At 40.7% G+C, this 52968-nt stretch overlaps 1 protein-coding gene across 1 annotated transcript; it reads right to left on the reverse strand.

The window, feature by feature from the left end:
• Positions 1 to 16422: 16422 nt before the first annotated feature.
• LOC145414704 (acetyl-coenzyme A synthetase 2-like, mitochondrial) lies at positions 16423 to 43341 on the reverse strand. Its single transcript, XM_080284228.1, has 12 exons — positions 43090 to 43341; positions 29857 to 29986; positions 29387 to 29483; positions 28496 to 28695; positions 27134 to 27309; positions 26818 to 26970; positions 22904 to 23051; positions 21449 to 21679; positions 20525 to 20795; positions 19351 to 19447; positions 18197 to 18382; positions 16423 to 16935 (listed from the first exon to the last, which is right to left on the reverse strand). The coding sequence occupies exons 1-12, from the start codon at positions 43339 to 43341 to the stop codon at positions 16771 to 16773; spliced, it is 2106 nt and encodes a 701-aa protein (XP_080140354.1). The 3' UTR covers positions 16423 to 16770.
• Positions 43342 to 52968: the final 9627 nt, after the last annotated feature.

The raw sequence follows: 52968 nt of genomic DNA on the forward strand, positions 1-52968 counted from the left end.
TCAAAAAGAGTACATGGGGCAAAAAGAGGAAATGTTGCATGATATTTTTGACAGAAACAAAAGGAGGTAAGAAATCCATGGAGAGGTTACTTAAAGACCTCCATTTCCAATGGCTCTCACTCTGATGCTGCTGCTATACCAGACAACGAGGATTCAGTTTAGAAGTTGACGAAGGAAGTGCAGGCGTGGCAACACCTCGACAACAACAATACGTGAGGGAACAGCAATATCTCAACAATAACAACATTGGTGGTGGTGGGCAGTGCCATGGAGCTACTCATCAAGACACAGGTACCTGGGCCTAACTTTTGTTTTTGTTAATCCTGTTTTAATACCATTCCTGTAATTAAATAACAATCATGTTCTTTATTACAATAATTAATCTCTCAGTGTTTTACCTGATGGTGGATATAAGTAGGGGTAATTTGTGTGGGGCTGGCTGGTATGAAGGGGTAAAAGTGAGGTTTCAAAAGGCACCAGAGCACATTTTACCTTTAATAAACTCTCATTTATCTGTCACTGCAATATCAATTTCAGTGTTTTACCTCATGGTGGATATAAGTAGGGGGTAATCTGTGCGGGGTTGGCTAGTACGAAGGGGTAAGGGTGAGAGGTTTGGAAAGGCGCTGGAACACACTAATGCAGGTTTGAGTACCATGGTACGTGATCAATCTATTTAGAGTCCACATTGCTCTCTCCCTTTCCCTACCTCTCTCTCTCCCCCCCTCCCCCCTGATGGTGGGTACAAGTAATATGTGTGGGGTAGGGTGATACAAATGGGTAAAAGTGAGAGGGTTGGAAAGGTGTCAGAACACACTGTACTGTTATACATAGCTACAGTAAACTCTCCAATATTTGTCGTCACAATATCCGGCCCACTGCAATGTCTGGCGCTGCTGGCTCGGCTCTAATAAAGCAATATTTGTTGAAATCATGCAATGTCAGGCGCCAAAACGGGACGTAACCAGCAGTTCTATGTAATATCCGGTGCTGAGGTGTATCAACCGGCTCAAATGGTAGTCAACGCACTGTATTACTGTACTGTATCACTTTATTGTACCGTACTGTATCATTACTTTATTGTACTGTACTATCATTATTGTACCATACTTTATTACTGTACTGTATCATTACTTTATTGTACTGTACTGTATTACTGGACCGTATCATATCTTTATTTTACTGTACAGTATTGTATTACTGTACTGTATCATTACTTTATTGTGTTTTATGCTAATTTTTCACACTGAACTCATGGGAAAGTTTTTAGGATAGAGGGATGAGACGGATAGTAACACAACATCCAGCTCAATGCCCAATGTTGAATCGCTGCACGCTGCTACGACGCTATGCAACACCCGGAGTTTTACTTTAGCCGACGTTGGGCTTGGCTGAATTACGCCGGACAATTGGAGAGAGTACCGTTTGGGTAACACGGGTTTGAGTACCACGGCCCTTGTCCAGTCTATATCATCCTAGTCACTTCATGATCGACTTACTATCTATCTATTGCCAGACGTCTTAATCCCATAAGGGGTGCCCACAAATCGTCCGGCCTTAATACTAATCACTAAATAGGCCTTTTGTTTCTTAACTCCAACACGCCGGGGGTTTTCCAATGTTGCACGCCCCTCCCTATGGGGGATACCCATGATGGAAAAAAATACCCTTACTTCAAACCCTATTATCTGCCAAACTATAACAGCTAGAGAAAATATTAAAGATACATAAGACTCACCAACTGTTCCTCTTTCAAATTAAAGAATCCCACATCTCCAGGTGGTCCTGTTTACGAGTAAGTTTAAGTTAGTGTTGAAAGGGTTGCGACAGCTTTTAATACGACCAATCAATCAAAAGGTTGCAGGAAGATGCTTGTGGGTATACACGTCAACTGGCATTGTTCCATGCCCAAAATCGTGACGGCTATAAACGTCAGCTGGCGGTTAGGGGTTCAGGTCGTATATAGTGGAATAGCTCACACCAAAATCTTCCATCATCATCTTCCTAGGAACACCCGCCTCCAATTTTTTCAGTAATTCAATCATCTTGGTGATAGTCAGCACCTTATGGGTGAGTTTTTTTTTTTTACAACACCAGTAGGCTTTCCACCAGCATAGCGCAACATGAGAATGAGAGGATGACCGTAATATAGCATGATAAAGTTTCCAAACTTTTGAACGGTCCAGCTCACAAAGCCAGACACTCATTAGTCATGATGGCCAACGGCGCATGCAGTGTTGGTATGCAGAATTCTTCATAAGCATTAAGCTCAACTTTAAAACGCGCTAAGTTATACGTGAACTGTTCAAATTTTCGCACTAAATTTGACTTTCAAATGTGCTAGATATAGAAGAAATCTAATATTTAATGGTGCTAAATTATTACGAAAAGTGCTAGATCTAGCCCCAACAGTGCCAAACCGGCAGATCAGCTCAGCATGTGTGCCTGAACAGCAAAGACCTTTCATAATGGGACTGTTTATGAAAACCGCCAAAATACCTTCAGACCAGATGACAAATGAATGGACTTTTACAGTACAGCACAAGGCTCTAACACTTCCTTAGCAATTCATTTTTCATATTACACCTGAACTCCACTGTACAGCACACTATACAGTTTTCATCTGAACAGAAACAGCATCAGTAATACAGGATACAGCTGTAATGTGCACAAGACACTGCTAAGGAAAATGTGGTACAAAATTTTTAAAAACCACTCAGAATACAGCCCACTGCCAATTTTGCTGCTGTCACCCTCAATGAACTCTGGGACTTGATTGACAAGACTGATGAAATCCAGTGATTAGTAATCTGATCACCCTCATTTATGAATAATCTATTACAATAACTTGACCTATCAGTGACAGTCAATTACTGTTCGAGCAAGCAAAGTGAACGAGAACACCAAATTTAGTCACAGTTTGGACTCCCAACATATGTACCAGAGAGAAAGATTTATCGCATCAGCAAGAAATGGAGTCAGGGGTCAAGAGGAAAACTCTGCAGTACAGTAGCAAACTTTTTTTTTTTGGATATCTCAGCCAATTTTGACGTTACAAGAAAGATACACCAGTCTGGAAATTGCAAAAAAATCCTCAATTATTTTCATTTCATAGACAACCCGAAATTCCCAACAGTTTTTCCGTAAATTGAGATAACAATTTTTTATAAGGCAGATTAGCCAAACAGCCGGCTGCAAAAGAAGTAACTATCTAAGGTTGCATGAGTAGCACAGCAGTATTTTCCAAAGATTGCTGAGAGAGTTGGTTTTAGGAAGTGAGGGAATATTTTTGGTGTAATAAGTTCTTTTTAGTATTTTCAGGTCAGGAAATCAGAGGAAGATGATGAGCCACATGAGAATACTCAGCACTGTCTGACTTGCTTGCTCAAACACGTTCCACACTTTCAGTGTGGACGCCTATTACATGTTATTCTTTCTTTGATAACGTTAGGGCCAAAGGGTGCCAAGAAATGCATTACAGTAGCCCTTCACTACAACGGACCCAGTACAGTAGATATCGGATTTAACAGACGCCACAAAGCTCATCAAACTTTCATTGGCAATAAGGTGTTTCCTACCCTTTTGACTCCAACCTGGTCTGACATTGCCCATTCTCCATCATGACTGAAGAGTTGTAACAACACACTATAGTGACACTTAACTGGTCATGAAGTGCTTTGCCAAGGATGTAAAATAAGCTGCAAAACGGGCGAAATTATGGGCCAAGTTAGTGTAAAATGGGTACAATTTACATTTTTAGAAGTAGAATATGCTATTGTACTCTATTATGGGGATAACGAGGGAAGAAGGGGGAAGAATACAAAGGAATGCACAGGAATGCAAACTGCAAAAGCCTTTACAGTACCACTTTCACAACTCTGTTAAAGGACAAGTTTAAAGACCCTAAAACATAGATCATAAAGAAATAAAGAATGTGGAGCAAGGTAGAATGAGGAGCCCCAGAAGTGGTTTGGGCCAGAAGCAGAAGGGAAGGTGTCAATAAAAATGGAATATATGAATGTTAAAACATGAAATGAAATGACAGAAAGGAATTTTAATAAAAGCAAACAGCAGAGAAGCATCTGCAAGGGACAACAGAGAAATGGAGTATTTTAGAAGCTGTACATATTGCCGATCATTGGTGCTAATGCCTTACAATCTTCATGAGAGCTGACGAAACTTAGAAAGCCCTCTACATGCTCTTGCTTATTAGGCTGAGGTTTGATCAGGCTGGTTTGGGTTAGATTTTGGTTTGTTTTATTAGGTTTGTTATGTGTTAGGAGTATAGGCTAGAAAGATCATCAGGTAAGAAACTGCCATTTTACCAAGTGTTTGACAAAAATAAAAATAAAATGAACCACCACATCAGAAACCATCATTCATACCAAAAAACCATTATGAGCAACTTGTAAAAATTTTAACATATGATAAGGAGGGTAACCAGAGGAGCAATATCGAGAACTTGATGAGGCTGGTGCGCTAAAAAAAAGTGGACGGAGTATGGACGAGACTGGAGCTAGGGAAAGTGTGAAACAAGATGAGGTAATGGTAGTGAAAGAGGAGAGCAAACAGGCATGCACCCCTGTATTGAGGTATACTGTTGACAGTGCATTAAATGACAGGGAGTGGATGGAAGGGGAAGATAACAAAAGTATGAAATTAAGTAATATGGTAATAACAGGAAATATATATGTGGTAGTCCATCATTTATCCGGACGTTGGACCTTGGCTCTATTAAACCATTATCCGAATTTATTATTATTATATTTTTAATGTGTCCGACTCTGGGCATACGCTTCACAGCCTGCTCTCAAGGCCCAGTAGTCCTCCTACATACCATACACCTCTCTACATGTCACCACTTTGGCGCTAACACCCACCGTCCATATTGAATACATGCTAGGGCTGTCCATACAGGACTGGAGTATTGGTATTAGCAGGGGTATTTTTACGACATGTCGGCGGGTCTTCTCATAGATCAGTAAAGTCTGATTTCATGAAATTCAAGTCCTTAAACTGTTCCCTGCCCCAGCGGGGATTTGAACCTGGGTCCGGTAGGACTGCAGGCCATCTCTCTACCAATTACTATCCGGACGTAAAAGTCCCCGAGAACTTCGGCCAGCCAGCCGACACGTTCAAACATTTGGTATTGTGGCCACTGGGCTCGAGCCGTGAGAAGGAAGTCGGCCGCAACCCACAACCAGAGATAAAATATCTGTCCACCCCTATACTGAATGGGCAGAGTTAAGCGCTTGTCCGATCACTCCCAACGTGCCTCCAGTACCTGAGTAATGCAACTAACCCACCTGTGGTGTCAAAAAGTCCGTACGCACCCCCACCCAATGTCCAAAGTCGCACAGCCACTGGGCTATGTCTTTCCTAACTGCAACACAGACCGCAAGCCACGAGTACATGTTTGGTGATAGGGGCCGTCCACCTCAATACCGAACGTCTAAAGTCCCCTGGTCACCATGAGTTGTGTTTCTGCATGGCCACTCGGCGTCTAACAGACCGCAAGCCACGTGTAAATGTATGGTAAAAGCGCCTGTCCACCTCGTGACCGAAGAGGGAGACTCCCGTCCAAAGCCTCGCTTCTCCCCCCCTCCTGTCTTTCCTCTGTATCCTTCCAGCCCCTACCCTCCTCCGTGGTGATAACACTAACTCGTGTTTTTTTTTTTTTTTTTTTTTCCCCGATATATTCAACTAACACTGGTCTTATCAAAATTCCATAAAATCAACGGCAAAGCTCATTAAATTCTGCATCTAGATATACGCTTAACTCTTGGAAGGTGCTGGCAAAACTTTGCCACTAGGATGGTGGGAAGTACTACAAAGGTAAGTTTTACTCCTGAAAACTTTATTCTCAATACATTTCCGTACTTTTACTTAACAGATTTATGATTTCTTTTACTATCTTATAGTATAAACACCAGCGAAGATGATGGTATACCATTTATACCAATATAACCAATTTTTGGTGGCATATTTGGCTGTGGATTTTTTTTTTTTAGCCCTAAAAGCAATCACTCGTCAACTGATTTTCAAACTATTCTTCAGTTTTTTTGAGGATTTTTGTTGTTTACACATTGTTTTCTTGATGTTTAGCATTGATATGGTTAATCCTATGTGTGTTTTTATGTCTATGGCAGAATGACCAGAAAGCAGTGTCAATAACATGAGGGGTACTGTACATACAGTAGTGTATAAACAGTTTTTTTTTTTATGGTTTTCTTGGTGTTTAGTATTAATTTGGATATTCCTATGTGTTCTGATGTCTAAATATGGCAGATTGACCTGAAAACAGTGCCAATATTAGGAGGGGTACCGTACATACAGTAGTGTATGGGCACGGTGTGTTTTAGTTTTCATTTTGTTATTTCTTAATGGTTTTTCTTGGTGTTTAGCATTGCTTTGGATATTCCTGTGTGTGTTTTATGTCTAAATATGGCAGATTAACCTGAAAAGTGCCAAAATTAGGAGGGGTACAGCACATACTGTATATACAGTGATAGGTCGAGTGTTTTTTGGTTTTCATTTTTTTTTTTCATGGTTTTCTTGGTGCTGAAAATTATTTTGGACATGTGGAAAGGATGGGGGATGATAATTGGGTGAGGAAGGTGAGAAGTGTTAATACTGGGGGTGGGGTTATGAGGGGTAGACCGAGAAGACATGGGACGAGGTCATTAAGTGTGACCTTAGGGTTAAGGGACTGAACAGGGAGGCTGCAATGGATCGTGCAGCGTGGAGAGCTGCCATTAGGTGACCAAGGCCGACACATGCAAGCATGTTGGAGCCTTTAAAAATGAAACGAAAAACGAAACGAACCCTAAGTATGCTTTGATGTAAAAATATGGCAGAATGGCCAGAAAACACTACTATAAGGAGGGGTACTGGACATACAGTAGCGTAAAGGTTGAGTGTTTTTTGGTTTTAAGTGGTTTTTCTTGGTGTTTAGCATTACTCTGGATATTCTTATGTGTATTTTGATGTCTAAATATGCCTGAATGACCGGAAAACACTCCCAAATTAAGCACATGTACTGTACAAATAGGTTAGGTATTGGTTGGAGGTCGGGTATGGGCATGGTAGGAGAAAAGTGTTAATTATCTGGATGATGCCACTTCCCAGAAATGCCTTTGGCTCTATTACTGTATATGCAGATAAATGAGGGATTACTGTATATATATATATATGGAAGACAGGACTGCACATACAAGAAAAGAGGGAGAAAAGAGGACGGAAATGGCAGGCTAGTAAATGTCTGAAGATGTGAAAATGGAAATGTAACAACAGGTGCGAGCAACATGGAAGAAGCTGATGCACAGATATTACTGGTACACTGTCATCATTTTTTATCTGCTATTATTTAGGTAGCATACATGCAGAGGATAAAATGTAGGCTGCATGAAAGTATATCAAAATTTGGGTGTATTATTATTTGCACCTCACATGAGAACTGTACCAGATTTGACAAACCGAAAAGACTTGGGACGAGGTCATAAAAGTGTGACCTCATGGATAAGGGACTGAAAAGAGAGGCTACCAGAGAAGCAGCAGCATGGAAAGCCACCATATGGCAACTAGGGTTGACATGCATGTTGGAGCTTTTATACATAATATGGTATGAAGGTATGATGGTATGTCAATTTCTGTAAGAAGTCAGATAATGGTGACAAATTATACAACAAACCGAAAACTTGTGTGAAACTGGGAATGGAAGAATAAAGAGGAAAGTTCAAGAATGACAGGTGGAAGCAAAATTGTTCTGAGAAACAAATGGGTTTTAAGTGTGAGTAGTGGAACGGGAGGCTTGATTATAGCCAATTAATATGTGAAAACATATGAAATGGTGAGGGTTATGGAAGGGAGTGGGAGTGATGTGATTTATATGCGGTAATTTGTACAGATGACGGTAGTGGCGCAAAATAAGACGTGTATACAATGTCCAGACCTTGGGAAACGGCTAAAAAAATGAGGAGGAGGAGGAATGAGAGAGGAGGATGAGATGGCATGGTGGCTATCTTGGGGTGGAATTGTGGCCAGTAGAGATCTGACTATTTGCTGATATCAGGCCCAGGATTTGTAGTACTTTTTAGATGAACAGAAAATACAAAGTAGTTCATATAATGTACCTCTTTGGCAATTCTGTAATGCTGTGTGGGCAGCTCCATCATAATGTCTACTCTACATAAATATAAAAACTGCTTATAACCGGTATTTTATAGTACATAAAGACATGCACTTCCACCACCTGCTTGAAAAGTTCCAAGACATGAGAATTGGCAGGGGGGGTCAGTATATAAAACACCCTGTATAAAATAATACATACCTGCAATACATAACAAGGATGATAAAAGCAATGATCATTTGAGACATACCATTGCACTCTAATGCCTTGGGAGTTTCTGAATACAACATTATGCTTCAGATGCCTTAAACCCTTAAACCCATGACATTTTTGTTAAACTTTTATTAAAGGCTCTCGTGCTGAATGGTCACTAAACCTAACCACTGAATTAATGTCTTGGGATGGCAGGAATAAACTGATTAAGCCACCAAATTAATGGGTTTTAACAACGACCTAATAATAAAATGTTAAAGTTACGGCTGAAGGATCAAGGTTATGATATGTAAGTTTCATGATTAAGTTGTCCGGTTTGGTTTGTGCAACAGGCATAAATTAGATTGCAAAACTGATCTTACTTTTTACATTAAATCTTTCTCTACACACCCACCTCAATTAACAGTTCGACGCCCTCTGATGTCCATCCCTTCTTGCCATTTCTGCAACAGTCCAAATAAGTGGAGGCGCGGGGCTGGTGGTCGTGGAGGGGGGGGGGGGCGTCAGGTAGTAGGTACCCATGGGATCCTAGGTGCAATAATCAGAGAACGGGCTTCAGGCTTGTGTCCAGGTTCTGTGGGTAATACGGGGTTAAACAAACAAAAAATACAACCTGACAACAATAATAACGAAACAAGCTGTCCAGGAAGCTTTTTTGTTTGTTTGTTTTTACATGACGTGGATGCCAGCCAGTCCCCAAACAGCCGGCAGTTTACCATACCTAACCTTCCCTTTTTACATGCAAAAATCTTACATCAACACTATATTCACGCATAATCTACCCATATGTCCACTGACAAAAATTTAGTATAAAAACTGGAAACTGGCCTTGAAACTTTGCATGCATCAGTGACCACAGGCTACTCCAGACCATGGTTTTCAACTCGGCACACTTCCAGATGCTATAACCTTTCAATAAATAATAAGAATCGTTTGCTGTGAAGTGTTTGAGAAAGCAGCATGAATTACTACATGTATGTAATCAATCAGTTATACCGTAAATGGAGAAGAAACGTACCTAACCTCCGTTACCACCCACTTCATCCTCCCTCCTCTGAGGTCTTGCTAGCGACTGGCGTACAGTCAGGGCCGTCACGGCGTAGACGGACGGCTCCTGGGCAGTGTTGCCACGCTAAAATTTGATAAACCCCAAGACTAACCCCTGAAAAATCCCAAGATTGACTTAAATATCCCAAGATTCACGAATAATGTAAATTAATGCTATAACACTGATTAGCTAAAGTATATACCTCACATGTATATTGAAGAACTATTGGAGAAATACATGAAGAGGCTCTTATTCATCAGATTCATTGGTAGCCTCGGCATCATCAGGATAGATGGTTGTCACTTCTCTTTGTTTCCTGGCAGCTTCTCTGTTCAGATAACGCAGGTGGCATTGCTAGCCAGTAACATCTATTAGGGATGCCGATGGCTCGATCCCACATATAGCATTTGCTTCCTGTCGTGCAACTGTTGACATGCGTCTGTTTGTTCGATTAGTTTCGATTATGTTGTGAGAATACTCTCTCAACACTTGCAGACGCGTGCGGTAGAGCCAGGAGGCAGCGCATGAAGTAGAGAGTTGGCTAAATTTAGGATGGTTGTGGCCATCTTTTACCATCCGCAGTTCAAGCCAACGTTGGGTCTGGTTAGTACTTGGATGGGTGACCGCCTGGGAACACCAGATGCTGTTGGCATCCCTACGTGTCAAGTGGGGTTGGTGGAGGATTAGTGCCCCTCCCTGTAAAACAATTAACTCTAAGCCCTTGGCCACCCCATTTGGGATACATGGCGTCTGGCAATGGATGGATGGATGGATGGATGGAGTTCAAGCCAGAAATTTGTTGCTGAGTCACTCATGTTTTGCAGTGATGCCTTGAAGTGCAACAAATCTTTTCACTCATCCTATAGTTCATCTAAGTCTACTTCCTTATTCAATGTAGGAAACTGGACAATTTTACTATAGGGTGTAAGCTTCTCTGAAAGGAGAGTGCTTCTTTGGGGTCAAGGACTCGCAGCATGGCAAGAATACTGTTATCCTCAAAAGTAAATTGAAATACCCACCCCAATGGGAGACCACGGACAGGGTGGAGAAACACCGACCCCAAGGAGGGACCACGGACAAGGTGCCGAAACACCCACCCCAGGGGTAGACCACAGGGAGGCGCACAGAGGGCTCAGGCCAGACGGGCCTATGTCTCCCACTACCTTGCACCCCTCTTCCCCTCAATAGAGCCATCCAAAGGAACACTGCCTTGGCAGACTACTCTCCAGCCAGACCAGCACTCGCCAGGATCAGGGTGGGACTTGTACCTCTACAGTCCCAGGTAGAACCACAACGACAGCCACCGTCTGCGTCGGGAAGTCGGCTACCATACGCTTCTCTTTTACCACCCCCTGCAGGACCGCGACGATGGACACTGTTCGTACCGGGGAAGGGTTTGCCACTGTACACTCTTCACATGAAGCCTCTGCTGGGAGCAGAACTGTGGCGACGGCCACCATCTGTGCCGGGGAGAGATAAGCCACCATCCGTCTCTCGTCTGCAATCCTAGAGAAGGGCAGAACCGCGGTGACGGCCACCGTCTGCGCCGAAGAAGGATCAGCCACCTTTAGACCCTGGAGTCCAGGGTCTAAAGGTTCAAAAATGTGGAACGAACTTCACGTTCTCTCGATTCGAACAGCCTGATTTTCGTCATTCCTCCGTTCGAAGCAATACGAACCATATATCTACGCTTTACGTATTCCGTTTCAGAGTGCTTCACTGGAACTTTGAAGTGTCCATTGTCCAGTGCTTCATGAACCAAATACCAATGATGCTTATCCATTTTCCTTGTCCATTAAAGCGATGTAGCCTATAATAATGTACGATGCGTGATTCTTCCGAATATGAAAAAAATACTGTAATGTGATAAATAGGTTACTATTCACCAGGTCAATGACCCAGCAATGGAGTGTCCTGAAAATTATCACTTACCGTTGTCGATGTACGTCTTTGTTCAAAGTATGAAAAACTTCTATATGTGACTAACCAAGTCGGATGAAAATAATGCAGTACAATAGTTCCTGTGTACCGTGTTTGAAAATACAGCTTTGAAGCGTGATTAAAATAAGAATTACCAGTCTTGTATCATTTTACTAATAAATTAGTTATGTAACAAATTTTACAATGAAATCCTTTTCATGATCACTTTTTCCAAGAGGTGACAAAACTTATCCAAGCCCGTAGCCAAACTTTTCGAAGTGGGTGAAGGGGGGGAGTCTTTTCTGCTGAATCTGGACTTGCATAGCAGCCAGTTGGTCAAAGGTCAGCTCCCTGCTCGCTATGGGGGTCTGGGTGTATGCATAAAGGATGCTGAGATGCAGAACAAAACTTCTGAACAACAGAAAGTGACTCTTTGCACTAATATTTAAAAACAGACCATGAGAAACTGAACTTTTAGGCAGGTTGGGGGTCGTCTGACCCTCTAGAGCCCCCCATCCCTCCACCCCGCTACGAACCTGTTACTGTTTCAGTTTGATATTCCGGTCTGGTTAGGTTCAATGATCTAGCACACCGAGTAACCTCCTAAGCCACTGCATCCAGGTATCTCTATAGTACTATTACGATCTCCGGTTAAAATACTCTGCTTGACATCTTTTCCATTTGCCACAGAAACAAATACCCTAGTTGTGGGGATGAGCACCATGTCTAAGTGCCTCGCAGCAGCTCCCTCTTTACCTTAGCTTACCTTCCTCATTTGTCTCACACCTCTGCATTTTCCTCTTTATATTTTCTCCATGTATCATAACCAAGTGTTAAAATTTCACTATTTATATTTGTTTGTTAGGTATATTATTTTTTTCCTTGCACAGCCTCTTTACTTACGCTGGCTTTGATAATAGCAAATACACCATCTTTAGAAAATCATGTGTAGGATACTTTACTTATTATGTACTGAGGTTTAATTCCCTGATATTTGTTTTATTTACTATTTATCTCCTTGTGCTTGCAAGCTTACTATAGTACTTAGTAAACAAATATGACTTTCCTCCTCTTCTCTTCTTTCCATAATTACTTTTGTTTCATTATGATTTTCTTTCAACACATCCCTAAACTATCTGCTCAAAATTTCTTATTCCATCCAACCAACCCTGCACTGACCACACAGGTTAAGGAGCTCCCTAACACCTCTTCCTAAGCAGTTTATTTTCCTTGAATACTCTTTCCAATCCACTTCTGTGTCATTTAAATCAAACATACCACCATGCTCAGCATAAGTAACATACAAACTGATATTAACCAACCATATCCAAAAATATATCACTTTGGAAGAGGTGCTTGGGAGCTCCCTTAAAAAAATAAAAAATAAAAAACAAAATTGTATAAGGGCAATGCAAGTAATGTAAAATAATCATTTCACTCTAACCTTGCCTAAAATTGTGATCTTTTTCATCTTCATTGCTGAGTTGTAATTATAGGGTCACATTAGAACAAATTATGTTAGTCATGAAGTAGTGCTATGAAAAGGGTGCACTATTGTTACTAGAGGTTCACACTAGAATATATAATGCTAGTCATGATGAAGTGCTATCGAAAGAATGCAGAGCTAAAGCCTTGTTTCTGTCACTGAGCCACATGAAACATGCTCCAAAAGGACAAAAATCTTGACCTGGTTATGGTAAGAAGCATACATCACTACACCCTTAATCTTCTGGCATGCACTGGAGAACTACAGTACTACTCTAGTGTTACAGGGGGTACATACTGGTTTCCATGTTCCTGAAGAGTCTCAGTTGTTATTACAACCTCATTTATGATCAGCAGCAGGGGGACTGGTGTATTATGGTGTTTGAGATATTGTGTTTTCGTATCCAGTATATTGTTCCTTCGTATTGTAGTTTTCTCTGGGCTAAATATATTGTCTTTTGAGTCAGAGAGAAAAAGAGCAAAGTTCGTAAAGCATAGCTGCTAGAAAAGGATGCCTTAATGTAATGGTACTGATATAACCACGGCCTAGATTTACATGTGTATGTGTGAATGTACGGGTGGAGACAAACATCCCTCAACTCCCTCCCCAATCCCTATTCCCTGAAAGGAAGATAGTGGGGTACAGGAAAGGTAGTGTGGCTTCCAGTACACTGGATTTGCCTCCAAATGAGCCTAGACAAAAACACACACCCACATACACACCCACACACACACCCACACCCACATACACACACACACACAAGGAGGGTTACATCAAGAACTGGAATTATTATTTTTTTATGTTTATTACAGAATCTAAAAATCTCAACTTTATATGTAAATAACTTATTCAGCACATACCCTGCAACAGTAAAATAGAATATATATCATACAACAACCCTACAGCATACACTCATTAACCTATGTTAACATAACAAAGCACCCGTTACCTTTCACATAGGGTATATAAGTACCAATCATCCTTTCACTAAAATGAAGTCTTTTTCATTTTCATCACACTACCACCAGACCATCATTCAACAATTTTATTCAACTCCAGCACAAGAGAAAATTATTAGTGCAAGTAAGGGGATGGGTCTGTTATGATGTGGCAGGGGTAAACCAGTTCTGCTGTTGGGCCCTGCTGCGGAAGTCACTGATTGCATTGCGCAGTTGACCCTTGTGCGGTGTGGTGCGGTGAGGATCTGTCCGTTCTCCCCTTTGGGGCTAAGATGCGAATGAATGTGTTTGAATGGATGAGTAAATGGAGAGTGAGTCGTCCTGTCTTGGCTACCTCCCTTTCCTTGGGGGAAGCAGCCTAGGTATATAGATAGATAGATAGATTTAACCCCTCCAGTTCAAAGTTTCCCTAATATTAAAGGAAATAGTCTGCAGATAGTTAAATAAATTAAAGACATCATCATCAAAGTGAAGGGGGTAAGTATGTTTCGCAATTTATGTTTAGGGACAATTACCTCCACATGTAAGTACTACAAAGAATGGTGTGTTGGATGTACGGCACTAGTGTATCTGTTTATGTCACATGTCTGCTGTGCTGGAACAACCCCATTATAGTGGTTAGACCACAACTGTAATTGCTGTTGTCGTTGATCAACCCCAAGTAGGCAGCACTATATCAGGTGTGTGGATGATGGTTGCCACCACCTACAACAGACCTGAGATTTAAACAAATATATACACTGGTGGCATCTAAGACCCCAACACACCAGTCCCTTTAGTACTTACAGGTGGGGGCAACAATGCTTCAATGCTCTAAGAAACCACACCAGCACCTAAATCAGCAGATATTGATATTGCTTAGATGCTGCAGACATGTATTGCTTATTTTGACAAAACAATTCTGGTGATATTTCACTTTATGTATTAAGTATTTCTGCCAGTAACACTCTGTATGTCGATTTGTTACCTTCAAGTGTTTCCAGATATATTTCTATTTATCATCTAATCTTTTAGCATCCCATAAAGCACATACAAGACCAGGACTAGGCTACTAAGTCCTGACATTTTAGCTAAAGGTGACTATTTTCTCTTGCCTGTGTGGCATTATGTGAACAACAGGTTCCAACCATCATTTGGATGTCAGCTTTTATGAGTGACATTCAGTTGAAGTGTCTTAACCCATTAGATGTACCAATTTGGTCATGTGCCTGACACCCAATGAAGTACTGTAAATGGTTTCCTGCATGACAAGAAAACATTTGGATTATCACTCAGTGCAAAGTCGCCTGAAATTAGCACTACATCAAATGAGTGGATAGTATATACTGTATTCAGTTTGGCTAATGAGTCCAACTGTCAAAAACACTTGGACTTAATATCTAGTCTTCTTTTAGAAACATACACCAATTCATTTGCTGATTTACATGCTGGTATGGTATGATGCTTCCTACCCTCTGACTGCTGGGATTTCTCTAAACCACTTGACATTATCTTAAAGGAAATATGGAAGTGCATCCTAGCAACAGAAGGGTTACATGACCTGAGGTTTATCTCCAGACCTGGGGCCAGATTCAGAAATTTATGACCAATTCCCTGCAGTAACTAGAATTTGTTTGTGTGTGTGGGCCAAAGAAATGAGGACACACAATATTACTATGCCTTCCTTCTTCCTGCACATTAAAGGTATAATGATTAGCTATGGAGGGGCATGACTATATGTTTATGTAAGAATTAACACCTTAACTATTACAATCCAACTTTGATGCTTCCTTCAGTTCTTCCTGCAAAAACTAATCATGGTTATTATTATTATTATGGAGTTGGTCATAACAATGTGTGTGTATCTGTCTTGTTGCAGTGTGAAGGTCTTCTAGTTAAACTGCTGTCCCTAACCACAGTGTAAAGTTTGTACAATTGTGATAAACTGTCCTAAAACCACTGTACCCCCTAGCAGCCATTGCTACTAGATTTGTATTATCATTTCTCCTTATTTTGCTACTGCTACTACTACAATTCTACCAAAGTACAGTACTACTTTAACTACTACAGTACTACTTTCATTTATACTAGTGCATCAACTATACTACTGAACTTCAAGTATTACTGCTAGTACTCCTACTCCTACTTCAGTACTGATATATTACTACTACTACTTCTACTACTCAAGAAGAGGAATGTGGCTACTTCATATGTGTCCAATGCTAGATACTAAAGAAATATTGTAATGCATGAATGGGGGGGTAGGGAGCCAAAACTTGGATACTACAGAAAAAGTAGGGCAAATTCAATGTTTACAACAGTAAAATATGATGAAGGTCTTTGGACTTGGGACCACACACAATGAAGTGAGGCAAGTTCATCAATATTCCACCAATAACCACTTCTTGACAGAATAACCTGACAGGGAATGAAGGTCACTTGTAGGGAATGAAAGAGAGGAAATCAGTCACATGATAAGACTGGAAAGTCATTAGCTGAGTATGAATCAAGAACCTTTTCACTTGGCAGGGAAGTTATGCCAATTGTCAAGGAAGTAAACTTAGCTGGCAGAGAATTAAAGTCACTGAATGTATAATGTGTTAAGGATTCTGCGACTTGGCAGGAAAAAAGTCACTGGGTGAATAATGAACCGAGGGATAAAATAAAGGGCATTTTTTAATTGGTTGGTGGGAAATGCAAGTCTCTTGATGGGGAAATAAGAATCTCTGGGATAAGTCACTAGGCTTGGACTGACAGGGAATGAAAGTTTGAAAAAAGTCTGTGTGCATGGAATGAGAGTCACTGGGTAGGGAATGACTCATTAGAGCAGATGGGAAATAATAATTAACTGGAGAGAGGAATAACTCACTTAGCATGGAGTAAATCAGGAAATGACTGTCAGAAAATGGAACAGTGCAAGTGTGTGTGTGATGAGCATTACTTAGTCACTTGGGTGCATATGAGAATCGCCTGGAAAACAGTAAGTTGCTAGGCCTGGGATAAATCAGGAAATGAGTCAATATGTGTGAGATAAGGGTCACTTGGCACTGTGAGCAGCATGGGCATTAACAATAGCCTGCACCACAGATGGGTCGGCCAGCGTGGATGTGTCGCCCAGTTCCTCATGCTTCCCGGCAGCAATATTACGTAGAATACGCCGCATGATTTTTCCTGACCTTGTCTTGGGTAGGCCTGGACATACCTGAAAAGACATAAATTTAGTATGAGTAGAAATTATGGCCCCATGTTCATCTTAAATGTGGACCCAGAGGACTGCAGACTGAACTTGCCCTTCTCCGGCAGTCCACCAGCTTATTATCAGGAGGATTGGGAAAAGAGTAGTGGTATTTGTGTATTAGTGTCACCACACATAAGCATCCCTCACCAGTATCTGTTTAGTAAGTCCTCAGTATATGGTGCTTTTCTATGTCCTTTCTTTTGTAATCGTCCACAGTAACATACAAAAACATTACGGTATATCTTCATTACATGTTGCTTTTTTATGTCTGTTTATACAACTAAACCCCCCCACACACACACACACAAAAAGATTATTAAAGTTCCACCATTAGCTACAAAGCTGATTTACCAAAGCCTCCCAATTTTGCTGTATGTTGCCTGTTTTATTACTGTGATTAGATGATGTATGTATGTATGTACTTTATTATGAATTAAGTTCTAAGTAAATTACAAAAAGATCATCTGTTAAAGTTCCACTAGTGCTAGAAAGGCTAATTCACCAGTAGCTCCCCCCCCCCCATTTAAAATACTGGTTGTAGAAAAAAAAAAGTAGCAATATTTTATAATACATCCTTGACACATTCTGGTAACAAAGATTTACAGAAGCAGTTGTAAGAAAAAGTTGTCATTAATTCAGAACACAGCCTTGGCTTACAATGAGGGCTTACTATATTTGCTGGTGGCACCAATATAACCTGGCAGCTTTAATGCCTGGTTATGCAAACATCCCTCAACTACTCCCTTATCCCCCAAAAGGAGCATAGCAAACTGCAGGAGAAGGGCATCTAAAGCTTATCATAATGTCTAAGTACTGAGATGCTGCTGCATGGTTTTAGTTGACTAGAATTACCTGTGAGCTTCTGTGAACCTACGTCTATTTATCCACCACTTTCAGATTCATCAGAATTTGCTGAGATTACCCCCATGGCCTTAGTTATCCAATGTTCTTCCCAATACTGCTTTTGTATACTGGTATGGCCTAATCATTCCTCTTTACATTTATTTTTAAGTATGTTTGTTTCTTTGCATCACTGCAGCTTGAATCTAAACTAATACACAGGTATTCTACTAATCCAGGCAGGCTTCTGTTTTTAGTTTATATGTACAAAAGTTTACACTGTACTTTTAAAAATACTTATAACATGATCTTATCTCTTTTACATTATCATTTATCCATTTTTCACACTTCATTTCTCTGTACCATTTATCATATAACAACTCACCAGGAAGACCTCCGGGACTGCGTAACCTGCAATCTTGGAGCGCACCAACTTCCTAAGCTGGTCAGTGATTTGTTCAGTTGAGGCGTCCACCCCGTTCTTGAGCACCATGAAGGCATAAACTCCCTCCCCCTTCACCTCGTGTGGGAACCCTACAACTGCTACCTCTGCAACATCTTCGTGTTCTGTCTGCAGGAGGTGAGAGGATGACAGTACAGTAGAGCAATTTTTTTTCCTTTTATATATCCTTTTTAAAGCATTTTTGCTTTTTATAATTTCTCCTCATACAGTGCCTTTTATGTCCCCCCCCCCCTTTTTTTTTTGCTATTATTTCCTTACTGAATTAAAAAACTCTACTAGATTAAAGTTTCAGATATACTGTATATGATTTCCCCCCCAATTTACAGCACCAGATGTTTAGAAAAGGATTTGATATTTTGGAGCACAGCCCTAACTTGTGAGAAATGCCAGTAGGTAGGAGTGGAGGAAGGAATTGGAGAGCTGGGGTTTGCACAGAGGAATGGAGGTTGGATGGGTAAGAGGAGGAGGTTAAGGAATAAGGTTCCAGGATGGGAAAGAAGATCGAAAGTGTTAGGTGGGTGGGGGAATGGGCTGGGGTGGTGAGGGAAGGGTTGGTGATGGAAAAGAAGTGTGAGTGGGAGAAGAGGAGGCTGGAAGGGCAGGAGATGGGGTTGGAAGGGTGGTGGAGTAGGATAACGAAAATGAGGGGTTAGGCCTCAGGATTGGCAGACAGAATAGAGGATTAGTAAGGCAGGGGAAGATCCTGTCCATCTTTTGTGTTGGGGTAAGGGGTTAGAGTGGTAGGGTAAGGGGTCAGAGTGGTGGTGTAAGGGGTTAGTGGTGGTGTAAGGGGTTAATGGTGGTGTAAAGGGTTAGAGTGGTGGGGTAAGGGGTTAGAGTGGTGGGATAAGGGGTTAGAGTGGTGGGTAAGGGGTTAGTGGTGGGGGAAGGGGTTAGTGGTGGGTAAGGGGTTAGTGGTGGGGGAAGGGGTTAGTGGTGGGGGAAGGGGTTAGAGTGGTAGGGAAGGGGTTCGAATGGTGGGGGATGAGGTTAGAATGATGGAGCAAAAGGCTATCGGAGTGGGAGACGTGGCTTATCCATTTCTCTCTGTTCCACTTCCATCTGTCCTCACTCACCATGGCATCCTCCACCTCAGCTGTGCCCAGCCTGTGTCCCGTAACATTTATCACGTCATCCATGCGACCCGTAATCTGGTAGTGGCCATCTGCATCTCTGGGAGTGGTGAGGGATCAAGGGGTGAGCATTAGAGTCACCAAACATCTCCTACAATTTTATAAACTTCAGACTTGCACATCTGCAAAGTATAATGATGCATTGTGATACTACCATGAACTCCATACCACCTTGTTTGAATACCATGGAACAACAATGAAGAGGCAACAGTTTCAAAGTACCGTATATTATATACACTCCTCCAAAAAAGTACTGTTCCCCTTGCTGCAATTATTTTTCTTAGACAATGGATAAAGTGGTTTAATTTATTTCTCACCCTGAAATTCAAGTGCAAATATTATCCTTGGTATAATTTAGTCTCTGAAATTACACAAAACTGCATCATACAGGATGCCATGTACAGTAGTTTGAAGCAGCAACTGAACAGATTAACTTGTGTCTATGGAATTTATTCTGATATTCACTGGACCTCAGGGATGTACTCCTCCCTCTCATATCTGTTTTCCCCTCACCTGTTCTCATATGTTGTAGGCAGCAAATGGTTGGCTATTACAGTATTATCCCCTGGGAGGTACTATAATGATAGTGTGGTTTGGCTATAATCTTCGTAACTAATCACACAGCCTAGGCTGGACACTCAAACACAAGTAAAGAGAGTCAGGTCCAAGCTGAGACTCACAAACTGTTATGAAACTTGTTACTTAATTTGGATTACTTTTCTCACAACAGCTTCTAGTAACTGTTGTGAAGTAATGTAATCAGCTGGTTTTGGTACTTGATTTTAACTCCAAGTCCAACAAAGACATCAGCTGTATCATGACCAGCCTTAACATGGGGACTCTTTATGAGGAACCATGATAGACAATGCGATTTGACTGGATTGAACTTGGTCTTACCAGTGTCTACCTGACTTACCTATGAACTCATCCTCTACTGAAAGAGTAGCCAGGGAAGATGGGCAAGTATGTGTCAGTATAATGTTTGTGATCCCCAAACACTGTTATGGCAATACCTAATCACTTGGACATCCCCCCCCACAGGGGCCCAGGTTACACCCTGTCCTTACCCGTCCCATGGTCACATTTGTTTTCCTGCCTCTGCCTACCCGTGCCTTACCTATGAGCTCCATCTCCGCTGAAGTAGTGGCCAGGGAAAGGGGCGAAATAGGTATCTACATATCTCTTGTGGTCTCCAAACACAGTTCTGGCAATACCCGGCCACACAGACCCCACACAAAGTGCCCCGTCCACACTCCGGCCCTTCATTTCTGACCCGTCTACCCCACGCAGAACCGGTCGCACCCCAAACATGGCCCGCATTGGCATCCCAGGCAGGATAGGGGCACCAGGGGCAGAGGGGCGTGGACTCAGCATGATACCACCAGTCTCTGTTGGATATCAATCAATCCATCAGTCAATTATATGATACCCTGTTTCCTTTTATGGAATCCCTGTACTGAGGCTGGTCATGGTACCGATATTTTCTATAGACTGGAAGCCAAACATACACCCAAACCAGCTACCAGTACAGTAATTAGTTCCCAATAGTTGCTGGAACCAATTAAAAAAAAAGGAAGGGGGAAAGCAATCAGAAGACAAGGGAAAAGCCAAGAACAAATTCCCCCCCCCCCAACCACAGAAGATAAGTGACTGCTTACAAAACAAGTGCTGGGTAAAGATGTCACAAATTCTTATGCCAACATGAAGAGGCAGTATGTAACCTCATACCTCTACTCTACTCAGTTGTCATTTATGACAACAAAAACATGGGTAAGATTCTTTCCTCCCTTCCCCATGGAAATGTGCTATTATTATTATTATTATTATTAATATTATCATCATTATTAGTTATTAATACAATATTACTATTACTGTCATATCATCATCTTTGTGATCATTATTACCTATATAATTACTATCATTATTATAATCATAATGATTTTATTACCAATACAGTACTGTAGTTATAATTATTATTAATATCATCGCTATCCAGCAAAATATATACATTTCAGCACCCCAGTCCACTGCATCTCCATACCTGTCTGCCACCAGGTGTCAACCAGGTCACATCGCTTCTCCCCCACCAGGTCATTGAACCAATGCCAGGCCTCGTGGTTGAGTGGCTCCCCAACAGACCCCAAGATGCGCAGTGATGATCGATCATGGCGTAGTACCCAGCTGTCCTCATAGCGCAGCAGCAGGCGCAGGGCCGTGGGAGCACAGTAGAAGTGGGTGATGCCTAGTCTGCTCACTGTTTCCCAGTATCTCCCTGAAAATATACAAGCACAACTAAACTTATGTAAATCCATCCATTCATTCATCATCTAACCCTGTACTGCCCCATCAGGAATACAAGGACCTAGGGCTAAGCTATTCAGTCTAAACAATTTCATGAGCACTAAACTTCAATACATCCTTGGACTTCAACCCTTGCAGGCTACATCTAGTTCTACACAGTCATATCTGAAAAGACACTGCATAAAAAAAACTTGTACACAAAAGGATAGGGACATCATCATCATCATCATCATCAGCAGTGGTCTATGATGGTCCACTGTAGAACAAAGGCCTCTCCCAGATATCACTTTGATCTATTAGCCATGTGCACCTGTTCCATCCAACCCCAAGAACTCCCTTAATTTATCTTTTGCTCTTGTTCTCTGTCTGCCTCTTTCTCTCATTCCACCTCAGGGTCATGAATAATTAAAACTGGCAAGCTAGCATGCTGCAAACAACACCTGCATTAAGTAAATGAGCCATTTAGCATGATTAATATACTGTACACATACATCAAACTATCTTCCTGTGCTGAGACACCTGTTTCTGAAGGTAGTGGCAAATGATGGTAAAACTTAAAAAAACAAATATTGTACATCTATCTATCTATCTATTGCCAGACGCCATAATCCCGTAAGGGGTGGCCATTTGACTTTGAGTTAGTTGTTTTACAGGGAGGGGCACTAACCCTCCACCAACCCACTTGCTGACACGTAGGGAGCACGTATGAGTATTGTACATACAGTAAATAAATAAAAATTAATCTTCTACCATCCATGCACAGGACAATCTTTATCACGCCAAATTTTGGTGTCTTCCTTCACTGCATTTTTATTTGTTTAGGCTATATAGGTATATCTTATGTAACAAAAATAACAGTATGAATTAGTAAGGCAGCAGATATAACATATAAAAACAAATGTGTTGGAAAGCTCGTATTATCCGGTATTTAGTGAGAGTCACATGATGCATCAGTTAACCCTCGAGTCAGGGCAATGTAATTTTTAGCTTATTTTTGTTACTACCAGGTGATTTTATTAAATTCTGAACACCTGTCTTATATTAATGGTGTTTTTAAGCCTACGTCTCGCCTTTCCAGTTTAAAATTTCTCTTCTAAGCTGAATAAAACCATCTGAAGGTAGGCTAAATAAACTATAAAATACAACACTGGATTAAAGGAGTTATGTGAGCAGCTAGGATGGTGTGGTCTGATACCTGGGTCTGGGTAGGTGGGTGTACTCTCAAACAGAACTGTGGTGGCACCATTGGCCAGTGGGCCGTACACAACATAGGAATGGCCAGTGATCCAACCGATGTCCGCTACACACCCAAACACATCACCATCACGGTAGTCAAACACATGCTGTAGGGGATGGGGTATTGTCACTCACTCTGAACACCACTGTTATACATCTGGATCATGTTCTAAGTGACAATGGAGATTTGTAACACATCTTCCTTAGAAATTTACTCTGCACATTACACCTTAGTAACTTCTTGTATGTTATGAATGAAAACTATATCAATATTAAAATGGTGTGAAAACCATACTAGACACTATTAAGGTGTAAATGCAAAATAAACTGTTGGGGATGAGATGCTAGAAAGCCTCCTGCGCCATTCAGAATCCAGTGTTTTACCTCTCAAACCCATACATATGTTATCCAAGCTCATTCATTTTCAAAACACCTGGCTAATTATAAAAGAAGGAAGTTACATTGGCTGGTAGCAAAGTTTTTAAACAGCTGCCACTTTCCTTGGTCTGTAACACTATGTACCTGTACAGCAGCTGTCCAATACGCAGGGCAATGGCTTTTGCCATTATTATTAGGAAGAAAATTGTTGTAGACCACAATGGAGATTCTCATACAATGGTGGTTTTACTGTACACTGATGATCATGTTACTACCTTCTGCTATGTCTAAACACATCTAAAGTGGACACCATTCACTAACTTCCACATTTACTGTAGCACAGTTTTTATTTCAGCTAAATGATTCATTTTAATTTTGTATGTCATGTGTTGCATACATCTGGCAAGTACTCCTAACATACAGTATAACCTTTACACCAGATGGACTGTAGCCTTTGAACATGAAGGGTGTCTGGGTCAGCTTATCATCAGTGGCAGAAGCGTGAGGGGCTACTTCTAGTTAATAATCTACTTGCATGATAAGCAATATATAAACTGTATTTTGGAGGACAGGAAGATTAAATTCTTAATGTATTAAGCTTTTTACTTCTAGTTAATAATCTACTTGCATGATAAGCAATATATAAACTGTATTTTGGAGGACAGGAAGATTAAATTCTTAATGTATTAAGCTTTTTGTAGTAAGTGGTGCACTTGGGTGTTTTCTTTAGGCTCACACCAGAAGGATTTGTTAAACTGAGGGATATCCTTGCACTCCAAGACTTCTGAGAATATCTTGAATTACTTTTCCTCTGCAACTGGTACACCTAAGAATTTTATGTAAGCTAACACCAGACAATTTTATTCAGTCAAGAGAAATCTGTCAGTTAAAGGGTTAAAGTTTTATATTACACAGACATACCAAAATGGTGTTCTAGTGGCACGAAGTGCCAGTGGGAGGATAGTCATTCACTGTGCTTGTAATTATTTGAATCTCTTGACAAGTGGATGAGACACCTGCCTTTATCCTTTAACCCTGAAGGGGGTCTTTCCTCAGCTGGATAAAATCACTTAGCATCAGCCAAAATATGATAAAGTACTGTACATCCATGAGCCAAAGTTTGCTGCCACTCCTCTGACAGCATGTATCAGCCAAAATAACATAATGTACAGCCTTAAGTAACACTTCACCAATATTCCTCTGCCAACATTGTGTCCTGCCTCCCATACTTCTCAATCCTACCCAAATGACAAAGAGTATCTTTCCTTCTCATACTCCCTACTACATGCTTCATATTACTTTCACATAAAAATATTCAAGTAACACCTTCCATTGCCAGAGATACCATAGAAATGTCAGTGAACTTTTGCTCACAGTACATTTTTGGACTGATGGGTTTCAAACTTTTATACAGTACTCAGTCAGCCTATATAATTAGGCTTCAGCAACTCATACAAAAAAGGAATGTAGAGTTATTGACAAATGTAAACACTGCTATTATCAAAGTGGTAGGTGGGGGAGCTCACCATCCACTCATCTGATGTTGTGCTGCTCTCAGGTGTCTGCCCTTTCCTCTCCTTCATCCTTCTTTTTTCCCATCCTCTCCTGTCTTTCTTTCCTTCATTCTTTCCTCATCCTTCTGCCTAAGAGTGACTTTACACTCCCTCTTCTGTCTTTCTTTCCTCCATTCTTTCCTCTTCCTTCTGCCTGTGGGTGACTCTACACTAAGTGACAAGCCAAATGGTTTCCTGTACACCATGAAACCATTTACTATGCTGGGTGGTAACCATATTACCAAACTTGGGCACCTGATGGTTTAGTGGGAAGTTATGGCACTCCAGTCGGATTGAGCCGGTGAAGGTTGATATCCAAGGAGTGGTTGAGGTTTATTGCTCACGTAATGCCACTCAGGGATGAGCGTGGCTGGTCACTCTTATCTTAAATGTCATGGCCAACTTGACTAGCCTCGGGCTCCTACGCTCCTTCTGGGGCAAAGTAGGATTGGATGATGAATGAATGAATGACTGCTATCATCAAGACAGGTCATCAAATACTGTACATGCACAATGTAATACTGAGAACCTCAATAACATTACATTATCAGACTCAGGATAAAAAAGTGATTGTTAAGTAAGACAGTGATGCTTGTCCACTGATAAGAGAGCAATACAACTCAGATAACATGATAACATTGCAATCGGAGCTTGTGACTGACTTAAACCCCTTCAGCCCAGGGTATTACTGTATTTTTATTTTATTCTCTCTGTCATACCTGTATTTTTATTCAGATCAGAGACTCTCTCTTAAGTAGAGATGTTAGATATCACCTTCAGTAACTCCTTCCTTACTGGGGGCTCTTCTAAACTGAATAGTCATTTAGAGACAGTAAGAATAAACTAAAGGGGGATGTCACACAGCTTATGATATATTAGTGACCACTGTATTTAAAAAAAAAAAAAAAAAAAAAATCAAAACCAATTCATCTTAGTTAATAATCAAACAACTTCTGACCTATGCCCCTTAAATATGTCAGCATAATTAACATATATCTGAGATTGAAGAAAACTATGATAATCTTCACCCTCAAAATAAATGGAGTGGTAGGATACACAGACTAGGGAAGGAAAACAAAAACTGAGGGATTACCATCATCCTGACCCTGTTCTCTCTGTTATAAATGCTGTGGGTAGTATCCACCAACAGGAAAAGGATAAAACCTGAATTTGTTGCCTGTGTGCCTGCTATAACCCTCATAGCAACAACAGTAGAAATTGCTCGTTATTTCCAATGTAGCTTAGTTGAAAGAATTTCATCCAGTAGTCAGTTCTGGCCATGTAACTCCATCACTATTATGTATCTCCTATGCCGAACTAAATCATCTAGAAGTAGACAGAATAAAAAAGGCAACATCTTAGGTGTTAATGGAAAAAATTATATCTTCACTGTGAAAGTTTACCCCTCAGTAGAATATTATCACCAGGTCGCAGCAAGAATTAAGCAGAAATATACCATTCGACTTAAGAGATTAAGTTCCACCAGGACCTTTTACACCCAATCAGGCTCAGGCACATCAACTTGGTCCATTCTGGCTAGTTCAGGTCCATTTATAAACAAGTACTTCAATTCAGGATCTTTTTAGTAACCTGAGGTTCATCCAGGCTCTTCATATACACTCCAGCCCAGATATGTCAATGCAGATAATTTTTTTTTTTCTCCGCTACCCACAGCATTTACACCAATGGGAATACGGTTATGATGATGATAATGATGATAAATAATTTTCATAAAGAGAGTAACGATGATAATGATGATAATTGCAATGAGCTGGTAGTGATACTGTAGGTAAAAAATTTGTAACCTTGTGTGTGGTAGCAGCACAGGAGGTACAATAATGATGATGACGATGATGATGATTATCATGATGACAACGATAATGATGATGAACCGCTAAAGATGGCAATGATATAATATGAAAAAAAAGTAAAAAACTATAACCTTGTGTGTTGTAGCAGCATATAGGAGGTACCCAGCAGAGGTATGTGCCACACCCTTGGGAGAACCAGTGCTGCCTGAGGTGTAGAGGAGAAACAGCAGGTCCTCAGCCCCCTGCACTGCTGGCTCACACTCTGTAGATGCAGTACTCAGCACCTGGTCACCACAGTGTCAGAGTTAAGACACAGCATAGGCAAAAATCATTTTAACACAATGTATATGACACACACACACACACACACACACACACACACACACACACACACACAAACAGTCTCTCTCTCTCTCTCCCAGACCACTCCAATGCCTGATAATCTACCTTATCTAGTGGGATATCTCTGTTGCCCATATTGATCTGAGCCCCAGTGCGCTGACCCACAAACACCTGCCTGACGGAGGGACACTTGGCCACCGCTGCATCAACCACCTGCTTCAGCTGGATCACCTTCCCACCCCTCACTGCCTGGTCTGCCGTGATCACTGTTTCTGCACCAGCTGTACACAAACACAGTAATGCCATGAACACCAGGAACAATACTCAATACCCTCCCACACTCCTCCCTGCAGCCCACAACCAGCAAATGGTAACTAATATGCAAATCAATACCAAAAGACCTGAGAGAGGAGATGGGGAGAAAATCGAATGTGACAAATATACTGCTTGTGGCTTTAGTTGCTGTGGGAGGGGAGGGGGAAGGGAAGTGATAACTGAATCAATGTGTACATTTGTGGTCAATACAGCAATTTAGTACTCTCTGGTTATTTCAACTACTGATGAGAAAATGTACCCTACTTGATTATTACTTTCTTTCCTCTGAATGTATAATTCCACCATGATCATCTCCATACCTGCTGTACACACAAGCCATGTGTGGCTCTGGTCAATAATTTTACATAATACTGGAATGATCACATTCTAACCTACTTGTTATTTCATTGAATAATATAACTGACAACTAATTCTAAGAAAAGCAAACACACATTATTATTTTATTTCACAGGGCACTGAATTATCTATAAGGGAGGATATACTGTGTGTATATATATATATATATATATATATATATATATATATATATATATATATATATATATATATATATATATATATGTATATATCTGTTCTACAGGAAACACTTAGCTTTCATCAACTTCTTCAAATTCTTGTAAGCTGAAGAAAACTGCTAGCAGTAGCAAAAATACAGTAGAAACAAGATGTCATCATAATGAATGATGCAACTATTATCATAGTCACAGAATAAATTATGATACAGAATTATTTTTACAGGCAGTAAGAAAACAATCCAACTGTCCTGAAACACAACATTCTAAATTTATAACGTGCTTGATCAGAAGGACTTATATCAGCTGCAATTCTCTTACCAATTACTGCGTACTCTTTTATTATTAGCTATCACTGGTCTCCTGTGATAAACAGTGTTGGGTCCATGGCATCAGTGACACACACAAATGGCGAGTGCACTGCTGGAGGACACTGGAGGTCACTGACCTACCACTGCCTCTCATATCTTACCAATAAGTAACTGTCAATTAATCCTCAGATGTGAAGACTCCCAGTGATCAATAAAATCATCTGGCATCTGACTGAGTAAAGTATTTGTCCTTTACAGTTTAAGAGTTAAGTACCATCAGTTTAAGGTGCTGCACCATCACAACTTACCATCTTGTATCCTTGAAGCAAGTGCATCAGCCGAGAATCCTGCGAACACGACAGAATGTACAGCCCCTATCCTGGCACAGGCTAGCATGGCAGCCACAGCCAGGGGTGACACAGGCAGGTAGATGGCTACTCTGTCACCCCGGCCCACTCCACTGGCACGCAACACGTTGGCCATACGACATACATCCTCCTGAAGCTGTCTGGAGTGTCACAGAGGAAATAAGGATATGTAACATAAAGCAGGGAAAACATATTCAGAGTCAGAATAAAAAAGTAATAACAATAATAATGATTCTTCAAATACAGCAACCTCATCTTAATAGTGCTCAACTTCCCATGAATTCAGAGGTATGGATAGGATTCAACAAAACAAGAAATGGATATAATACCATGTAATACTAGGACTGAAAAAAATTAAAAAAGAGTAATAATAATAATAATGACAATAAAGAAAGACAGTATTACTTAAAGCTTTTCCACAATATAAAATACTAAGAATCCAAAATGAGAGATTACTAGTATGTTGTGTGATGTGTGTAATAAAGACGCTTTATCCTCCCATTTTGTTCTTGGTCTTCCTCAACTTCTGTTTATCATTTACAGGTGCCTCTCTTCCACTTGTAAATTGGTTCTTACACTAGCCTGCAACATGACATCCCCCTCTTCCGCTATGCTGACGTGGGATGCCTTCATGTAGCACCAACATAAAGTTGCAAATCCTCTGTCTGCTTATACAAACATCCCTCAACTCCCTCCCTAGCCCCTGCAAGGAGGATTGTGGACATAGGATAATGGAAACTTTAGCCTGCAGTTCACCAGGTTCACATTTCAGATGAGCCTAGGGTTGCAATTACTTCTGGTACTACTACTCTCCTTCTGCTGACAACATACCTGTAAGTGACTCTCTCCTGCTGGCCCGGTTCGTCCTTTTCCCACAGCAGCGCCACTCGGTTGGGGTGAAGGCGAGCATGACGATCAACACAGTTCACTAGAAGGCCAAAAAAACACCAAACACATCATCAGATTTATTGTACATGAAATTATATACCACATAAATTCTTTGCCTGAGTTAAAGAAGGACCAATGTCCAGAAATCTTATTTTTCAAGAGAAGTAAAAAACAGATGCTAAACCCCCTTATAAATTCAGGTTTTGACTGTACTGTACATTTATTAGAGTGAGTAAAGAGATTGACCATTTTAACTCTGAACATTATGTATCTTTAGATAGGGCTTCTTGGGTGGAACTCAAATTTAGCATTTTTGAATACTGGCCCAAGCACTCAGCTGGAAAATTATATCCACATAAATGATGCTGTGTTTTGTAGTCTAATATAACCTAGTGTGACCTGACCCTACTGACCTGAGACATTGAGCTGGCCATCAGGGAACCACCTGAAGATAGAGTTGTGGTAGTCATGGTCAGTCACTGTCTGGAACTCCCGCTGCCATTCCAGTCGCGCCCTCCCTAGTCGACCCCAAAACTCCTCAGGCTGCAACAAGGTCATGTCAGGTCAGGAGTGGTCAACAGATGGAGCAGCTGGGTGTCATAAAACAGTAAAAAGTTCTTGTACATCCCCTACAATAACTCAGGCTATGTATGAGGGCTGGAAAAAAAAAAAAAAAAAAAAAAAAAAAAAAAAGTATTGGAGTTAGGATATTTCAAGACACCAATTTCTGAGCGATTTATTTTGCATATAAAGTCTTAACATCCTTTTATATATTATTAATCTAAACTACGTTGATATTAACTCACTTTAAACAGCATCCAAGAGTGTTCTGATGCAATGTGAAAAATAACCCACTAAGGAAGAGGTGCTATTAAATGTCGTCCCATATCACCTAGAATATTGCACTTAATTTCTGTGTTGTGTGAGATAAGTGGTGTGAGGAAGATGTAATTGAACAGAGATAAAAGACAAGCGAATTATGGGCAAGGTGTTAGTTCTCCCACTTTGGTAACATACTTTCGCTTTCCTTGTTTCTGCATCTTACTTCATCCCATCCTAAGTGGAAAAAAGAAAGATGACGATGATGATGGAATATGAGCTTTGAAAGTGCACGAGCAGTGTGACAGGTGTTGTATTATGAGTGAGCGGTGAGAGGGAATGATGGATGAAGGGTGTGAAGAGAAGTGAGGGAGAGGGGTGAGAAGTCATGGTGGGTAAGGGGTGGGAGGGGTGTGAAGGAGGGGTGAGAAGTGAGGGAGGTAGGGTGAAGCGGAAGTAAGAGACTGGCAGGGAGTGGGGAAGGGGTGAAAGACGAGAAAGGGGCGAGAGTGGATGGGTGAGAGGTGGGGATGGGGTGTGGGGTGTGGGGGAAGGGTGAAAGGGAAGTGAGAGACCGAGAGGGAGTGGAGGAGGGGTGAATGGTGAGGAAGAGGTGAGGGTGGATGGGTGAGAGGTGGGGAAGAGCGAAGCAGACTGAGGAAAGGATGACAGTGAAAGAATGAGAGAGAGTAAGGGAGCGGTGAGATGACGTTGGAGTGACAGTTATGGGGTCAGTGATAAGGGTGAGACAGGGGTAAAGGGGTGAGGGGTGAGAAGGGTGAGGAGAAAGTGGATGCAGCAGGGAGCAATGACCTAAATCTTCAACAACAACACTTGATCACGTGACGCCACATCCCTTCACCCTCTATCTCTCAGTGTGTGTGTGTGTGTGTGTGTGTGTGTGTGAGAGAGAGAGAGAGAGAGAGAGAGAGAGAGAGAGAGAGAGAGAGAGAGAGAGAGAGAGAGAGAATAATGATGACTACGAGTAGAATCACAACACGGGGTGAAAGTAGAAAGGGATATCGGTTTCTATGGAAGGTAAAAGGAGCAGACATAGACGGCTGGGGTAGGGAGGGGTTGGTGGGAAATAGGACAGGGAGGAGGAGGTAGGGAGGTAGTAGGGAAGGAGGGTGGAGGGGAAGGATAGGAAGGAGGTAGATGGGGTGGAGTGGAAGATGGAGACAGTGTGGGAGGAGAATAGGGAGAAAGGGAGAAAGCTGACGTAGTGGGGAAGGAGGAGGGGTGATGGACTGGGAGGAGGTAGGAAGGGTGGACAGGAAGAGGGAGAGAGAGTGTGGGAGGTGAAGAGGGAGAAAGGGAGAAAGTTGTGGTAAGGTGGGTGGCGGGAGGATGGGGACAAGTGGGAGAAGGGGGAGAGGTAGGCGGATAGGGAGGAGGGAAGTAGGGGTAGTGGTAGAGAAGTAAACAACACATTCACTGGCCATTTTTTTTTTTTTTTTTAATAAGGTAGGGTAAGATTATGACAAATTAACCATGAAGGAAAAAAGGGAGGTGGCAAGACGCATGGGTGAGGGAAAGGTGAGGGACGGGGGAGGGGGAGGGTAGGAGAAAGCGACACAGGGGGTGTAATAAGCAGAGAGAGAGGAGAGGAGGGGAAGAAGAGGGTCAACTGCAGTGAGAGGGTTGGTGGTGGTGAAAATAGGAAAATTCTGCTTGGCGGGGGTGACTGGGTGCAAGAGACAGACACATTCCAGCTTTATACCTTCACTACGAGGGGAATCTCATACAGTAGTGATGTCTGGCAGAAATCATTATAAATCAATACCACCATATTCATCATCGGTATCATTATCTTTAACACTATCATCATATATAATACTGTATCACCATCTTCATCATAAATCATCAATTTCCTGCTCCTCCTCCTCCTCCTCATCATCACCATTATCATCTTAATAAATCATCATCATTACCATTATCATCACAAATTAATATCACCATCTTCATTATTACCATTACCATAAAGCAATATCATCATCATTATATATCATCATTTTCCTCTTCACCGACATTCCATTACCACCACCACCACCACCACCACCATCATCATTATCATCATCATCATCATCACACGACTTCTAACAATCCTGAAGAGTAAAAGCAAGAGCTCGGAACAGGAAACCACAAAACCAAAGGGACTAACAGCAGCGTGTATAAATAAGCTACATAAAAGAGAAATCGTACTGAATGGAGGGTGACTAGGTACGAGGATGCAGGAAGAATTTAACTAGTGACTAAGCTTAAGGGTGGGTGTAAATATTTGGATTTCATGGGGCTATATTTATAAAATTTCTTAGCCTATTTCTAGTATAAATAAATGTCATTAGAAGCTACCATCAGGAATCAGTGTTTCTTCATATATTTCACTGCATTATTCAATGAAGTTTGGTTGTGAAACGTTAGATTTTTCTCTGCTGTATATTTCACTGGATTATTATTATTATTTTTTTTTTACCTTTTTTAGGCAAGAAAGAACCAATGGCCAGCAGTCCGTAAAACTGTCCCCCCCCCAAAAAAAAAAGAGCCAAATTCAAGATCCGTTCATTTAGAGATGCTTGGACACTGCGTTTGGAAGCTGTGGGATTTTTTGTGATATATTTCACACTTTCAGGGGCCTCGTTTGGGTAGAAGACGGGGACGTGCCCCCCCCCCCCACACTTTTGGAGCCTGGGGGAGAAAGTATCTTTTGTCTCCCCTTCTCTAGGTGAAAATTTTCAGGATGAAGAGCTTTACGTCGTTTTTCTTTTTTTTTTTCCTTAATGGAAAAATCCTTTCTATACAGTACAGTTCAGGTGATATGAAAAACATGTTTACTGGCGATGGGAACACAGATGCTGTTCGGATGTATCCTGAGCTTGATGAATCTTCTCTTAGTCTGGAACTTTAGCTTTACTGGCGACATTACAAAGGTTTAACATTGGTGGAACACAGGAAACACTCCAGTGAAACCTGCAGTCAGACGTATGTTCCGTGCAGCTGAATGTCTTGTGAAATTACTACTATTATCTCCGGCAAGCTCATGTGGGGCTGAATATTCCTTCAGTGCTCCACGTCGGTTCAAGACCTGGCTAAGGTCTACTATGAGTTAACAACGTCTCAATCATGTTGCTGTCTGTCACGTTCACAGAGACATCCTCAGGGATTTGTCATGTGAGGAGATAGCAAAAGAGTTCATTCGAGGGGCTGATACTGGATCCCATGTATTTGGGAAATTCTAAGTGTGAATCATGCGATGTCATTACTTGAAGTTAAAACAACGTACAAATGCTAAATGTAGCTAGTATCACTATCATGAGTGAGTGTATGCTCGTTTTAAGTAGTTTTCCTTTGAATAGTACTGTATTGTATTGTTCTGTGGTGGTTATAGGGCTAGGCTACCAGTTGGTCGTTTTTATCTTTCAAAGTACACCCTAGAAACCTGTACTGTGGTATTTTTTTATATTTTTAATTACCCAATATTGATGTAATTTTCCCACACAACGGCAAACAATGATTAAAAGTCTTTTTCTCTAGACCCTTCTACAATAGAATGTTGTGCTTGTATTGTACATACATTTACCTTCACATTACAAAAATGCTCCGCCGGTGGCAGGGGGGCAACGCACCCCCCCCCCCGCGGTGCGAACAAAGTACTGTAGTATGATGCCGATTGTGTCCCCCCCACATTTGCAGACAAAACGAGTCCCCTTCACACAATTATTCACCGCAGTCTGGTTGTGAAGTGTTTGGTAGCTGTATGAGAGAGAGAGAGAGAGAGAGAGAGAGAGAGAGAGAGAGAGAGAGAGAGAGAGAGAACACGAGTATACAACAAGCGATGTTATATACAATTTCGTCTCAAAATAGTTTATGAATCTGGACAAGTAAACTGTTCGTGGAATGCTTGGCTGGTGTGTGTGTGTGTGTGTGAGTTGTGTGTGTTAATTTTGGCACCTCAGCGTTAAATTCCTTCGCTATGATGACGTCTCTCTCGCTGTTTCCATATTATATTCAGCTTTGGGTTAAATTTTTCGAACAGGAGGAATTTGCTTTGGCCCTCACTAACTTATTCTCTAATAGACAGTTGTTAGAATCTATAATCGCTTTTCACTCATACAGCTGCCATATTATTTACAACCAAAGTCCTGTCGAGACACCACCGAAGTGAAAAATTACGGAAACTAAACGATTTCTGATAACAGTAAACAATACGATCTCTGATAACGGTAACTAAGCGATTTCTGATAGCAGTACGCCAAACGATATCCGAAACGGTAAACTAAACGGTTTCTGATAACGATAAACTGACGGTTTCCGATAAAATTAAACCGCTACATAGAGTTCCTTACGGTATTTTGAGAACTGCTTTAGATCCCCGACAACTTCAAACGACGGCCCTTTTAACCCTTCCCACTCGGTGACCTGTTTTATTTTTGTATTTTCAGATGATTTTAAAAACTTTCGATTGATCTATTGTATTGAAAGGGTTAATGAAGGCTACATCTAACTCTTCCAGCTCGAAATGCCTCTCCTAAATGAAGAAAGCTGAAGATAAAGCCCTTTCACTCTGACTTGGCCTAAAATTGCCATCTCTCGATCTTGATTACTGAGCCGCCGACAGCCATCATCAGGCCCAAGGCAAGATTATCGACAACACCCCCCCCCCCCGCCATGTAAACTATGCTGAATATTTTATACTCGAAGTCATGCTCACGGCTAGAATCCTACCTAACCAGGATGTCACGGCACACTGATGTACCGGTATTGCCAAACGAAACCTGGTGAACCAAAGCACTCTCTACTCCCTCTCTGTAAAACAACGATAATAACTACAAAGAAATGATAGTATATTAGGTAAAGTGAGAAATACTATTTAGTATGTATACCCTTATGTATATGTACTTTTGACCGAAAAGTCTACATGTGGCTAAAACAAAAGAAGACGGCGGGTCTAAGTAGAGGTTCTTCATATCCCCGGGCCCCTCCAGTATGACATAAATATACAGCAATAAACAACTCGACTGTAAATGTTATACACATCCTAGTTTTAATGTGCTTAGATATAATCATTACTACTTCCTTTTATATTTTTCTTTTGAAATCTAATGTGTCATTATATAGTGAACTAAGTTATATTTTCCTCCCTCTTTACACTATCTTGGAGGGTACAAGCCCCCCTCGGGTCTGGGCCCTAGGGATTATCCCCAGCTGCCCCCACCCCCCTTTCCTGATGTTCGTCACGATTAGTACTATGGAAAGTTTGTACTGCCGTAGCATTACTTTTTTCTACCACTGAGCTACGTCAAATTACTGTAAAATGACGAATATTAGAGCCAAGTTAAGGTGAAAGGAGTAAAGCAGCAAAACTTAAGTCATATGTTATACTGAATGCGTTTCGGAAGGCGACACGTAACTAAGTTAAAGACTCTCTCCTACCCTGAATAAAACCGTCTGTCGGGTGCAGGAATAAAACTGCGTCATGGGAACGTAGCGGTTAACCCTTCGTCTAGGAGATTTCGATGGCTTAAGAGCTTATTTTCGAACGGTATTCCACAGGGAGATTAGCTATTTGAGGGAATGTCAGGTTAGTGGGGATCCCCAGGTCATAGGTCAGGCGCAGGAAGCACGTGGGGACGTCCGTCAGGTGTCTGTGAGGGGGGAGGTGGTAGATAGGAATGTAGTCCAGGTGACGGAAATTAACTCAGCTCCAGTACCAAACAGACGTTCGACCAGTGAGAAGTATAACGAGTTAATAAATATAATATACGGAGGCCAAGATAGATATATTCCTTCAAAACCGTTTAGAACTAACAATTCAGAACCAAGATGGTTAAACAACAGATTAAAATCTCTCATAGGCCAAAGGAAAGGAATATATAGAAAAATAAAACGTGGAGAGGAACACTTACATGTAACCGGTACACAATTTTAAATAGAGAAGTAAAAGGGAGATAAGAAAAGCAAAGAGAAGTTATGAAATTAAGGTTGCAAGTGAATCAAAAGTAAACCCCAAGGGTTTTTATCAAATGTACCGAACGAAAAATAAAGATAGGATAGGACCACTCAGAACAGAATCAGGTGACATTACCAGTGAAGATAAAGAAATGTGCTCCATCCTAAATAATTATTTCATATCAGTATTCACCAAGGAAAATCTAAGCCTGGTCCCTCAAGCAGCAAATATTTACCATGAGAATACGGAAAATATTCTTAGTAAAATAACCATTAGTAAGGAGGACGTATTGAAAGAAATTAACAAGTTAAAACCTCAAAAATCGCCAGGTCCGGACGATATATATGCAAAAATTATAAAAGAAACCAAAGAAGAATTATGTCAGCCACTTTTAACGTTATTTAATGACTCTTTAAGTTCAGGAGAAGTTCCAGAGGCGTGGAAAACCGCAAACGTAGTGCCCATCTTTAAAAAGGGTGATAAATCAGCTGCGTCGAATTATCGTCCGATAAGTCTAACGTCAATAGTAGGAAAAATGTTAGAGTCAATTTTGGCAAATAAGATTAGGGAACACTTAGAAAGATTTAATCTTATAAATGAAAGTCAGCACGGATTCAGGCAAGGACGATCCTGTCTCACAAACTTGTTGTCATTCTACTCGGAAGTCTATGAGGCAGTAAATAGCGATAAAGCTTACGATGTTATTTATCTGCACTTTAGTAAAGCTTTTGATAGGGTCCCACACGAAAGGTTAGTTAGAAAGGTTCGAGCACACGGTATAGACGGCGATATCTTAAAATGGATAGAATCCTGGCTGAAAGGACGAAAGCAGAGAGTATTAATAAATGGAACTAAGTCGGACTGGGGATTAGTAACTAGCGGTGTACCACAGGGTTCAGTACTCGGTCCCTTATTATTTATCATATATATAAATGATCTAGACTTAGGAGTCAATAGCAGAATCAAGCAAATTTGCCGACGATACAAAAATAGGGCGTATCATTAACTCGACTGACGATTGCCATTACTTACAAAAAGACCTCGATACATTGTCCAAATGGTCTAAAACTTGGCAAATGGAATTTAACGTTGAAAAATGTAAAGTACTTAACGTAGGCAAGACCATTGGAGATACTAAATACAGCTTAGATAACAAAGAAATTAGCAAATCGGAATGCGAGAGAGAGATCTAGGAGTTATGATTAGTAACGACCTTAAACCTAGGCAACAGTGCATTAATGTGAGAAATAAAGCAAATAGGGTCCTAGGATTTATTTCGAGAAGCGTGAGCAATAGATCATCTAAAGTAATACTGAAACTTTATCTAGCATTAGTAAGGCCACATTTAGACTACGCAGTACAATTTTGGTGTCCTTACTATAGAATGGATATTAATTCGTTAGAAAATGTACAGAGAAGAATGACTAAAATGATACATGACGTCCGGAACCTGTCATATGAAGACAGACTGAAAAGACTAAGTCTGCATTCGCTAGAGAGGCGTAGAGTAAGGGAGACTTAATTGAGGTTTTTAAGTGGATGAATGGTATAAATAAGGGAGATATTAGCAAGGTACTTAAAGTGAGCATACAGGATAGAACTAGAAATAATGGTTTCAAACTAGAAAAATTCCGTTTCAGAAAAGGAAATCGGTAGAAATTGGTTTGGTAATAGAGTAGTAGACGAATGGAATAAGCTACCTAGTAAAGTAGTTGCTGCCTCTTCCATTGAGAGTTTCAAGCATAGGCTAGATAAGCATATGACAAATAAGGGGTGGATATAGAATAAAGAAAATATTATAACCAATACTAATTAAAAAATAAATTTTCTTTTCAGGTTACACTATGATAGTCTCTATTCTCCTTTCACACTTTCCTGTAAAATGTCCACGCCAGTTTTTCTATACGGCGTGGTGTTCTTTCTGACTTTTTCCTGCCGGCTTCGGCTGGAGGGTTTGGAGGGCGGGGGAGAGCCTTCTTCTTTGCTATCCTTATCTCATTCTAGTAGTTCAGTTACTCTTCTAGGAGCTGCCTAGCATGGGCCAACCGGCCTACTGCAGTTATCCTCTCTTCTTATGTTCTTATGTTCTTATGTTCCTACGTCACTGAGGTGCGACGTGACGTAGATTCCCGCGTGACTATCTATCTATTGCCAGACGCCATAATCCCGCAAGGGGTGGCCATTTGACTAAGTTATTTGTTTTACGGGGACGGGCACTAACCCTCCACCAACCCACTTGTTGACACGTTGGGAGCACGTATAGTTTGGTTATAAGGTTACCACCCAGCGTTGTAAATGGTTTCTTGGCTTACAGGAAACCATTTGGCTTGTCACTCAATGTAAAGCCACCTGTAAAGAAAAGCAATAAGAAGTGACAGGAAAGATGGGAGAAATAGGAAGAGAGGAGGACAGGCACAGAAAAAGAATGATAAAGGCTAAGGAAGAAGTAGGCAGCACTACATCAAGTGAGTGGATGATGGTCGCCACCACCCACCACTAACGTGACTGACGATGACGCGAAATGAAGGGACGTACTGTACGTGATGCGTATTTTCCCGCGTTTGTATTCGGCTCAGGAGGATTCGCATCATCAAGATATCACTGGTATTGACGCCCGATATATTCCACGTGTTTCTTATCAGCAGCAGGTCACACGAACACTGCACGATAACGGATAAGGGTCGGGCCTGGGTGTACCGTACCCTTATTATCCACCTGATAAGGTGAGGAAAGAGCTAAATCCTTGGCTGTGTCGATAGGTGTGTGTGTGTGTGTGTGTGTGTGTCCCTCTTCTCCACTCTCCCCTCACATGCTATGCCTTACACACACTGCCTTAGTAATCACACTGCCACGCCACGCACTATCACACTTCTTTCCACACCTTTTACTGCTATACCTTACATGCATCTCACAGTCACACTTCACATTATCACACTCTTTACACACATTTCACGCTGCCACACCTGCATGACACCTCATACTGCCAAACCTTACACATCTCACCGTCACACTTCACACTTGTATATCTCGCACTTGCAAACTCCACACCACCCTTTTACGTACGTTTTAAGTGACTTCTAAGACATTACAATGCCGTCTTCCTCCGTGATATATTTTCCTTAGCACATCTTAATAATAATAATAATAATAATAATAATAATATTAATAGTAATAACAACAATCTTGCGTACAATTTTTCTACCTTAATATAGGCCTAATCTTGTGTTATTTTTTATCGTTTTAATTTTGAAAATGTTTGCATCAGTAAATACATGAGGATACGGTGGTGGAATCTGCAGAATGAATCACCAAGTGAAATGTGCAACGGAATCGGAACTGTTAGGCTGTGGGGTGGTGAGGGTAATGAGGGTGTGGGTATGTAGGTCACGCTGGGGATTAGTGTGTGTGTGTGTGTGTGTGTGTGTGTGTGTGTGTGTGTGTGTGTGTTAGACTGTGGTGAGTCAGGATACACACGTGCACATACACGTGCGTATACAGTACCATACACCATAAGGTACAAACACACATCTATCACCTTCAACACCCCCCCCCACACACACACACTGCCATCATCATCACCTCACCACCAGCACACACACACACACACACACACACACACACACACAGGTAGCCAGGCTGATGTTTTGGCGTGGCTGCTGTGGTGGACCTAAATTCCTCCTTGATGCCGCAACCTCCACAAAAAACAGCAATAGCAACTGCAATCCCAAAACACTACCCCGAATATCAAAAGACAAGTTATGGGAGAAACTAATGACAATCCACATACCCTACACGAGAGTTACAATTTATAGTTTTCAAAGGCTGTAATGATTGGGTTGGACTTTCAAGTAGCAATAACAACTTCAATTACAGCCCTACATAACACAAGACGAGACCTATAAATAAAGAGATAAATAAAATACAAAAATGAATCAAATTAACCAGAGCCCACAGTTGTTAAGTTGCAATATAGTTTTCAAGGTTTGTTATGAATGAAGAGCTTTGAAAACAATAACAACAGCAGCAACAAAAATAACAACTTCAAAAACCCCAAATACCACACAACGAGTTGTGGGAAAATTTTACAAGAATTCACACCGCCGGAAGTTGCAGTAATTTCGAAGGTGGTTGTATGTGAACAAAAAGGCATTACGTGGCAACCATCCATCCATCCGCCATTCGTCCTTGGCCTTCACCGCTGCTGCGAATGTCGTGTTTACAAGCTTACCCCCCCCCCCTTTTTTTTTAAATGAGCTCCGCCAACTATGTTGGGCGGAGGTTATGTGATTATCAGTGACTGTCTTTCCATCAAATATCTCAAAAAGTTAGGGTTGAATTTTGATGGAAATTTCTAGATGGCCTGAGAAAAGTTCTAGATTTTGAGGCGGATCCGTTTTTTTTTTTTTTTTTAAATCACAAACTCTCGAAAAGTAACCGATGGATTTTATTTTGTGGATATATGGGTCATGGGCTCTCTTTGATTAAATATTGGTGGTGATCTGAGTCGTCTGGGCTAGGTGATGGCGCAGGTATGCGGCTCTCAGAGTGCTGTCTACTTGTACATCTACCTTCTTTCTCACATTAAATCCCTGCCTTGTTCCCACGGCGACTGATGATTCTTACAGCCTAACTTAACCTAAACAAATCTAACAAACCTACCCTCACCTAGCCTAACCTTTAAGGTCCTGCCAGAACTCATTTTTTGGCAAAATATTTTGTGCATTACGCCATAACAATTCTGAGAGAGAGAGAGAGAGAGAGAGAGAGAGAGAGAGAGAGAGAGAGAGAGAGAGAGAGAGAGAGAGAGAGAGAATAAAGTGCAGGCACTAAGTGCAGTGGCTAAAAAACTGTGTGTGTGTGTGTGTGTACTACCCTCTGGCGCCTCTCCCACCTACACATTAACACACACGCACACGCATTCCCACACTGCAGCGGAGCCAAGTACCTAGGAGAAATTTCAGAGACAGAGAGAGAGAGAGAGAGAGAGAGAGACCTCAAACTCAACAGGTAAAAACTTCAATCTCGTGCGAATGTGTTGCTTCCTTTTTCTTTTTTCTTTTTTAATACATTGTCTGCATCGTACCCTAACTAAAACACTGACACTCTCTCTCCAATGTGTAACACACACACACACACACACACACACACACACACACACTTTCCTCATCTTACATCTACATTCACAAACACGCACCTCATCGTATATCCAACACACACACACACACACAGCTACCCCCTTCAATTTTCAACTGTGCAATGCCTCTATATTTTTCTGTCCTACATCCATCATCATCATCATCATCATCATCCCGTACATTTTCGCGCTCCGACATCATCATCATCATCCCACTTCCGTATAATTGGGTTGTTAGGGGGTAAGAAACACGCAATAAAACCACGACAAACCAGCCTACCAGAAAGTAACCCGTCTGGCAGAATCAGGTGGTCTGGGATGTGTCCAAGGTCCACTCAGATAGCGACTGCCTTGTTCACCCAGACGCGTGTTAACCCTTTCACCACGAGGACAGTATCTTTTAAGGTGAATAAAAATATCTAGGGAAATAATAAAGACCACGACGCCATTCTCTTCTAAGCAAAATAAAATTGTCCAAAAATAAATATAACAAAATAAAATCAATTAAATTCCTTGAGCTGAAGAGGTTGTTATTTATTTTACGGTTTGAGGGATGATGCTACTCAGGGGCGAGTAAGGCTGGTCGACCTCACCTTAAATGAGGGACTGAGTAACCTAGCCCCGGGCTCCTACGCTCCTGGTGGGGACAGAAAAAGAATGGATGATGATGATGATAATGAATTTATAGCACGAATATATACAGGATGATGATCTAAGGATGATGATAATAGGATGGTGATGATGCTGATGATGTGATGATGATACTAGGGTGGTGATGATGCTGATGAAGATACTGGCGTGATGATGATAAAACTCTCCACTATTGCTCTTAATTATCAAGTGTAGGAAGAAAAATAAAGCGAAAATTAGAAAATGGACTAAAGGCGATAGATAATGAGTTGAGTAGAAATAAATTTCAGAAAACTGATGGACGGAAGAGAAAAAGGAAGAATCAGTGGGTGTGAGGGGAGATGAAAGGGAAGAAGAGTGAAAGAAGTGTGAAGAGTGAGGGCAGAAGTGTGAAGACTGAGGGGAGAAGTGGGAGGGGAGAAGAGTGAAGGGAGAAGTGTGAGGGGCGAAGTGTGTGGGGTGATAAGTGAGGGAAGTGTGCGGGGAGAGGTGTTGAGAGAAGAGTAAGGGGGAAATGTACAGGAAGAAGCGTGCGGGAAGAAAAGTGTGGGGGGAGAAGAGTGAAGGGAGAAGCGAGAGAAGTGTGTTTTAGAATCAGTAAAGGATGGATGTGTTAAGGGGAGGGAAAATGTGAGAGTGAAGCTTGAGATAGAGGGGAATGTGGTATGGGTGATAAATGAGAGAGAGAGAGAGAGAGAGAGAGAGAGTATGAATCACACACACACTAGGAAAACTGCCCAGACTTCCCAACGAAAACAAGCCACGCCTTTTTTTAGTCACTCGTAAAATAACCAATAAAACTAAAAAAATAAAATGTTCTTTTAAGTTCCAAACCTTCAATCCGATGACGCGTTTTAAGTATCTTGACAGCCCATAATTTCGTAATTTTGCGGGCACACACACACACACACACACACACACGGCTCTATATATTCTTTCCACAGCACTTCTTCGCCACTAGCATCATAAGTGTTGCAACTTAGCATTCAAGATGGAGAGACGGCAATTTGACTCTATTTTGTTTTGATTATTTGCTGGAGGGAACAATTTTGCGTGCTTCTGGCCTTTAGTTCCTTCTTCCTTGAACTAAAAAAAAAAAAAAAAGTTACCCACCTGTTCTAAGGAAAATTGATAGATGCTCTCGTGAGTGTTGAGGTGGGGATAGATGTCAGTTATCTCAGGTATAGGCGTGGTGGTGATGTCGCTGTGGGCGGGGGCAGGTGTGGGGGCGGGGATGGGAGCGGACGAGGAAAGCCTGAAGGGGGACTGCAGAAGGCTCCTACTACAGAAGGGGCCCTGAGGAACCCCAAACTTCCGGGTCCCTACCGCCCGAGCCACCAAACGAACTGCCACACTGGAGGGCATCACGATTCACGGATCTCTCACTCTAAAATCGTTTGGTCTTAGCTGGAATAAAATGCGGTGGTTCTTAATTCGCGGTCACGACGCAAATAAAATCCTAAGAAGTGAGCTGGAACAAACTCCTAAATTCTTAATGCAAGGATACGTCAAACTGATTAAAAATCGTCTCATGTTAGCTGGAGTGAAACAAAGTTCTCACTACCAGGTTACATTTTTTTCCCCCTTTCACTGCGATCAGTATAAGTCAGAGCAACACACTATGGCTTTAAGCTAAAACACGAAGTTATTCAATCAAAGCTAATTATCACTCAACTGGTACACGTAAACAAAAAAGACAGTGACAGTACCAGCGGTTACTGCTTTTAGAACCTACTTCAGCAAAACTGAAAATGTTGAACAAGCGTGATCAGAATTTTCAGAAATTCATATAAACAGACGACACAGTACAACATACAATTCTGGCTTTAACAACAGCAGTTCAAACTTTGAGAATGGAGGGTACGAACGCTAAAACTTTCACAACAGCGACATGCAACTACCTACCACCGCCGGATATGAACCAGCACTGAGCGAAAGCCGAAAGACCGGCCCCATTGCTCTGTCAGGGCCGCGTAAGGAAAACAGATGCTTAAAGAGAGAATTAATAGGGACGAAATCCGTGTACTATGGGAATGTTTACGTCTAGCGTCATTGGGGATGGCCAATCAGAGACGTGGCTGGGTTGCCGCCTCCAGCATCCGCGTCCTCTATCGGCTACTGATAACACAAGGCTTTATCAACAATACGCAAGCCTTGCGTTTTTACTGACAATTATAGTCCTCACTATCATTCACCTATGGGTTACCAAAATATCCCAGCCATTTCCATAAAACTGGTACTGCATATCAGAGGAAACTTGTAAGTCAGATATAAAGTTAGCAACGGAAGTTATAATACACGATTTTTCCGTAATTAACTACAGTTTTAACGACGCAAAGGAATGTTAAAATGGATTCTTAGAGTGAGGAGCTTAATATATGATGAATATAGTACCACAGTGCCTGGTAACGTCCAAGAAATTAATTTTTGGAATATACACATAGCGTGATGCAGTTGGTGTGTTGGTGAAGGTCAGAGCCGAGTTGCCAACGTGCCGATCTGGCTAACTAACTTTACCTTCACTGGCCAGGTGAGAGACGCGTCCCTGCATACTCTAGTCTAACTCTATACCTCTCAATAAGGCCAGTTATCACCCTTCCCCCCTCTCTCTCTCGTAGTCCTTCTGTCATTTCGTTTATCTTTGTCCACTGTCATGTGTAGGTAGATGAGCACACACACACGAAATCAACAGATGTTCCAGATGTAAGGGAGAGAGAGAGAGAGAGAGAGAGAGAGAGAGAGAGAATCAACAGGTGTTCCACAGATGTACGAGAGAGAGAGAGAGAGAGAGAGAGAGAGAGAGAGAGAGAGAGAGAGAGAGAGAATCAACAGGTGTTCCACAGATGTAAGTCAGATAAGTGGTGCTGGAGAAAGACATCTAGCACTGGCGCCAACAGAGCCTTGCAACTCCTCTACAAGTTATATAAATGTCCACCAACTTCCTATACTCTGAAAGGGAAACTGTGGACTGTAGCAATGACAGCTTCTGCCTACAGTCCACTGAATTCAAAGGACAAGAACATGAACAACAAGGTAGATGAGTGGCAAATGTACAGCAGGATCCATATACTGTACAATAACGTAATACGAATATGTAACGGATAGGGATTAGGTGGTACTGTGACGATAACTGTTACTTAAGCCTCCATGAAATATCCATGACTGAATGAAGAAGGCATGACAGTTGCGGGTAGGAAAGTTGACTCTGGTTGCGGTGGGTGGGTGACGAGCAGAATGAATCAAGAGACAGTAATCGTCATCGTAATGGAGAAACATGTAACTCTCCTCAGTCCACCTGTCTCCGGTATCCAGAGTAAAATATGGAAATCGGCATTGCACTGAGGGTGCTAACAGAATCAAACAGTGTAAGAGTTAAAATCAATCACCTCCAGAGTTAAATCACCCTCTCTGTTCAATTCCTTAGTTAAATCGCTCTCTGTTAAATTACTTAGCTAAATCATCTCCAAAAAGAAACTAAATGCTTAAATCGCCGGCAGTTAAATAACTTCGTTTAAAGTTAAATCAAAAGTTAATCCACCCCAGTTAAGTTCAATCACATTCAACAGTAAAGTCATCCCTTTTAAATTTTCACTACTGTTGTGGAGGGTAAGGGTGAAACAGATAAGCAGATTCTGGGAGCACTTTATCTGACAACTGTGACGGGAAGCTATGATGATAGCTAGATCACTACTTGAGATGGTGATTAAGCCCTTCAGTTTGAGGACTTATAATTTATTCTTGATATCTATAAACAACTATACAGTACTATGTTTAGGGAAGATTTTTCTAACTAGGGAGATTAAATATAGCCTTCAATTGCTTCACTGTCATAAGTCTTTCCCAAGCTGAACACAGCTGCTGGTACCATACACTGTATACAAGAGATGTTCAAACAACGCAATGATACTGGGCACGAACTTTGCCCTCCAAGAACTACACACATTGCATGTTGCCAGTTTTCATCCAAATCGGCAAATATGGTGCTCACAGAGTACAGTGATGCCATATCTAACTTTGACCTTAACCTCTAAGAGATCGAGGAAAAAAAAAAAATCTAATCACTCCCCCCTCCCCACATACCTAAGTTCCAAGTTTCATCCAAACAGAATCAGGCATTCATGAGAAATTTTCCACACTCTGATCTCTTGACCATGACCTCTATCTGATCAAGGTCACAGATCAAAGTTAAAGTTCAGGATACAGAAACTATCCCTAAAATGCCTAATCCAATTTGGATCACAAACATTGTGTGTGGGAAGAAGAATAAAAGACTCAAGTTTTGGTGCACTTCGATCAAAGGAAAAGGTCGCAGTTCATGTGCCATGTTACTGTGCTCTCTCTCTCCCTCTCTAGTTAATATTTGCACCCTGTCACACTGCTACTGAGGAAGATGTTGACAATAATACTGCAAGAATATGTCGGACCTTCACTTAGTTACAGACGGTTGTACATATTCCTGTCCCCAACTCATACTTGAACCTATATCCAATTGTCTATCACCTCTGTACCAAAACAACTGCTAAACAAACCGAGTGTATTTCTACTTCCTAACCTCACAATCTTCCTTATGACCAGCGTCTGTGTTTGGATTATAAGTGGTTACCAAGGTACTGCAGTGCATATTACCCACCAGTTTTTAAAAGATTGTGTAGAGTGAACTGTACATGTAGATTTCATGTAAACAGACAGGAAATGTACTGGCTGAGAGAATGCTGGCCTGCTCTTTCTACTGATGAAAATAAGTAAAAATAAAGGCCTGAGTATGTATAGTACAGCTGTCCATCTATGTCATGCATCAGCAAACCAGCTAATGAAATACATGCACACATACATACCAGCAAAGGAGGATTGCCTGGAGAGTTCTGATGGCTAGTAATACAGAAGATTCATCTCTCCCATCACCAACTTTCTATACACCTCAGGAATGTTGCATTAAGACCAAACTGTCTAGTCTATGCCTATTGGTCTGAAAGTGGTAAGAAGAATTTTTATTTTTAACTGCCAATGCAGTCAACAAGATATTAAAATGAGCTATTCATTTCATAATTATAATCTTAGTTATCATGTTTATATTCTGGCTTATCACCCTTTCATAGCTTGCCACATGTTTTTCACTTCCCTTTGCAACAATTTTCTCTCTTTCTTACATGACCCTTCTTCCAAAATTTCTTACCACAATTAGTTCTACTTTCTCACCGTAAGCTCTGTCTCCTAGTATCTAGCTCCAGTATCATTCCCATCAAATCTTGATCAAATCTACTTGCCTATTCTAACACCCGATCACATCTGCAATTATTTATGTGCTTCTTTCTTTACATTCATTTAATTCATTCCACTTCAACCTCCTGTATTTTTTATTCAATTCCTCCATCTGACTCCACACATTTCCTGTGTGTCTTTTTCATCCATTCCAACCAGTCATCCTCATCCTACCTTTACTTCCCTCCTTAGGGTGACGTAGGATTTATAAACAAGGAAAAAGAGACATTAAAAAAAAAAGTTGGATAATTATCAACAGAATGCCCAGTGAAACTGGCCACACAATCACACACATACCATTTAAATAAACACGCACACACACAAAAAATCTTCTTTATTCACATGTCATATACTCAACCATATAGTCAATCCATCAACTGCTTGATTAAAAAGGGTGTGCTGAACTCTAATTTACAAACTTTTCATATACTCTCTCCACTGAATGCAAGGCCTGTAGACAAGCATTACAACTGGTGAGCTGAGGAAGGATTAGATTGGAATGTAATGGTGCTGTGATGAGGATGAAAAGTGGTAGACCGAGGTGGTTTGGGCATGTTCAAAGAAAGGAGGATGACAACTGGGTGTGGAAGGTGGGAAGTGTGAACAATGAGGGTAAGGTTGCAAGAGGCAGACCGACAGAGACTTGAGACAAAGTCATAGAGTACGACCTCAGAGATAAGGGATTGAGTAGGGAGGCTGCTAGGGATAGAGCACCATGGACAGACACCATTAGGTGACCAGGGCTGACACATGCAAGCATGTTGGAAACTTTAAAAGCAATACAAATGATATCACTCTCCATCCCATAATTCTGTGCATTAAGCCTCCTATGCTAAAAGAATTTCACCCTCAGAGGAAGTGGGTACTAAAATGCACTGCAATTCATTTCCAGTTTTACTTAAAAAGCACAAAAAACAGGTCTTGATTCCAGTGCTTTGATATGTTCAAATGGATTAATGATACCTACATATGGAAGAGGGTCCAAGTCAAGCTGAAACTGTTGTATCAATTACCGTTATCATTTGTGGGTCTCATTCTTCCATAAAGAGAAGGATAGTCTATAATTAACACTCAGTATTATAAACACTTAGGGACAGGGATCTGCTGTTTAAAAATCTGAGCAACCACATCATCATCATCATCATCATCTTCCCCACCTCAAAATGGGAGTGAGACATGACCATGAGAAAAAAGAAAAGGGAATAAACAAAAGTGGAAGAACTTGCCTAAAAGTATACTACCAGAGGCATTGTGGTCACAGAAACCAACTTATAAAACGGAGAATAATACTGGAGATATCCTAGAAGAAAACAAATCATCAACTTGTCTCTTCATGTGTAACTTGCCTTACTCTGTTGAACTACAGTATATACAAACTGGTGATGCTGCTTCTCATTATCAGTAGAAACTATAAAATATAATTAATGTATGCTGTTTATTATTAAAGCTAATGCTGCTATGACTCCTGCCTATCATAAAAGCTTAGTGTCCAAGGGACAACATAAAATGCAATATTTTGCATTCTGAATGCTTAATTTTCTGTACATTAGAGGTAAATAATATCTGCTGTGTACTTAAATATACTGCACTGTATAAATAATGAAGCATTATCACAATACCCTGGTAAAATACTAGATCCTATAGCATGATATTTATGGTCTGGATATCTTGACACAGAACGACATCAAATCTGTGATTCACTTAAAAAGTTATAATATAGGACGTCATTTAGGTGACCACCAGATGCTTATACAGTATGTATACAGGTGAAGGAGATGCCTGCCTGATAATGGATTATAAAACTCCTGCCTGATAATGGATTATAAAACTATCTTGATTAACTCACTGTAGGGAAGGATGTTGCTTATTACAGTCAGTCCTCATTACTAGTCAGATATGTACCATACAGTATTCTAAAATCCTGTATCTTAATTTTTTCCATGTAACTGGTACAGTAAACTGGGGTACACTGATACATCAGGTTTATAAGTAACAAGGCATCATTAATATGCAATATACTGCAATCCACTAAAAAAAAAAAAAAAAAAAAAAAAAAAAATATTGCAACAAGGACTCACTGTATTCAGAAAGACTGCTGTCCAATAAAATGGTATCACTGATAAGAACATCTCCCCCATCACACACGGGGAAACCAAAGATCATCACTTTCCGGAATGCTGGAAAAGGCCTACAATCCACCAATACAATGTTCTCTTCAATGACTGACTGTATGGATGTTTTGTTACAAGTAATGTTATTTGTGAACCATATCTGCAACTATTCCAGCAACCTTGTACTTTTCACACAGGCTTGTATGCCCACCTTCAGAGTCCAATACTCTAATCACATAATCACGGGATAACACTCTCTGTCCATGATGTGGTGGATAAACACTCAGTCACTAGCAAAATATTAACTAATACTTCTTGTTAACATCACTGGATATATAAGACAGAACAGTGATTATTATCTACAAAATGTAAATTTCTACGTCAACACAAAATCTTAATTATAAATTATTAGTACAACTGTTGTAAGAGACTCAAATGGTGCTAACAGAGGAAGGTATATACTGCAGTATTATTGTCTCAACATATTTCTAATCACTATACATTGTATCTCTACCTTAATACTGTACTTCAGAGTAGTGTAAATCTGATATAATTCAAACAGAAACAACCACTTGACCTAACACACCTATGATTATGGTACCTATTTGAGCAATTCATTGGCCCTTTCAGTGTTGTGGATAACCTTACTTCACACTGTGTTTGGTGATGCCTGATTCTTTTATTCATTGAAGAAAACCTATAGTAGTCATAACTTGTAGTAAAATTGCACCAATTTAAAATTTTCCTAAACGCCATGGCTCACCTGTTACCCAGACTGTATATAACAAAGATGCAGATTAATATTACTTATTAATACTAGTGTCATTTGCTATCATATATTGCACCTGTAAAGGACCATTCTTAGATACATGAATTACTGTACCAACTTCATGGCATAGAGACCAGTGGCACCCACAATCACAAGTATACCAAGCACATGCCTTCGGTGAAATTCATTAGCCTAGCTTTTTTTTTTTTTTTTTTTTTTTTTGTAAATCAATAAGTAAGACAGCCTTATTACATTTTACTACTTTGCATCCCATTAAAGGTAGCAGCATGATGTGAGGGTGTTAGTTTTTGATGGCAACATGATAAATTTAGACCTGCAAACTCCATAAACTCTGCATAGATTCAATGGCCAAAATTCAACCCATATAACATATACACAATGGTTTCCACTTGTTCTGAATGTGTTTTACAAAACTATAGGTCAGGCAGATCATTTGGTATTACTTTGATATGTGAGTGCCAATACTGACTAATGAGGCTGCAGATGCCACTGGTGACCCAACTTTGCAGCACAGGGCAGTGGCAAACTCCGGAATGCCACAGACTACAAGTTTTTTTTATTTTCTTCTTTTTTTCTTATTACAGAAGATGAAGAGAGGAAGGGGGGGGGGGGAGTTGTCCCTTGCATTCTGAGTGTTTCAAGTTTGCGATTTTCACGTTTAGCAACAGGTTAGAAAAGGTACCAATCCCACGCATTTAGCGACTGTCTTATGCGTTTAGCAATGTATGGCATGAAATGCCTTGCCCATCCGCAACCAGACCGCCATTGTTATCACTGTTGCGAGCATCTGGCGACCTTGAGTGTTTTTTTTCTCACAGTGCCAAGCATCTGGCATTTTTTGCTGGCGAGTAGATGTATACCCATACAGTACTGTATCTGTATAATGCATTGCTAACACATTGTGTTTCATTTTCAGCACTTAAAGTAGGAAATCGGGGGTCAAAAGGGTGACTTGGAGGATGAGCACAGACTAAATGATATTTTTCCCATATAAAGTACATTTTGCATTTCGCAATTTCGCATTTAGCGAAGGTTTCAACAGACTATTTAAATCGTTAAACACGAGAGACCACTGTACATACATCACATTACAGGTATCCTCCATTTGTAAAAAAATAATCTGTAAAAGTTGGACTTGAACAGCTGTGTAAGAAAATAAAGTCTCTCTCTTCAAACTGATTTACCTCTACTATACACACATAATGTGTACTTCATTTAATATGTTAGCACATCCTCCCAAATTGGCAATGAAGTCCATTAGTCTTAATTTTTATGATTAGGTGACCAATTTCCTCCTCTGAACTTTAAATACCTCTTTTTTGTGGCATAAAAACCATCCTGTTCCTATAAAATGCCTTCCAAAACCACTCTGTATTCAATAAAGTTGAAGGTCAGCAATGGGAGTTATAAGTTCTGGGTTTGAAGTGAGTGGTGACTCCCCAGTTGCATCAAGTGTTGAGTGCTCCTGTTCACATAAATCGAAGTGAACCTCATTTCTGTGTCCATTATCAGTACTACCTTGTAAACTGGTAAGAGTACTGCATCAATGCATTTATAAGCCACGACACACGATATATGATATGACGACACTGTAATGTAATTAGTAAAATAAAATGCATAACATCATTAAATACAATTAATCTTATCCAGTATCGCATGTTCAATGTGGTATGGTTACTGCAATTTCAGAGCCTAAAGCTGCACATTTTCCCAACAAAATATCTGAGTGTCTGACTCTGAGACATACCATACTGTACTATCTGTCTGGTGAAATAAAGAGCTGCACATCAGTCTCAACACTGTATGCAAATGGTCCTGTTTCTCGCACTGAAGTAAGTGATGATGCCTCTTCTTATTACAGGGCAACTATTTATAAGAATATCTGGCACTGATTACAGTGGCAGGGCCTGTTCTTATTACATGATGACTATTTCAAAGAGACATCTTATGACACCACAGTTATGAATATCGATTCATATATATATATATATACTGTACTGTATACTTTGCCTTCTTACTGTTAAATCAGATAAAACTGATTGTCATATCAAACAGTGATTCAATTAAATCTTTTAATCTCACAAGAAATGACCACAATTTATTAATATCAAGTCCCATTACATAGGGTCAAAGTATTTCTCAGAAGGCAGTACTAAACAAAGAAGTTTTACTCCCTAAATATTATATAGTGTATTGGCAAGATAACCGAGAGCTATCTTAAATGCTGTCAGAGTACACAAACCTATTTCATAAACTTACAAGATGTTAAACATTAAATACATCAGGACCATATTTCTTCACTACTAGAGATGAAACTACGGTACGATGCAGTATGTGTAAGAGGGAATGTTAATGAGCACATTTCTGTGTTCTGCCACAAACTACAATTACTGTATAGCTGATGAAGGGGAAAAAGAAAATCAGGTACAACAAACAGAAATTAGGTACATTCTGCTCTCGTCGTGTGCCTATAAAAAATTAGGTCGTCACCTTCATCTTTGCCATCAGAATTTTAAAGGTAGCAGTAAGTCACACAAAATCTAATTTACAGTCATCAACATCACCTCTTTTTCTCACCAAAGGATAGGGTGAGGGAGAGTCCAATAAGCATGGAAAGACAAAACACAATAACGGCAGAAATAATTAACAGCATTATAGTATGTACCATATGTGCTGGCGTATAAGTCAACATTTGACGCATTAAAAAATCTCTCAAAAACTAATACGCTGAGCATAAAGTTGTCGATAGGTGGCAGAGACAAAAATAAGGCCGTGGCATATACCAAAGAAGGGAAGTGACACTACCAGCAAGCCTACAGCCATAAGGTAGCC

The sequence above is a fragment of the Coenobita brevimanus genome, chromosome 100 (assembly GCF_032717465.1).
Source record: "Coenobita brevimanus isolate Jiangsu-jjx chromosome 100, ASM3271746v2, whole genome shotgun sequence".
Lineage (NCBI taxonomy): Eukaryota > Metazoa > Arthropoda > Malacostraca > Decapoda > Coenobitidae > Coenobita > Coenobita brevimanus.

Bases quoted from the DNA above. Each gene is read 5' to 3' on its own strand.
- LOC145414704 (XM_080284228.1), bottom strand. From the start codon at position 43,341: ATGCCCTCCAGTGTGGCAGTTCGTTTGGTGGCTCGGGCGGTAGGGACC. The intron at 26,971-27,133 runs GTAGATTATCAG...TGTGGTGACCAG, and splicing joins GAGATATCCCACTAGATAAG to GTGCTGAGTACTGCATCTAC. The intron at 16,936-18,196 runs GTGAGTTGTTAT...ATGTCTTTTCAG, and splicing joins CAGTCCCGGAGGTCTTCCTG to GTATGTCCAGGCCTACCCAA.